This window comes from Aphelocoma coerulescens, chromosome 3 (genome assembly GCF_041296385.1).
Source record: "Aphelocoma coerulescens isolate FSJ_1873_10779 chromosome 3, UR_Acoe_1.0, whole genome shotgun sequence".
Taxonomy (NCBI): domain Eukaryota; kingdom Metazoa; phylum Chordata; class Aves; order Passeriformes; family Corvidae; genus Aphelocoma; species Aphelocoma coerulescens.
This window is the reverse complement of record NC_091016.1, coordinates 7,776,101-7,840,633: the sequence shown is the minus strand read 5'-3', so window position 1 is coordinate 7,840,633 and position 64,533 is coordinate 7,776,101. Positions and strand designations below refer to the sequence as shown.

The window sequence follows — 64,533 nt, the reverse complement described above, 5'->3', positions numbered from 1 at the left end:
CTGTCCCGCTGTGGCTCCTGTGGTTGGGCAGGTGTTTAATCCCAGTGAAGGCTTTGCAGTCTGCTGAGCAGAGGGGTCAGGAAAACACTGCCCAGCTGGAGCCAGGACATGCCACAGCCCTTGCTTCCGTGGGCTCTGCATCCCACTGTCAGCACTGTTTGCAGGCTGCACACTGCAAAGGTGTCTTGTGCTTCTCTTGGGGGAGGTTTAGAAGCACTCATCCCTCTTCCCCTCCCTTTCCCATTTCCTAATTTATCCTTTAAAAGGAGGTCTGTCTGCCTGAGCCCTGTCTGGCACCAGGTGGGAGGTGAGGGCTGGGGCTGTGTCCCAACCTGTGCCCATCCAAAGGGCTTTGCCAGACCCAAGCAATCCTCTGTGACGGAAATGCATGTCCTGTGTGCTTCCATCACGTGTGCTTACACAACTGGCTTTGTGACTCACCCTTTGGGCTTCTGCAGTCCCATTTATTAAACTGAAGGCTGAGGTTTCACCCCACAGAGAACAAAGCCCTCCTGGATGCAGGACAGCGTATCACGTGTGAGTGGCACATTGCAGAGAGCCGCTGAGAGCAAATCCTGCACCGTCTGCACTGGCTGCATCCGCCCATTCCCTGTTCTTGAGTATTTGTCTGTGTGCTGCTCTGAGGTGTGGGCAGTGTTTAACCTGGGCACAAACATGTTTTTGCCTCGCACAAGCTGGTGGCTGCTCAGTTTCTGTCTAAACCACTGGTGGGTATGAGACACAGTTACTGGAATCTTCAGGAATATCAGCACCACTTGTGTTTCAATGATCTTTTATAGCAGTGCTTATGCTTTCAGAAGTAAGGTGGAGCCCTATGGGAAAAGGGATTTGCAATCAGGTTCCAGTTTTGCCACAGACCTTCATCACTGACTTTAGCCAGGTTAATTCTCTTGACACCATGAGTTTTCCTAATATTACTATCATGCTTTAAAAGCTATGGGGAAATTAGGTAATGAATATTTGTTGAGCTGAGATCCCCAAGAGGGACTTAGAGATGTATTGTAATGTGGCATGGAAATGTTCTGAGTATGGAGAACCACACCAAGGTATGGTTATGATCCTGCTGCTTAAGCCTGTCCTGTCCCACTGTGTAGGGGCTGACTATGGCTCATAAGAAGCCTTGGTAGATCACCGATTTTGGTTTTAACCTAATGAGAAATTCTGTGTTTGTAGAAAGGCCTCAGCTCCTTCCCCATTTTGACTGGAAATCCTGCCCATGGTGGAGGATAGGGTTTAGTGGGCATGGCGGTATTTGGTTGAAGGTTAGACTTGATGATCTTGGAGGTCATTTCCAGCCTTAATGATTCTAGGATTCTGTGGATGCTCTCAGGAAGGGCTCTGCTCTAGGCCTTAAGCCAACGGCTGAACCCTGAAACCATTTGGTGACGTGCCAATAACCTGAGGAATTTGAGTTACCACAGCCTATGGTTACAGGCAAGTTCCTCTGCATGGAAGTACTAAAAACCTCACCCATATGTGTTTGTGTGGGATCCCCCAACACCAACACAGCCTCCTGTCTGCTCAGGCTTTGAGCCCTTTGTCTACAGTGCTGGTTACAGCTGGCTTTTGCAATGGGGCTGCTTGTCCACGAGAGTTGAACGGGGACCCTCAAATGGTCCCAGTTAGCTATGGTCTGCTCAGCAAAGGTGCCAAGACAGCTGATGCTGTTTTCTTCCCAGGAAGAATCTGGAAGTCTGCAAAATGTGCAGTGTTTCGCTTCCCACGTTTTCCTCCCTCAATGGACCCATTGCTCTTTCCTCATTTCTTTCATTGCCAGGGCGCAGTGCAGCCTGAGCATGCAGGTGAGGAGCTCCAGCTCCAGATGAAGAGGTCTGGTGGGTTGTCAGCAGACATCTGCCCAAGGAGGGCATGGGATCAGGGAGCCCAGATATTGGGATGCTGCTTTGGTTTTGTTACAGGCTCCTCTGTGACCACCAACAGCTCTGGAAACTGCCCTCTATTTCCAGTTCATTGCTTCCTAAACCATTTGCTTTGCAAAACTATTGCAAAGCTTGATTCACAAAAGTGCTCTGAGGCTTCGGGTGTGAAATATTGTGACAAAAGAAAGCATTCCAGCTCTTTATTGCATCGCACATTTTAAATCATGGAAAATTGGACTAAAATACAGTAAATTTACCATAAAAAGGACTGCTTTCCAATTGCCTGTCAGGATCCCTTCAGCCTCATAACTGTTTTCGTGTGAAGCAATGAGTGTAATGCCTGTTGATAGTTGTTTGTTCCCTTGTTGTCTTGAAGTTGCTGGAAGCAATTTACAAGTTACTCTTGCTTAACGTCTAGGAAGAGAAGAGGATGCAAAATGTTTACTTGTTATTTCTTGGTAAAGAGTTGATTCCCAAAACAACAGATTGGGCTACAGATGATTTGAGCCTTGCTGTTGGCTTCGAGGGGTGAAGGCTCTGGCCCTTTGTACCCCCACTACTTGCCATGAGCAGAAATGTGGGTGTCAGGCTCAAGTTCCCTTCGCCACGCCCATGTGTTTCAATGGCATTTGTGCCACTCCCATTAAAGCAAAGGCTGTTGTGGAAGGAAACATTACCTGAAGGGTGGGATAATGTACTCTTTGATACCATGTGTTGGTACGGAGTGTTTTCCCTGCAGTACAGTCCCACTCACTGGATCTGCTCTCCTGCTGGTTGTGCCACTGTCCTTTTACTGCCAAACCCAGTATTTTGCTCACCTTAAGCAAATTTGAAGACAGTATTCAAACGCTTTTTGATCAGTCAGGGTTTGTTTTCACACCTTTTCTTCCTGCATGTGTCTCTTCATTGACTGGCCAGGGTGGATGGGGCCCTGAGCAATCTGTTCTGGGGGAGGCACCCCTGCATATGGCAGGGGGGGCTGGAACTGGATCACCTCTGAAGTCCCTTCCTATCCAAACCATTCTGTGATTCTGTGACTGAGGAATGGCATGTGGAACTGCAATGCAATGAAAGAGTTTCTGAGGGTTTTCTAAACCACAGTCTCCCTTCACAACCTGTTCAGGGATGCCAACTAATGCTGTGGGGAGGATGTGATCATTTCCCAGGGACTGCACAGCTCCCACAGCACTGAAAGCATCACAATTTGTTCTGTTTGACTTCCGGCAGACGGTCTAATTATATGAAAGATCATCACTCTCCATTTGGTCAGAAGATGTATTCTGAGCTAAGTTTACCTAATGCTTTCCTGATTTGTGTGGTTTTTGCTCTTTTTTCTCCCTGCCTTGAGCTGGACAACAATGTGGTCTTAGTCCAGCAGTCAAACATGAAAGAAAACCCATATGTAAAAAGTACCCTCCTCATGCTGGAACTTATCCAGAAGAGATAAATTGTCTTCATACAGGAGGTCTGGACTTGTCTCTCTGCCCATTAAAAAAAGGAAAAATCTGGCATGAGAACTATCTTGGGATAGGGGCAATGCAGTGGCCATTGCCAGTGGTGCTGAGCTGTGCTGCCAGGCCCGAGTGCTCAGGGATGCAGTAAGGCCTTTGCAAAGCCAGCACAAGGCAAGCTGTGGTAGGAGAGGGGCTGTCACTTGTCCCCTGTGCCCCAGGGTGAGCAGCAAACATATCCTTCTCTTAGAGAAGGATTTCAAGCCTTTTCACTGAAGTCCACACCTGGCTTGACCTGAAAAACTCAGCCAGTGGGTAGGAAAGCTGGGAGTGCTGGTCCAAAAAGGGCCTGGCAGCTCTTGGCATTTTTGGGGGTGCAATGACATGGTGGTGACTGAGCTATTGGGGGGTCATATTGCTGCTGTTTCCCTTCTAGGTTTTGCTGCCAATGGACCTTTCAAGGGCAGGTTGGATGGACCTCTGAGCAATGTTGTGTAGTGGAAGTTGTCCCCAACCATGGCAGAATGGGTGGAACTAGTTGAGCTTTAAGCTCCTTTCCAACCCAAACAAACCATGGTTCTCTCTGGAGGGGTCTGGATTTGAAGATGTTGGAGAGCAGCTCTATACCTGCTGAAAGTTTTGTGGAAAGCAATCTGTGGGAGAAATAGGTGGATATCCTTGGGAATAAATAAATCTCACAGTTTCTATTAAATTTGCTCTACCCTATTCAAGCTCTGTTCAAAAAGACCTCTGCAGCTCATGGCAGAATTTCCAGCCTGGAGGTGTCAGATGGAGCAGAGAGGCCAGTGGGATTTCCTGGCCTTGCAGATCTCCTCTTCTAAAGCTGGAATTATCTGGTCCCACCACCTTTCAAATGCAGACAAAACACAGCCTGACAGTGACTTGGACACCAAAGCTGGGCTCTCCTTCCATGTGTTCCTCTGGCCCCAGCTCCCTGTGTGGCTGCCTGGGTGCAGTTTCCATCCTAGGACTGAGATTCAGATTGGCAGTGCTGACTCTTGCATCCAGTTGGATCTAAAAGTACTCAGCTCTCGGGGCTTCCCACCTTCCTCCTTCCCGTCAGTGCTGAGCAGTCAGACACAGAGCATGCCACTGCTTTCCCTCTGGCTCGCAGACTGAGTCCGCGGGGCAATCCCACCGGCTGCAAAAACAACCCTGCCTTTCCAACCAGGCCACCCAACCTAGCAATGATGGATGCGGTTGTGTTTGAGGTTGAGTCAGCTTCCTCCCCCACCTCCAGCCTGTGCCACTCTGGTGGCTTCATGCCTCCTGTCTGTGTGCTGGGAAGAAGAGGCCAGGTCCCCCTTTCCTGGTGGGAAAAGTGACCTGAGCCAGTGCTGCGTTTTGCTGTCGGTGGTGCTGGGAGGGGGCAAACCCGGGTGGCTGATATGGGGGTGAGAGGAAGGGGGCTGGCCTTTTGAGCAACAGCCACATTAAATTACAGGAGTGCTGAGGGCTGTGCTGCTATGGGCAAGGGCAAACCCCAGTTATTTGTCAAGGTTAACCACCGCCATGGAGCTCTCGCGGGCAGCCGGAAGCTGTGGTGCAGCCACCGCTGTGCCGCGGCCTCTCTGAGCACGCGGCCATGGGCGCAGCTATTCAGGAAAATGGCTCAGGAATGTTTCTTCCCCTTACACCTACCAGCTGCACCTTTTAATTTGGCTTTTCTGGGATTGTGTACCTAGTGGTGATTTAACACGTGGTGAAATATTTGGAGAATGGTTCTGTGAGTGGATGGCCAGGCAAGGGAAGTCCTTAGGATGTAGACACTGTATTTTCTTTGCTCAGCTCCTTTTCAAGATTTGCTTTGTTCCTTCTGACTTGCTCCTCTCTGAGACCATCCTCCTTCAGGATATCATTATCCACATGCTGATTTAAATTGGGATGACCCTTAATGAGGCCACTTTGTAGTTCAATGCACTGCTCTTTCCTCCCCACACTGGCCAGAAGTTCTTTCCATTCCTCTTACTTCATCCTCTCAACCCAAAGAGACTCTTTCTTGGTGTTTCCCAGGCAGGCTGTAAGATGAGGGTAGTGTAGGGGAACTGATACATACACCCAATTCAGGGTGTTCAGATGTGGTTACTGCTGCAGGGACAGTGGCAGACCTTGCTGTTTCTCCAAGCTGTCATTTGCTGGATGTGCTGGAATAGCTTGGACGTTTGCACATGAGGTGGAACTGTGCTTTTGCCTCCTGGTGGGAGCTGGCTCCTGGATGGAGATGTCATGCCAGGCTGGATGCCCTGTGCTTTTTGGCATAACAGAACTGTAGCAGTGCTGGCACACACCTTAAGATTTGCCCTCATGATTTTTGGCAGGCAGGAGGTGTTTGAAGCCAGGCTGCACTGTGGTTAGAAGGTGCTCCCCATTGGCTGCTTAATGGTCAACACTGCCAGGGACAGTGGGACACAGGGGTCCCTGTGTCTGCATGGTCCAGTATACTTTCCCATTTCCTTACCTGGTTCATGGAGCCCTACTCAGGCAGATGGGGCTTTTCCAAGGCCAGCTTTGTCCTAGTTCTGTATTTCACAGCTGAGCAACATCCCCTTAAGAGCTGCCCCTGGGAAGTGAGGAAAGGGGAATGGCTGCAGCTTGGATTTGGGGACAAAGGAATGGGCTAAGCACAACAAATTGGTTAAGCAAAGCTGTGCAGAGGCAGGAGCCAACCTGGAATATGGTGCCTGGAGTGGAAACTGGTTCCCAAGCTTTCTCTGCTCCCCAAACTTTCTGACTCACATCCTGTATCCACCACCATGGTGTGCAGATGCTGTCCCTTGCTTCAGGCATATTTCAGAGTCTTACCAGAGTCCTCTTGAAATCCATAAGTGAAGCACTGTTCTACTTTAAGTGAAGCATTGGTCAGGCCCATAATAAACAGCAAGCTCTGACATTTAACACATGTAATACTGTTTGCCCAGTTTTAAAAAGGAAATATTATCTAAGCGCTCCTCTGAAGACTAGAGCCACCCACACTTAGCTGTGTTAGGTTTGGCCAGTTTGACCTGTGCAACATTGCTATCACTTACAGAATATAACATTGTGAACCTCTTATAAAATGTGCAATGTACAGAAGGAAAAGTTTCTCTGTATGTTTAAAAATCTGCCCCCTCCCCAATCCTTCTTGTGATAGAGAACAAATAAGGAAAAAATTTATAACTCCCTGAACTGATAGAAAATTAGCACAGTCATAAAAGGCATCTGTGGCCTTAGCAGTGCAGCTGAAAAGGAAAAATGAATAAACCTGCCACTCAGAAAGTAAGAGGCAGAGCTGAAGAATGACTGCTGCCATTTTAGCCTCCCAGCCCTTCTCCTCCCTGTGCAAGTGCAAAAATAGCCTCATGCCCTGTGCAGGAGGCACGGAAGGGCTCTGCCGTGGGACCCTTTTTGCAGGCACCACTTGGCAGCAAACCACTGTACAGCGCATGACTAGAGGATATCCTAAATTAATTTACATAGACATATAAATATATGCATGTGTGTGTTTTCTGTATGAAATATGAAACCAGTGATTTCTTAGCCAACCCCTTAATTTGTCTGAAACAGCACAGGCATAATGGAAACTGCCCACACATTTTTCCATTAAAAGTTACAAAGGGAAAGAAGCGGGGAATTGGTGATAGAAAAACACATGCTCTCTCAGCTGGCACAGAAATGCCAGGTGGCAACACACACTCACTCCAGTTTGCTGGGAAAAGCATCATCTTTATTCTGGTGGTCTTCCTGCTGATGTTCTCCTTCCTCAGCACGCTGGGTTCCCTGTGTTTGGAGGGGAGGGATGTGGCCGTGCTGGTGCCTGTGCAGCCGGATGCAGGGAACAGGAAGAGTTCCGAGTTTGTCCTTATCTGTTTTGTAGGTTTCCTCTTCTGGGGGAGAAAGAGCCTTGCTATGCCACTGTCCCTTGTGTGGTGCTGGATGGGTGACAGTGGAGCTGCAGAGCAGCTGTGCCTGGGTGGGTTATGAACATGCTCTGAAAGCTTCCGGCCCCTGCTAGGAGTGGCACGTGCCAGGTTCCTGCACAGTCTGTCCAGCCTGACGTGACTTTCTCCAGGGAAGGATGAATGTGTGACTGCTGCTGAGAGCCAAAGCCAAACTGCTTTGAGCCATGCTGGCTGCTGGGTGGTTCCAGGGGCATCCTGACGGAGAACGAAGGAAGGGGAGAAAGGGAAGGCCTGGGGGAGCCCTGGTGGCTCCTCAGAAGAGGCAGCTCCCTAGGTCATCACTCAGCTCTCCCTCACTGCCTTCCTGCTGCCAGCCAGGGAGACACCACAAGTAAGGCACTGTGGCATTAAGGCCCTGCCTTCAACAGGAAAAGGTAACTTTCCCGCTTTCCTGCCTTCAGCTGGCCTGGCCCCACTCAGCTGTAAGTGTCAGGTGCATCCACAGCTCATTGCAGGCAGCCCTACAACCTCACTGCGAACGCTGTATCTGGAACAGCCCCACGAGCTCCCCAGCATTTTTCCAAAGAATGCCTTGTGTTGACAGTGCTAACCAGTCTGCACAGCGGGAGGGGGGAAAAGCAGCTGGTAACTAATGCAGGGCTGTGGGGATTTGTGGATGTGTGTATGGTTCTGGTTTTTGCTATATTGTCCTATAACCCATATGCATCACTGTGGGTTATGCTAGTGGAATTTTGCTGCTCAGCAGCTGTCTGGGCAATGTGAAGCCAGGCCCACTCATCCTTTTAACCATCAAAGGTACGATTCAATCCATTTATGGCTGCCTCAGGGCACTGCTCCACACATCTTTCACAGCAGCTGTGCCAGCTTAATGCTTTCCCACCAACTTGACTCGGAAGTTGTGCTGCAATCTGTATCTGCTGATTGATTGGGGGTTAAAAATAAGTTGGATGACTTGACTGGCTCCTTGTTTAAGTTTCCCTGTTCAGTTTTGCTTGTTTCAATACCTCCCATATCTTTGGTTGAGTGTTCCAATGTGCCTGCTCTGTGGTAATGTAAGAAACATAACGACAGCTTCTCCTAACCACCAACCTGTGCCTGGGAATGTGAGCCACAAACCCTTCCTCGAGTCTTGTTCTAATATGAACAGCCTTGTATTTAAAAGACTAAGCCATATTTGGCTGTGGTAAACTCCAGCACCTTGCTGAAGTCTACTACACAAAGTCATTTCACGTACAATTTTGATCATTGGAAAGGAGATAAAGAAAACAGAAAATAAAATAAGCAGCGCAGCCCTGAATGGATCATAATTTATTATGAAGTAGGACGGACTTTGTTTTTAATAAAGACTGTTGCTTAGGACAGCAGACTCTCTCAATCTGCGCTCCAGGACTCATCCTACGAAACACCTGGTAGGTCCTATCAGAAGTTATTTGGCTCCCTCAGAGTTTCCAGCCTTGGCAAATTACGAGCGGTAAGACTTGAAACTTTGTGCGTCATTTCATTTATTAGAATAATTTTTCCTTTTCCCTGACACTTTATGTGTTATGTTCTTTATTAATAGTGTAGTAGCATTTCTCAATAGCACCATAATTTACTAATCCACAAAGGGCAGGGATGTGTTTTATATTTCAAGAATTGTGACCAACTGCCCTCTCATCTCCCTCGCAGAGAAACCTGAGAATGTTGTTCCCCCCTACACTGTTAAGTAAGAAGCAGAGCTTTCTCCCTGAAAATACCTGTCTTCCCTGTGAAGTGACTGATCCTGGAGCTCCTTGTGCCTTTCATCCATCTGCTGTCAATTTAACTGGCTCCACGAGCTAGTGGCGCCTTCATATGACCTTGCAAGAATTTACAAAATCTGGTTTCTATAAAAAATAAGGGGTGATCCCCATGTTTACCCTCTTGCTCAACTAACCATGTTTTGTTACTACCAGCTTGTACTAGAACATATCCACGTCTTCCCCACCAACTCAAGTCTGGATCTGGGATGACTCCCATGACTTGGCCAAGTTTTCCAGCTGCCGAGGTTACCTCAGCAGACCAGTTGCTGTCGCAGATGTGTGGTGGCTTTGCCCGGACTGCTGTGTTTCTGGAGACCTGGAGCCTGAGCAGGGCTGGGGTCTGAGGCCCAGCAGATCCAGGAGAGCCTCCAGTATGGGTCAGACTGGGTGTGCCCAGCCCGGGCTGCCTTTGAACCCCCTGGTTTGCACCATCTGGGCAGACCAACACAAGCCTGACCCTGCCCAGCCCAGCGGGGTTGTTGTGCCCGTGTTTGTGCCAGGGGCACCACGCACATGTCTGTCCATGAGCTCACAATCAACCAGACCTGAGAGGCCAACAGAGACACAGAAAAGATTTACAGGATGCCACAGAAGGGTTTGGATTGGAAGGGACATTAAATATCATCTATGTGTGTCTGTATATAGCAGAGGCAATTGTCTTTTGTGTCTGTCTTGAATCTTTGAGCTCAGACTGTGATGCCAGTTGGCTTTACCACTGCGTGAGGTTCCACATGTGCCTGTCAGACCACATTAACCCCAAAATAGGCATTTCTCTAGTGACATTTAGCCTTAGTGTTCCAAATGAAGACACTGACTTGCAGCAAGGCAGTCTTTCACAGGATGGAACTGTAAGTATTTATTTACCCAGGGTGTAACTTTTATCTTTCATCAGAATGCAGGTATGAGCTTCTTAATGACAGGATTATGTATGTAAACTTGCACTTTATAAAAATTTGGAAATAGACCTTTGCCTAACAACAGTCATGTTCTTGGAAATCAAGTTCCATCTACAGAAGCCTTTCATGTTATAAACATATCCCACATGTGAGTCATCGTTACAATTCAATAAATACTTTACAAAAATAATGCTAGCTTTTTAAAAAAAATTAGGACATTTTAAGTCACCAATAGTTCCTCCCAGAGAGCTTCCCTTAAAGAATAGCTACTTCTGTAGGACACTGTGCACTCCAGCATGAGAAAACTGGGGGAAAAGGGCTGCTTGTATCTTTTATCCCAGGGAACTTGTGGATTCCACTTTTACTGTTCTCTAAAAAAATAAACTTCTTTCTTTTCTTAAGAGAAAGAAACAAGCAGATCCAAACATTCTTCATATTAAAAACTGGGAAGGAACTGTGATTTTTTTTGGTCCTTTGACATGGATTCCTCCTCTGCCCTCACTCCTCCAAAGACTTACAGCATTCTCAGTTCACAGGTAGCTGCTCTAGAGGTGTAAGCCCCAACAGCTGCAGCTCCGTATCCGAGATGTCTCCAGGAGTGGGCTGTTTGTAACTCTTGCAGAACCACTGCATCAGGACATTTTCTGGCCTGTGTGAATCACAGCTACAACTTCCTGCAAGCCTACCCCAGGTGGACAGCAAAGACCTGAGCTAGAAGGTAACAGGAAGAATTCCAAGAGAAAAATTGCTAGGGATTTTCTATATTCACTTCTGACTATTACCCTTCCAAAAAAAGTTCTTCCCTTCTTAGATGAGACTAGTCATGAAACCAATTACAGAGAAAACTGATGCAGTAGGTGCATTAATCTTGTAAACCGTTCCCATATGGAAGAGTACATTCTTCAATCCCATTGTTTATAACAACTTTTAAATATGTGCCTCCTCTGCTGGGGCCTTGGGGCCTGATGGTGATGGCAGCTACCCCCCAACCCCTCCACTATGTTACAGATGGGAAATAAAATGAAATGCACATTATTACATGAACATTATTGCAGTATAAAATCCTATCAGGACAAGATTTATGTATGTCTGTATGCAAAAATAGGTGTGTGTGAGACAGAGAGATATGTGTTTATAAATTACACACACTATGAAAAATAGTTATATATTATATTACAACTATATACATTCATTGGAAAGGAACTGATCAACCCCTGTGGAGGAGCCAATGCAGCAGCCATCATCAGTTCTTTGGCATCCAGGAAACGAATGCTATTTTGTGTCTGAAGAAGAGGAAAATCTTCTCAGTATTCCCTTGCTTCTTGAAACTGCTTGTAGTAGTCTTCGTCTGATGGGTTTTCTGTACACTTCTGTCCATTGTTGGGAGGCCGGGCTTCATTGTAGCGGCTCCAGTCACCTTTGCATATGATCCAAGGCAGAATGTCCACTTTGTAGTGGAGTTCTGCTGAGAATTCGATGCTGATCAGGTTTGGTGTCCCTGCCCCTTTGCCCCTGGTGATCAGCTGCATGTTATCATCGTAGCAGCAGTGCTGTGCTGCAAGCGTTGTGCTTTCCAAAGACAGCATGGAGCGGATGCAGTATCGTGCCGTGGGCTTGTAGATGTCCAGTTTTTCCTTCGGACCACTCGCATCTTTCCAGCGGAAGTTTTTCCTCTTAAGTCGATCGTAGATCTCAGCGGTGCTGTACGCAACTTCTCTGGGGTAGGAGCACGGGCAGCTGGGAAGATCGTTGACCACTTTGTGCATGTATTTCTTCAGGAACTCACTCTTGCAGCTCATCCATCTCTCACAGCTATCAGTATCTGTTTCAGAGCAGGAAATGGAAACTTAAGATACATTAAGCAGCATCCCAGTTTGTGTGATCAGTGATAATAAATGAGTAAAGTGTAGCTGTTCAGCACCAGTGCTCTGCTTTAGAAAGAAAGGGCAACCACAGCTTGCTGCCCTGCCCACGGTGTATCACTGTGCTCTTTTGTCAGGTAAAGAAATCATGGGTGACTGACTTCAGTGCCTCAGGCAGTGCTAGTCTGAGTTACAGTGCAGAACCAGGCCAGTAGGAATCTGTGACACTTCTACCTGGCAAATTCTAATTAAGCCACTGATATCCCCATGCAGCACGAGAGACACTACCATGGGTTGATAAGCAACAAAAGTAGGGAAATCACAGTGATTTGGGACCAGTCTTCAGCTGGAGCCCTTAGTCAGAACACACTCACCAGGAAAAACAGCAGTCAGATGTTGAAGTATTATGTTTCAGACGATGCTAGAGATTACAGGATGGCAAGCAAGGCCTGGATTACTCTTTCTAAAGTTCATTCTAGGCCCTAATTCAGTCTTTCTTCTGAAAAACAAATATTTTTTTCTATTTGGTCTCCACTTTCCAAAGGGGTACTTCAAGCATCTGCAGTTCAAACATGGAGACTGACATCTTAGCTGGCAAATGCAGACAAAAGCAATTCAGATTCTAAAAGGGCATATACATCAGAGTGGCTGTACTTCAGGAGGAGTTAATGGCACTAGAGCCATGATGTATGGCTGGGATTAAAGAGGTTTGTAGACCAGTAGCATATTTAATACTGGCACTCTCTTATTTTGCAAGGCTCTTGCGAGAATCCAGTTAAACATCTCCTACCTAAAATATTATTTATGTTGTCTATATCTTTCTATGGGCTGTCAAAAAACCCCTGCATGTCTTGTTCCACACTTACTTCAGAGGACTCTGCGGGAGAGTAACTAACTGGGACCTAAAACTCTTATAGCAAACACTCTTGCAAAATATTTACTTAGTGATCAGTGTCCTGTTTTTCTATCTCCTTAAAGAGTCCCATCCTGGCTGTCATTAACTATTGTGCCCTGCCACCATAGGAGGGAGGTGCTGGGTTACACTATTTATTCAATTAATCCAGCAGCCAGGGTCTCTGAGTGGCCACATTATGGTTTTGTTGGAGGGATGAAAGCAGAACATTGCAGAGGTTGGACTGAGTTTTAGATAGTTCAGAATCAAGCCATGCCCTATAAAATTGCTTTGGCTCCCCCCACTGCAGCACACAGAGCTATAAAAGCAAAGCATACTCATAAAAGTCATTGCCCTCTTTTATTTTTTTGGTGTGACAGCTGTATTTAAAATGCTTTTATAGGGTCTTCCATTTGAGGCTATTTCAGCAAAATAATAAAGGTTTGATTTTTACCCCCTCCATTAATATGGAGTCTTACAGCTATTTTCTGAATTAGGACAGCAAATAACAATTTTATGATGAAACAAGCACAGGACTTAAGGGGAGAAAGATTCTATGACTGAAGCAAATGTTCAGATTGTAAACATAAGCAAGATAATAAATGATTGTTGTTATTGATATTTTTAGTGCTAAACTCAATATCTTGGTCCCACAGGACTAAGAAAACCCTAAGGAAGCCTCTTATCTGTTACTGAAGGATTGACTGTGCTGCTTACCAACTTCAAACAGTTTGGTTGCATTGAAGTCTTCACTCCCTGCAAGTAAACTCACTTCTGTGGCAGCTGTCCGGAAGGTATCTTCGATCCCTAAGACAAACACGTGTTAGTGCTGCTGGTGCTTTCCTGTTAAAACACAATGGAATCAGCTGCCTCCTTGCCACCCGTCCTTCCTCAGGCTCTGCAAGGTGCTTTGATTTGGCAGGGGTGCATTCTGAAGTTGCTGCTGGACTCTTTCTTTAAAAGCATAATGACCAAGGAATCTGTGCTGTTAGGAAGGTAGAAGAGACCAACAGGCCTGGAGACAGGTGAGTAAGTTCATCTCCGTATGTGGGCAACCATTTTTCAAGGAAGAATGATTCTGTTACAAGAAAATTGGTGCTTGTTGGTCTCTCCCAAAGCTAGGGAGTTAAAAGGGGTGAGTAGGCAAGAGATAACCAACCTCTCCAAGCAATTCCATCCCCATGACTTATAGCTATCAAATAAAATACCAGGATCTCAGCATATCAGGATCTACCAGCAACCTCCAGTTAATTGTTTGCTATCAGTAGAGAGACACAGAGATTGCCAGAAAAATGATCTTGCCAAAGTAAACAGCTTTCATTACTGCTTTACTCCAGCCTATTGACCAGCCTAATGTTTCTGTGCCATGTAGGCTTAACACAAATATCTCCTTAAAAAACCTCAAAAAGGTTTTAGTTTTTTTTTTCCTTTCCTCCCCATTGAATTAAAGACCTCTAAAGAGAGCATAAAGATCTTTAATATGTGATAACTATATGGTTAATAATGAAGTCTATTCACCATCCATCTTCTTGCCAATGAACTTTCTCCTGCTCTCCTGAACTGGGGCATAATGGTGGCTTGCAAAGGTTCAAAACAGCCTCAGGCCAATTTTCAATACAATTACCATACAGTTTTGCCTTAACTCCAGTACTAGATGTAGAATAATAGATACCCAAGAACCCATTACAAGGCAGTAATTCACTGCTGGAATTATAAACAGCAGAAGCTGAGCTTTGCCCTTGTAATTTTAAAAATGTCAGCACAGCCTCAAAGAGTGTTTTGCTTGCGGATCGTTGGAGGTCTGTTATATGACATAATATATTCTTTCAAGTTTGCCACTGTTTGGTGCTAGTTGGTAATAAATACTATACAATATAACTGGGGGTTACTTGCTTTTTTCTGGAATTAGCCCCTTATTATTGAGGTTTTAGGATGTACGAGAGCATGCAGAAATATTTTTCCCCTGAACTGCCTAGCAGTTGTTGCCTTACAATGGAGACATGAATCTATCTACGAGTGAGAAACTTCTCTCCAACTCTCTCACCAAGTCTTCTAAATCTCCTCTCCAGCACTGCTGACATTTCACTTCCCATTAAAAAAGCCTGACCTACAGTTTAAGAATTTCTGCCTTTCTGAGTCACTAAGTAAACTGAGAGTAATGCATACCACCACAACTTGTGTTTTCACTTCTCTCTCTCGTCTTGGGAAGTAATGAACTTGCACCTATCCCCTGCATTGTGGCAGCTACTGCATGACAAATGGGTCTAAATTCAAACACACAGCAACATTTAAAAAACAGTTTTCCATAGCAGCTTCAAATTTTCATGATGTAGGCTTGAGTTCTCAGCCCTGCTTTTGCCAAAGTGAAGACTGGGTGATGGTAAGGACACTTCAAATGTCAAATCCTGTGAATGAGCAGGAACTAAGGCAAGGCTCCTTGGCCATATTTTCCAAATATATTCAAGCCAAAACTGTACATTCCTTCCTCCCTGTTCACCAATCAGGCAATGCCATTCACTGGACAGCAAAACAGGAGCTCACTGAGGTAACAGCACAGCTGGTTTGATATTCTAAAACAGCTCCAAATTTGTTTCAAAAGAGTAGATTACACCCTTCAGAATACAAAACGCCTGTGCACAAGAATGACTGCCATGACCCAAAGAAAGCCTGTACTTGTCTTTTAAGTCCTGAGGGATGGTGGACTGCATCTAGCAGTGTATCATTACCATGAATAAATTGTGTCGAAAATCGGCGTGTCTTTTCCCACCAGAACCCTCACCTTGCCACGGGACACGTGGGCCCCAGGCTTTGCATACAGGAGAGCTCTCCCACCCCATGGCCACCTCTCCCTGCTCCCCCTGGCAGCAGCTCCCACGAACAGCTCCCACCTGGGCAGTTGGGCCTGTCGCAGGTGCGGGACTCGGTGGCCGTGCAGGCGTACCCGCAGGACCTCGTGCGCTTCTGATTGCCGCTCCCACAGGTGACGCTGCACAGGGACCACGGGCTCCAGTCGCCCTCACCATCAACGTAATCTGTGCAAGGACAAACATGGGGAAGGAAATGAAGAAACAAAACTCCTACTACCCAAAACTACTGTGTAGTGTTTTTTATTAAGAAGGCAAAACAAGAATGGAATCCAGATGTCTCTACCTGAAGCTTGGGCTGAATGCCAGGCGCAAGCCTGCTGTTTAAATGGTTTTCACACTTGATGCTCCTCAGGGAAATGCATGCAACATTATTTGAAAAAATATTTCCTTTCTCTTTTGACCTTTTGGCAGCTGAGAATCCTCAGCTGCAGAGCTGGGTCGTGAACTAACAGTACACATCTATTCACATAATCTCCCTGCACACAGGAACATGTTTATGGACCACAGACGAACCAGGCACAGGATAAATTAAGTTTTCTTTTTCATCTTTTCAAAACACACAGCAATAGCACACTGATTCTCAACTTTTAGGGAAAGATGCATGTTGTTGGGATATGGGAAGCTACAAGGTCGTGAGTGAAAATCACAATTTTGTTTTTCAGTCCCTTGAACAGGGTACAGATATTTCAGGAATACTGCTATGAGAACAGGGAACTGCATGCTCCTCTCGCACTGAGAACAATATGCAATTTTTAGTGTTTCGTGTGGATTAATAAATAACATCAAGCCTGACTATTTACTAGAAGGAACCTTCTGAAAAGGAAACATGACTTTATTCTCTTCTGGTAGACAGCCAAAGGCACTGGACACCAGGTCTGCACCACAGAAGCTGGTGCTGCTGTGGGTACCTAAACTCTTCAGAACCAGGCTCCTTTGTGTGCTGCATTCAACTGTTGCACATCCCACCATGTGAAGGCCACCAAAAAAAGCCCATGAACCCATCCCAGTTTTCTTGCCTTCCCACTGGCCTCCCCAGCTAAGGGAACATTTGTCTTAATGGTTTTCCCTGCAACCTACAGGAGATATTTTACTGACCCTGTGGTCATAACTTGCAGCTCCTTTGGGTTACACCACCATGCGTAGCAAAGCAAAATCTGGTTTAGTGTCTCTGAGACAGCCCTGTTCTGTAGCTATAGGTAAGAGTACCTAAGCTACAGCAAGACCCAGGGAGGATCCCTGCCTTCCCTAGCCTCTGTGCTACACGAGATTCCTGCTCCCCCCACGGCCATGCTGTCTGTGGGCTTCCTGAGCTGGTTAGCAGAACACGTAACTTGATTTGTACCATATGCGATGACTGATGACAACTCTGTGGGGTGCTATTAAACATTTATTGCCAGGAGTATGGCAAGGTTATATATCTCACTCAGAGCAAGCTGCCTAGATGTGAGTTCCTCGTGGCAAGGACCTTATGTATTTCTCCTCCTTTTCTGACATGGCTGATGATGGGGAAGCCACCACACTGGAATCAGGTGTCCATGGTGTGATGTGGTTGTGAACATGGCTAATGTCAGTGTGCAAGACCCATGGTTTTGGGGTTTGCCAGCAGACAGGCACCACAACAGTCCAAAAAGGAATCAGATATCTCAGGAAAATGGCCCTCTATGCCTGTCCCTGCTCTTCTTCCTAGCTCTTTTCCAACTCTTTTTTTCCACAACAATGTGGTTGGTGAGGAGGAGGACAGGTGAGCAGGCGCAATGGCTGTCAAACAGCCCAGCCCAGGAGGTCCAGGAAGGGCAGGGAGAGACCTTGGCAGTGGCAGTGATGCCATGAAGGTTTTTTGCCTTGTCTTTTATACCCCTGTTATACCTTTTTTACAACTTCTGTATTCTTAGTGCTTTTTGCCTACATTCTTGGACTTGTTTGTTCATCTAGGAGACTAAACATTTTGGAAGCTTTGTAGCTAGGGATCAGTGTGCCCCAGACCCCAAGGTCCTCTCCAGAACACATTCTGTAAACTAAGATAGAACCATCCAGGGGAAGGTTCCTTGGGGAGGGGGGGCTCACTCAAGCCTCTCACTGGGGAATCTTTGATAGATATACTAATGAGTAAGACGCATTTTGGGGGTGTGCATTGCAGTGTGCATTTTGGTGCATTCGACTCGGACGTGTGCACGTAAGGATTTTTAAAATAAATACCAAGGTAAAATCCCTTTTCTCCTTCTAACCGTGTTTGACTCTTGATTTTAAGACCAGGAAAAGGCATCAGCAGGAGGAGAGAGAGACACACACAGGAAAGGTGTGAACATGTCAGTGGGTGCAGCATCTAAGCCCCACATGGACAGGATCTGCTGCTACATCCTCCTGGACAAGGCCAATGGCACAGAGCATTTCAGGTTAGACAGAAGGCCAGGAGCTGTTTCCAGTTGGTTGGGTGCTCTGGTGTGCAGAAGAGAGCTCTAAGATAATTTTTAGACCTGCCTACCTAGTGTTTACACTTCACACTATTGAATATACCATGTTAGATTTTCAGCTGGTGCTCAAACTGTTCTTCCTATTTTCATATTTGTAATTCTTACTATGTTTTTTCTACCACAATTATTTGTGAAAGCAATTTTATTTAACTTAAATGAATAACTACCTAAGATATGAATTCTTGGCAATAAACCCTGCCCACAAATAAATGTAGGTGCAAAAAGAGGGGATAGACTTTAATCTTCTGGCCATAAAATTTAATACGTATGTATGTGTATAAACACACCATTCCACGAAAACTCTCTCTTGATTTTTAAGACTCTAGTACTTCAAGTTAGCCAAATCGTGGGAAAAATAAGGCTGAAGCAGTGCATGACAGGCACTCTGCAGCATCTGGGGAATAACAACAGAAATGCCAGGGTAAAAGTACTGCGGCTCTGACACCTTGTTCTGACTAAAGTTGTTTGTATTTACACACAAGTTAAATTCGAGGGGCTCCTGTGAACACAGTTTAGCTCACCTCCCTTGGGTCATTCCCATGTGGACAGTCACAGCCTGTCAGGGCAGTGAATAGCTGTAGCTCGTCTCTGTTTCTAGTTTCTGCAGCTGTTTCATACAACAAGCTGAAAACAATTGTTTTTGCTGTGACACATCTGGAATAATATTACACACGCAAATACACAATGTTCCTGCTGCACATGCCACTCCCCACACATGCACCAACATAATTAATCTTATTTGTGTATCCACCAAATACTACCATGTTTCAGATCTTGCTTATTTATCCAATAGTTATATTTTGGTTCCCAAACCACCGCACAATTCTAAATTTGTACTTATCCTTACTCTAAAAATAAATATGAAACCTTGTTTCCTCTACTTTTAAAAAAAGCACACGTCAGACTAAAAAAGGCACTCTTCTGGGATAACTGGTATGATTTTCAAGATTATAGACTTACTAGTGGAATGCAGCTACCACAGTACAGCTTGTGCATCTGCACAGATTTGTATTTAAAAGCTGATGAACAAAAGCCACATGTTGAAAAACTCTATTTTGCTTGGCCTGCTCTCAGCGATGCCTCACCATTCTCATTTCCCCCACGCTTGTTTTTTACAATCCCAAAATGCCCATACGAGGCCTGGAACGCAAACTTACCATACTCTGGCTGCTCCTTGGACTCAAATGTCCGGTGACTGGGTGCATGACTATCCCACCCACCAAGAGGGTTTAGGAAGTTGCTGTCCTCAGTAGTGCTGTCGTACTTGTAGTCCTGGTCCCCGCTGCTCATGCGAGTCAAGGTGGAGGACCTCTGCCACCAGTTCCTCCAGTCAGGCGATGGGGCTGGCCAGTTGGGCTTGCTGCTCTCCTTCTGCAGATCCTTGTCTGTCTCCGTGTCGGGGCCATCCACCACTTCAATGGTAACCTGTGGGGTTCAAAACAGCCCAGCCTGACTGTCAGCGCCTCCTCCCAGTCAGTGGGAAACTTTCCACACAGCAAAGACGAGGTGCTGCCCAGCAAAGGGGCTGTGCAATACCTTTGAGTTTGCCTATTGTAAACCATATGCGGATTACTGAGCCCAGAGATAGGCAGAGGCTGAGTGATTCCTTCTGCTACCTCTGCTGAATCAGATCTTGGAACAAAGGCTAGGAAAAATCCTGCACAACATAATAACCCATGCTGTGCCTAAAACCTTTGCAGCATAATTTTCTGCCTTATGGGGAAAACGTGTTTAGAGCCAAACATATATGACCAGGAAAAAGAAAACCAAACCTGTACTCTGTGCTGAGGCCGAATTTGAGGCAAGCATGAAGCACACCAATGTGCAGAGCCTGTTCCAAGGCCTTGGGCTGACTCAAGATGGGGCTAAGCAAGGCCATGAGTGTGAAGATGCAGAGCCCAGGTACCTCTGGGTTTGCATCTGTCTTGCCCTCTGGCAGCAGCCCAGCTGTTACTGCTGCATGAAACCACACTTTGTGGCAGTGATGGGAGCCAGCAGCTCCTCTGACCAACTCTGAGTAAGTGACTTGCTGCAAAGCCCTCTAAAGTAGGTCCTTTTGTCATGCTGGAAGAGTATAATAACCTGTTATGGTCAACCTGTTTATGGTTTCTACAGAAGCCCAGAACCAAAATTCAGAGTTTGCTGCCCAATTCCCTCACAGACATCACAAATGTCAATATCATTGTGCATAGGAGAAACCCTTGATTGTTGCTTTCTGTGCTGAACAATGTGTAATTGTAAAACTCTTGGATAAATACTGTGTGTGCATATAGGTGGCTATTTAGGTAGAAGGAGAGACTAGCTGCCAGAAACCTTGGCTCTGTGAGTCATGCAAGCATTGCCTGGCCACAGATAGATCACAAAAAGCTCTCATGTGTCATGCTAATGGGGTTCAGTGATTACACTGGACTGGCTAAACAACCAGAAATGACTCTCAGATATACCTATAATGTTTAATAGGTATGGAGGCATTCTCAGCCTTCCAAGATGGTACACAGTGAAAATTAGGTTGTATAAAACAAAAATAACATACAATTATGCTAGAAGTCATTTACACAGCTCTGTGGATGTGCATGGTGCATAAAAGATTAGTTTTATACAATTGTTTTTAGTGAAATCACACACAAGGAAAAGAAAGAAAAGGTCACAGCTACCTGTGACCCAGAGAGTGTGACATAGGAAGCAAAGAAGAACTGTCATACCCTCAGAGCTGCAGACACAAACAATGCCCACACATCCTGTGTTTGGAGAAAGGAGATTTTGAACCTATTTCGTGCTTTGCATTTTATCACAGACCAGGCCATTGAAATGAAAAAACTTTCAGGCTACTATGAAGCTCCACTGGGAGAAAGAGCAAGAGCAAGGGAAAGTGCAGCTGTCAGCCTAATAGCATATTTACACAAAAGGTATTTCACTCCCAGCCTAAATTTGGAATTGGAACGATTACTTCATTAACCTCAGTTTCTACAGACCAAGAATTAAAATGGATTTCATAAGCTTGAAAACATCAGGGCCAGTTCAGGCATTCAAAATTGTTTCATCTATCCAAGCAAAACAGAGTTTTCACAATAAATGAAAGGAAATCGTCTTACTGAGTGGCAACCACTGCCAGTGGTGGGGCTTTGGTACTCCCCACCTGGAAATTAGTACAACTCCAGTACTTTAGTAGCAAGTATTTTTAGGACCACACTAACTCTCTGAGCAGTGACTCAGCAAAGTGGGAAAAACCATCCCTCTGATAAAAAATAATGATAATTGCTCCATTTGCTTTGATAATCTGTAGCTGTGTGACAGTCAATCAGCATGAACTTGCATTATTTCAGCCAGGGAGAATTTGAAGAACCACAGGAACTTGGTTTTAAATAATGATTGATGCTGCCAAGTCAGTTTAAGGAAAAGAGGGTTTGCAGGGACAGAGAAACGTCTGCTGAGCTTGGTGCTACACTGGTGAGGAAAGGCAGGTGGAACACATGGGCTTGCAGTGTCATCAGACCCCACCAGACCTCCAAGCACTGCAACTAACTTACTTCCAAGGCATATCTGTGCAATCAGATAGCCCCTGAAGTCTGCTTTTACCACTGAGGAAGCTTATTAGAAAGGCCTCTAAAATGAGTTTTCCAACACACAGCTAATTTAAAAACCAAAACCAGCAGAAGCAAAATCCAGTGTGGTAGTCTGACAAATAACTGTGTTCCTCTCTCCACTGCTTTAAGCTTTGATTACCAAGGTGTTTATTGTGGCATAAAAATCATACAGTGAAAGAAATTCTATAAATAATCCTGGGATTGTCTGAACTGCCACTCTCGGAAATTAGAAGCCAGCTTCAATCGACTCTGGTGTTTTCAGGGACTTGGCTGTGCTCTGCCGAGCTCCATTTGACTTAATGGACTTTCCAGAGGCAGGGAGGAAATCAGTGCCTAATCCTAGTAATCCCTCCTCCAAAAGTTAGGGCAGAATTGTGAGAAGAGGCTGCTGTTTCAGGTGAGCAATTGCTCCCTTATCCCAGTCTAAAATTTTGAAAAGTCAGCTTTCACTGAATTCTTCCCAGTAGTTACAGATAGACTTACAGTGTTAGTCTATGACTGTACATACATGTACATGGCATTGAAGCATGTAACTTGTTTCATCAGTTTCTATACTGGGGGCTGTTTATAAAAAGGAATAAAGAAATCAAGAACTAGAGAATAAAGACCAAGAACTAGAGTCACAAAGAACAGGCATTCAGAGAAGCTCTGGAAAAGCTTTCATGCTGTGCAAGTATTCCAGCAAAAACATGTTCTCTTAAAAATTAAAAAATAAATCTGGTTTAGCAATTCTATCTTGGAGACAATTTTAGAGGCTGATTTCTTCTTCCAGTGATTATCAAAACTGTAAAGATTCTTTTTTTCTCAAGCTTCCCAAAATGTCTGTGGTAACACAGTTCTTGTATAAATCCACAATCATCTCCAGAAGTATTCAAACCTAAAATAAAGCCACTTCTTTCATGGTTGTATGAGCTAGGAATAAGGACCTCCCTCTATCAACTGTTAAAAGCAATTGGCGTAGGCACATTAGAACAACAGATTTGCAGTCAATTTCTAATGAAACAAGTGTATCAAGCACAGATGTAAGCAGACAGCAACATCCAATTTTCTCCTGGCCAAAAATATACAGAAGATAAATATTATCCCAGCCTGCTGGAGTGCACAAAAAGTTCTGTGTTCTTCGTCCTGTTTACAGAGACAATGTTTCTGAATTCACTTTACTGGTGTAAACATTGCCCCAAGCAACTGGAATATTATGTTTCAGGAAGAACTATGTTTGTGATATTGTGCAAGCAGCAGATCCTACAGCATTTCTATCCTGTTTCTTTCATGCAATTGATGCAAATTTTCAATACAGAACTTGCCATTCTGGTAAGATAGATGTGCAAGTCAGCAATGAGGTAAGAAAACAGGAGAACAGAAACAAGTTCATTGTAAGAGATTGAAATGGTAAATCTGGCTTTACACCACATAATTTTAATTAAAATGCTATCAGCAGTGACACCAATTTACTTCTGGTTGTGTCATGTCACTTAGAATGGTTTTCTGGACTTGAAAAGTGAAGGACCCTCAAACTTTGTTGGGAGTAAAGAAGACAATGTGACTTGAAACCTGAAATTTCTATTTAATGTTGTCAATCCAATTTGCAATCTCTGATGAGCCCAGCTGAACCCCAGAAATAAAAACGTGTTCTAGCTCCGAATTCTGTGCTCTGCAGTGAGATCTTGTTACAGCATGATGTTGAGAAACCTGCACAGCTCTGGTACTGACAGCAGTTTAACCATGGCCCGCAGCCCCCGGCTCTGCCTGCACGAGTCTCTCCAGCTGGCCAGAGGAGTAACCAGCTCCTGCAAGGCTCCACTGTGCTTCCAGTGCTGCACCTGGCAACAACTGCTGTGCTGCTACCTCAAGGTATTAAACCTCACAAGCCTTACAAGAAACAAGCATTGCTGGAGCCCTCCAGCTCCTCTTGTACTAAATTAGAGATGAGACTGGTAGGACTGGTCAGACATTGTTGAGTCTTCTGTGACAATACCAAGAGGGTGTTGCTTTCAAATGCAGTGAAACCAGCAGCTTCAAAGGACAAATATAAATGATAGCTAAAAAGTACATCTAATAAAATGAGTAAAAAGTGACATTATGAGGCAGGTGGAGGTGAGGGAAATGGCCATGGGTGAACCTGGAGAAGAGTTGAAGTCTGCAGTTCTTTTTTAAAAGCAGATCACACAGCCTTGTTTCTCTTTAGTTGTGTATGTTCCTAGAGTGAGTGGTTTTGTGTAGAAGTTCTTCTAAGAGAAGGTAGTAACCCAGTAGGTATCAAAGAGAGAAAATAGGTAACAAATAGATAACAAAGCTAACACAGCAGCACTGGAGTGGTGTGACCAGTGGATATGGTCACAGGCCTCATGAAAAATGACAAAGACATAGCAGGCATTAACTTCTTCCGGTTTAAAGCCACTCCTATCAATTACCATGGTTATCAACATGGTTTTAAACAGGAATCCTACCTGTTTCTGTGCAGTTTTCACCCAGAATATGTCACCTCATCAAAATGTTTAACACATCCATTACGACTGGAGCTCACCCAGCTGTGTTTCAGCTCTACTGGTCATGAAGCTTGACCAAGATTTAAGTTCAGTGGGGAACATTAATATCCACAAAATGTCGTATTGCCCAAAGAGGTTGTGATCTTCTTGTCCCTGGAGGTGTGACTGGGCTGGATAGGCCTCTGAATAACCTGATCGAGTGGAAGATGTCCCTGCCCATGGCAAGGGGACTTGAACTAGATCATCTTGAAGGTCCTTTCCAACCCAAACCACTCTATGGTTCTATGAGTTTTCCCTTTCCTGCTCATTTGTCACGGTGTCGAGCACTGCTGGGGAAGCAGCAAAGCAGTGCAACAACAGAGGAACACACTACCTGTCCCTCTTACAGTGCACAACCCTGGGAAACCAGCAGTAGAAAGAAAAGGGGAGGGACCGGGCAAAAAGTTCAGTTGCAGGTTGAAACAAAAATCTGGCTCCAAAGAGAGGGTTGGCTGCAAAGAGTGAAGAGGTTGTAGAAGGCTGTTTAGAACAGACAAGAAAAACCGATCAGAAATGGAAAATAGGCAGGTTCCTGTACACCTCCCATGTGACTTCATTCTGCTACTCAGGGGTTAGAACAATTCTGACTTACTCTGAATAATAACCCTGACCAATTACAGGGTCTGCATAGGCATCCCTTGGCTAGTCTGTCAAACAAGTGCAAACCTAGACATCCTGGGGGATTTTCCACTTGTGAAAGGAAATCTAAAAAAACCATGTGATCAGTTTTTGTAATCACCTTCTCATCTAGAAGTCTTCCAGGCATTGACAGAACTGTTAAAATGACAAAAAGGAAAACAAAATACCCCAAACCAAGCAGCCAGTCTTTGCTCAACAGCAGCTACTGTGGTTACTCTCAACAACCAGTGTGGAAGCACAGCTGAAGCATAAAATTCCACTTGAAATGATGGGAGATTTTACAAGGCTAGAACACCACAAGAAGACCAGTAAGTGTTGTCCTGGTCTTGTATGCAAAGAGTCATATTCATTTGGATTACTGCAGCTCTGACTGTTGCTTCTGAGGGTTTTCTAGAGACAGTCTGCTGTACTTAGGTTATCATCTGATAAATACGGCAGTACCTGGGGTAATCTGAATTCCTCTGATGGTGTTCTGATATTCACCAGTTCATCTCTAAAAGAGCACACACCAGGGCATGATACAGCAAGTGCCATCTCACAGGAACCAGAGAAGGAATGCCCCTAAAGAAAACTCGCTGGAGTATCTTTCCCACCTGCTTTTTTGGAAGAATTTTATGCCTCTTTCTTAGATTTTTAATTTCCCAGGTATAACTTCCATTAAAAAGATGTTATTTTTGGTCTATGCAGTTGAAGGAAAAAGAGGTTTTGAGTCTTTGAAAAGAAAATGTGGCCATTATGCTATCTTAAAATGGAAGCTGTTTTCTCCTTTCCAACTTCTCAGTTCTAGGAGGACTCTTTAAATCAACACTCCCAGGATTGTAACTTACAGAGCCAGGAGCCATTGTGCAAAAACAAAAATAAGCATCAATTCTGTTTTCACCTGCCAAATAGCTGATGGGAAATTTGCAAGTCAACAAGTGTCACTATTTCTGTTCAGGTCAGTATAGTACTGTTTAACAAGCAAGAATTCACTATAATCCTGTTTTTCCTAAAAGAGCAGGCCAACTTTTACAAGCTTTAGGCAAAGAAATAAACTTTCTCTGTCTCTGTAAGGAATTAATGGGAGTTTTATCTCCATGAGGCTTGACCAGCTGCAAGACTGTCAACCAAGAACTTAAAGAAGCTTTGTATATCACTATTTACACACCTAAGTAAGCAGAGTAAATGCAGAGTAAATAAAATGCAGAACTTAGGGAGCCTCTTTCTGAAAGGGCTCATCCTTGTGCACAAGAGCTCTGGGATCAATGTTGTCCAATGCTTTTCAGTTTACAGGACTAGTCTTCCCAGTTCTCAGAGTCCAGCAAAACTGCTGACATAGCTGCTGACACATTTCTGAGATCAGGTGGTGGAAAAAGAGGTCAGAGCAGCAGCAGTTACTATGAAGACAAGCCAGGGAACTGTTGCCATCTCTTTTATCTATTCCCTGTGTCTAAACATTGTATGCTGTTACCACTCAGAGAAGGTTTTTGTTTCCTCCTGTCCTCCTCTGCGGTTTACATACTGTTCAAACAGTGATGTTACACTATTTGCCTCATGCCACAATCTGGGGCCCCTACAGCTTCCCAATCTTCCCTTCCTAAAGCTCTCTGGAAGGGTTCTCCTCACACAAGAGATGTTCCAACTTATCTACAGCGACCGCAAGGGAGTGATGCTGTGGAGGCAGCTTGTTCTCACCCAGTCATGGAATCATGCACTGGTTTGGGTTGGAAGAGGTCTTAAGGATCATCCCATTCCACCCCCGTGCCATGGGCAGGGACACCTTCCACCAGACCAGGTTGCTCAGAGCCCCATCCATCCTGGCCTTGAACACTTCCAGGGATGGGGCAGCCACAACTTCTCTGGGCAACCAGTGCCAGAGCCTCCCCACCCTGACAGGGAAGAATTTCTTCCTAAAACTACTCTAAACTTATCCTCTGTCTGTTTAAAGCCATTCTCTCTTGTCCTATCACCCCATGCCCTTGTAAAAAGTCCCTCTCCAGCTCTCTTGGAGCCCCTTTAGCACTGGAGGGTGCTCTAAGGTGTCCCCTGAGCCTTCTTTTCTCCAGGCTGAACAGCCCCAGCCCTTCAAGCCTGTCTCCAGAGCAGAGGTGCTCCAGCCCTCTTGAGCATGTTGGCCTCTCACCAGCAGATCTATTACATCTTTACATACGTACTTCTTAGACATATCAAAAGGATGGTAATTTTGTGGGCTGGGGGACTATGAGAAGCCAGGAATTAATTTAACCAGAAAACCAGATCTATTAGTGCATTGTTTTTATAAGCACTTCTTAGGCAGAACAACTTTTGAATTTATTGTTTTGGTTAAAAGAGACTGCTTATTAATGCCAATTTTGCTTTAAGGCTCTGAATTAAAAACAAATCACTCATTTTTTCCTCTCTCCGATCCTTGAAGTTTCAAGATGCAAGTGGCTTGTAAGAGGCTGTTCCAAACCCAAGAACAGTTTGAGGAATAACATATAACAAAGTTTCTTGCAGACAACTTTTTTTTACTCCAAGCAGCTGCTGCAGAAATTAACTCTAAGTCTCACTTCCATACAGAGGAACACATTTTGACCTGAAAATGAAAGACTTGTCCTCTGACAAGGGGATGGTTGCATTTTATAATAGCATACCAAAAGCAAATCTGTTCATAAACAAGTTTTACACCAATTAATTGAAGACAGAAATTAAAATACCCACTTATTATCAATGGAGGTAATATGCTCCAAAATGGCAATCACAAAGATGGGTTTAGTATCACAAACAGGTCTACATTGTCCTCCACACTTATGCAATCAATGCTATCCAAGGAGCAATTTAGAAAAAACTTGCAATCTGTGCATTAACTTAGAAGAAGTATGTATTATATATTTTTTATATATAATACTATGTTACATTACATTATATTGTACTATATACCTTCTCTATTGGTAGAGACAGATTGTTCTGGCTGCGTGTCATGCAAGCCAAGCTGAAAGTTGTCTTGGTTCAGTAAAATAACTTTGTGTAAGTTATAAAAAAATCAGATGTTAACATAAATTTGTACCTGAATGTTGGGATTTTGCCCATTGATATCTGCTTTTGACAGGTCAGGGAAGTTTGGGAGATCCAGGAGAAAAGATCTGGGTCCATCTCTTTGCAAGGATGTATGCCCATTCTCCTGCCTGAATTGTTCCTTAGGGAATGGCCGGTGGGCAGCCTGGAGATCAGGGTATTCTCGTCGCTCCTCAGGGTTCAGGGTGAAACTGTCTTCAGGAGAATGGTCCTCTGCACTCAGTGTGTTCTGGGGAAGGAAAGCAAGGCACAATAATGACAACTGAGAGCGTGCAGTCCTGCCAGTGCCCCCCTCCCTCCAATGGCTGCAGCCTTACAGCACCCAGGCCCACGGCTCGCTACTGAAACACAAATCTGTAGCCAGCTGACACAAGATAAAACTCAGTCAGACTTGGGCCCTTAGCTCTCCCAGGCTCTTGAACCATTCCAGCCTCGTGGTGAGCACCTACACATGGACACAAGCATCAGACTTAAAATGAACCTGAGAAACACGAGGCTCTGAAGTAACCCCTGGGAAATCAAATTGCACCACATTAAACATGTCCCTAAAAATGCCAAAAGGCATCCTTCTTATAAATTGTTTCAGTTTGCTTTGTTCCAAAGTGCAGCAAAACCACTGACTGTTAAGGCCATGTTGAAATTTATGGTATTAAAAGATCCTACCACTGAGCTGGCAACTTCCCCTTCTCTCCCCTCAGTCCGCAACAGCTTCCATCTCATCTCTGTGTTCCTCACCCAATTTCTCTGGTCTTGAACATCTGAACCTTCCTTCCTCTGGGATCTCATTTTCATGTTTGCCTAATGGTGGGATTGAATTTCACCAAGCTGTGGGTCAGCGGTTAATGCTTTTGTTATTGTTGAGCGTACTTTTGGGTTTTGTAGTATATTACAGCAGGCTGCCTCTGAACCAGTAGCACTGCTGCCACTGCCTTTGACCTCACCAAGGAGACACATTTAGTATCAAAACACTGGCTCCCTGGGTTAGGACTAGCCTGGGGACTTGGGGAAAAAAACAGCAGAGAAGTCCAGTCTTCTTATGGCTACAAAAAAAAAAAAGCATGGAGCAGATTCAGCACAGGTTTTGGGTTTGACTCAGCTGAAAAATTTTAGCTTGAGGTCTTAGTATGACTGCCTGGGGAGTTTTTATTTTCAGTTCATAAAGAGACAGCAAGCATGGAGAGGGTAAATGTTAAAGACCTATCTTTTAAAACAAGCACAATTAAAGTGGAATGGCCACATGTGGTTCTGGCTCTACTGAAGCATATTTTTGCCAGCATTTCTGGTTAAATGCAATCTCCATCCAGCTCCCCTGGTCCAAATTAAGCCACAGCATACCTTTAGCTAAGCTCTCAGATAGATAACAGCTCCAGTGCCTTTTCTTTTATTTTGTGTTTATTTGCTTAGAAGGTTATAAATTGACCTTTAAAGAGATTTTACAATATAACCTGTGTGCAGTACAGGAAAATATTCAGTGACTTAAAATAAACTAAGCTTGAAGAGTTATCTTGGACTAAGTGAAATTGTATCAAGTAAAAATGAAGGTGCTTCTTCTCTATCCTCCTCACTGCATTCCATTTGTAAAGAGCAAAATGGGATTTGGCAGAATTAATATTGTCTTTGTATTGTCACACCCAGAATGGTTACACTCTGAAAGTGCCAAAAGGGCAACTTTATACATTTATCTACAGCACAGGTTCAAATTCTGAACTAGTGCATGTGTGCAGTGCTAAAATGTGTGTGCTCCCGACAGTGCGCTTTTCTTGAAGGCTAAAACAGGCTCTTCTCTTTGCTGGAGACCAGGAAGGACTTTCAGATGCCTTTGGTGGCCCACCCGTTATTCAATATAAAGCAGAAAGCACATCACACAGCAGCAAGCTCTGGGAAACGAAACTGAGGGCCACTTAGCTAACTTTAGGTTCCTTACTCATATGCTAGTGCTTTAACTTAACACTTTTCAGACAGAATTTAACATGCTCGGTGCATGAGGATTAAATGGCTTTTCAATTGTGTCTCACTAACAACAGGGTGTAATAGTGCTGTGATTAAATTACTTCAGTCAGGAGCCAAAAAAAAAGTGGTACTTAACTACTTTTACTGGGGTATCATGCCCATAATCTTAACTTTATTAAAAATAAAGTAAGATTTTATTAAAAACTAATAAAATTCTCACATACAATTTTATACTTTCCCTATCTGCCTGCCCCTTCAGGAGCATCCTGATTCTCCACATTAACATACCATGCAGCTAGAGCTGACCCAGGCCTTTGGAGACCCACATTTAAGTCTCTGACAAGACTTGGTGTGTGATCCTGACAGGTCATGGTCTGCTGGTGCCTCGGTGGGGATGACAGCACTTCCCTTCCTCACTGAGATGTTTGCGGGGAGCTCAGCAACTACAATAATAAGGGCTATATAAAAAGTTTTTAATAGTGTCAAACAGATGGAATATCACATGGAGTTAGTTAGGAAACTGTCATGGTGAGGTAATGACATCAGGCTGATCGGGCCCACTACCAAGCTGCTTGGGGCAGGGACTGTCATTAATTACGGACCGAGCGCGACGGGGCTGTTTGACATTGGAAAGAAAAATGGAGGGAGGACAAGATAACTGCTGCATCCCAAAGGCTGCTGCAGGCAAGGGAGGATGGGCCACTCTGCTTGCTCAGGGTGGACACGGCCCAGAGACCCCAGTGACACATCAGGTACACATTTCTGATGGCAATGACTTCCAAGCCCCAGAGCAGACACTGAGTGGGACACGGAGCTTGACTTCAAGAGCAGGGTTGAGTAATGCCTGGCAGGAATGACCCAGGTTAAAGAGTGTGTGCTCTACCTAGAGGCAGTGCTGTCTCTCAGTCCCTTTTAGACTAGGAAAGCCCAAGATAGGGCTCCTTGGGCCTCTGTATTGTACTGCAACACAGGCAAATGGAAATGCTCAGCATGTGTGATCATTCCAGTTATCTGCTCATGGTACCACGAGCGAAAGGACATTTATTTCCAGTCAATAAAATGAAGAGATTTCCATTTTTTAGGAAGATACTTCTTGGTGTCATGTCTAAGCTGATCTGCAGTATTATTAGAAACGTGTATTTCTGGTAAAGAGATTAAAGAGGCTGCCACAAATAAAAGTGAGCTTGAACTGCATGTGAAGAGAAGAGTGTGCTCACCCTGTGCTACTGCATTAGCTCTGCAAAGGTTCTTCCAAGACCCATCTAGCAGGCAAAAGTTTGTCCTTATTGCAATGCCAGCATCCTTTCTGAAGAAAATAGGGTTTGTGTTCCAAAGCTAATAGATGAAATTTAATTTTTTTTTTTTTCAGGGAGGATATTCTTCTCTTCTTATTTTTACATTATTTCCCATGTTTATATTTCACACTATTTATTTTTAGGTGTACACCTAAATTCCTGATGCTTTTGGGAAAACAGTGTTGCTTGCCTTCCTTTAAAAGCTATGTCACTTCATTCAGAACTACTGACTCAGTTTCTTTGAAGTTATGGCATTTCCAATTCAGGCACACTGGTTTCTTACTCAAATGATGCATCTGCTCTAAATATTTTAAGATAAAACACTTTCCCCCCCTTCATTTAACAGGATTATTCACAATGTTTAAACTTTCCATTAAGATGATTTTGAGAGGTTACTCATCCTGGCTGTAAGCTAGAGTTCTGCAAGCCCCATGGGATCAGATAATTATAGAAGATCCTAATACAAAAACAACTTAGGATTTTTGAGTGTTCCAAGTGTGGACAGTATATAAGGGCAGGAACATATAATCCACAGTTTTGTGACAAGACAATGAAATACACCCTTGAGAGAGAATCTGACACATTATTTGCATTACAGAGTAATGCACCTTGCAACACCCATCTCTGAAAAAGGGAGGGCAGTAGGTCAATACGTATGAATGTCTTTGTGTCCATCTATAAACCACAAAAGAAGTGCAATTCACAGGGATTTTGTGATCCAGGTGGGACTTGCACTATGGCAGGGTTTAAGGCCCCAAGAGACAATCTTGCATGCAGGAAAAATGTTCTGCCTGATACTGCAGCTTAACTCTTCAATAATCAGACTGGTATTTTAACGCCCTCCTTGGCCTTCCCATGATGTTTCTCCCTCTGTCATGACAGACATGAGCTGCAGGGAAATGTACTGTTTCTCTTCCCCACAGAAAAGCTAAACAGAAATGGGAACTTGTCAAAATACCAAACTAGGGGAAAAATGAATTTCTCTGCAATTTTGGCAAGCAAGAAGTTGATCTCCCTCCTCTCTTCCTTATTTTAATACCATTTCCAGTTTTGGAAAAACAACCAAGACAGAGAATAAGTGAGGAATGACTGTAGCTACAGAAAATAGTATGAAGCAGTTGCTCTTTCTCTGTCCTTCATATTTATTACTTTCCTTCATTCAGTCCCCACTTGCCAAAGTAAGGGCACATTTACAAGCACTGCTAATTACGGAGTCGAGAGGATTTTGGAAAACTGATACAACTTATATTCTAACAGCTCCCAGGCAGCAAGGGAATCTATTACTAAATTCCTGCTGCAGCTACATTGCTTTCTTATTTCTTGTATGCTCCTTTGAAATATCTTGTAAAATGATCTTGACAAGAGGTCTTGAATTGAAAACCGAGGGTCTGTCACTGCACTTTCATGATGCACCTGTACAGCATCTTCAACCACCAGCAACAAGGAACTTTTATTTATTAGGAAACTTCACAGACGCTATAAAAGATTATATTGCTATCAGAGACAAAATGAGGCCTGGGGCCTTCACAGAAAACCATTATAGCCATTAGGACTGGTTTCATTTCTCACCTGCCCAAACAGATTGTTTTCATTTCGAAGGCTGTCGTGGGTTTTTAAACGATCACTTTAAAATTAAGTGGTCTGGGGAGGCCAAGTAACACACCAGGATACTGCATGAGACTCTCACCTCCACAGATCCAAGATGTGTAACAAACTTGGGTGATCTAATTCCTGGAGTTTATTTATTTTTTTCATCTATCATGAATGTAAGCAGCTCGGGACCTATCAGGGCAAGGTATGCGGACAGTGTTAGAGAAGCAGGCAGTGAGGTTAACAGCTGAGAAACATTATCAGAGATACACAGAGAAATATTTCTTTTATGATTAATGCCACATACAGTCCAGGCAGCCAGACAGAAAGTCAGACCAGAGGGGTGTCACAGCAACCACTCCCCTACTAAAATATTCTCATTTTTTCTTAAAATGAGCTTGCCCCACACTCACATATAGCAGTGAAGTGAAAAACCTTACTCATCTTTAGAAAGCTGCACAAACTAATAGTTTCAAAAATAAATAATGCATTTGAGATAGTCACTGCTAATAAATAATTTAAAACAGATGACATTGGCTTGCATGTACACAATTGTTTTCACTATGCAGGTCCAAAATAGAGCATCTGCTTTAAACATCATGCAAATAAAAGATGAATCACTGATAACAGTTGGCAGTAATAATGATAATAAAGTTCTGTTAATCATGGCCTATGTTTTAGTAGTTCTCTATTATTCTCCAACTCTCCAGCAAAATTGGTAAAACGACACTGTATGCAGTTCTAACTTGCAGTACCTCTGCCTGTGTGACTAAGTGGCCATGCAAAGACCAAATCCAGTGATCCCGCAGCATACTGCTCTGGGACACATGAGCTTCAGGGGCTGTATGGCTCTTGAAGTGATTTTGTCTCTGTGGAGAACAGGAGGGAGTCACGAATACTGTTGCAAGTAAGAAGTTCAGGGTAGACATCGATCCACAGCCACTGTTAGAGCAATGGTCTCTGTAGATGTTGGGTGCCAGCAGCAGCACAGTGAGGTGCTTGGGATGCCCCAGTACACACCCAGTCCACCACAGCTGGTTTTCTGCCTTATGCTGAAATAGCTTGTAGGAGCTGCATACAGCAGAACCAGCATCTCAAAGCATCCGGGCACATTTATCGCAGAGTCACAGCTTTTGAATTTTAGGGCTTCTACACTAAAAACTTCTCAGTGTAGCTCTCACGGCTACATATAAAATCTTGAGAACTGAATGTGTAGCCAGGATACTGCAGAGATCCTCGGGGTTGAGGGCCCCTTCACATCTAGGAAGTCCCAGACAGTCCTTTGGAGGCACATGGCCAACACTATGTCAGGACCCTCTGTGGCAGAGGAAAAGGCTGTTGCCTTGTTGAACCTTTTGAACTGATACATCCCAAGTGCCAGAGCAGCTCTAAGACCATTCTTCCCCCACTGAGCCAGTTTATTCACTTGCAATCATCAAGCTTTGGTCCATCCTTCATTCAGATTCTGCTTGGCAGTTTTGCTCACCAAGCTTCCTGCCTCCTCCATACCATACTGGCAAACAGTGGGTCCACATCTGAATTGCTCTGGCAGACAATATTTTTAACTCTGAGCTTAAGGAGAAAACCAACCATATTATACTCAGATCTGGCAACCTTTGCTACATGCTGTGGACACACATTTCACATCACAGCTATTTTTTATGCTCTGTTGTTTGCTTGTATTTCATGTTTTCATTCAGCTGGAAAATACAAAAACAGTATGGTTCAGCTTGGAGGTGAAGAACTGCCAGTTTGTATAAACACTTTGATAATAGAAACTTGGTGGTGATTACAGCTCAATATCTGCTGGAAAAAAACAGAGGCCCTTTAGCAAATTTTGTAATGTAGTACAACACTGGTGCTTTGTTCTTCAGCAGATACTCAGCTATCCAGGGGACAGCCAAGCACACAGAATTAAATTGTGTAGGGCTTTGACAGATGCTCAGTGCCAAGTTTTGCTTGTAGTTAACAGATATTTTCAGTTGCCTAAGCTGCTGGTAAACATTTAGTTATTCTTCATTACTCTAAAGTTCTTTCTGTAATCACTGCCTGGCTGGAGCTCTCCACACAGGACAAATTCATTTAGTGGCTGAACAGGCAAAGGTACAGCTGAAGAGTAGCCCAAGTATTCGATTCCAACAACCTGTGGTGCCAAAATGCAAATTCTTTGAAAGTTCTAATACTATTTAGATTTTATTAAAGACTTGCAAAAAGTCAGTAGTAAAATAAAGCTTCAAACAGAATTCACTTTTACCCTGGCGAAATTGAATTAAACTAGTTTAATCTCACCCATCATCTGAAACCTGCATCACAATTTACACATTGGGTTCCAACAGAATGGGAAAAGCTGCCTTAAGCTGCGATCAAAACTGCAAAGGAAATCCAGAATATTAATACTTTTTGTACACAACTCTTTGGTCAGGCTTTGCAGGTCAGCACACACAACGTCAGTGTAAGTGAAGGAGAACAAACATACATCTTAAGTTATTTTCCTGGGTTTTAAACTATGTCCTTTTGCAAGTTTATTCCACTAAATCACTATGGCTAGGATTTCACTAGGTGAACCAGCTTTAATAAGTGAAGTTTTCATCTCTCCCTAGCTAAAAGAGTAACCTTACTTGAAGCCTTTTCAATTTCCAAAGTTGCCTTCAGCTGTTAGTTTCCAAGAAAAAGCTATTCCCAGCCTGCGTGTCTCCCTCTCATATGCCACTGAATATCCACCCTATGCTTTCAAAAGTGTCTATGACTCTGGCTGTGCTAACTGGCAGATGTTTTTAGAGACTAGAAAGTGTTTAGTCCCTGTGGACTAAAAGTTACATGATGACTTCATCACATAAGCAAAAGTTAATAACGGGAAAGCAAGAAAGCAGACAAGTGTTATATTCCAAAAACATGATGTTTCCTGTGCTTCTGGCAAAGCTACTCCTGTGCCTGAAAAAAGGCAAATCGAGTCTTGGTGCTCAAAACACACACACCATCCAATTGCTGCGAGATAATTTATGTGCCTCTCCCTTAGCTGCCTTCCCCACCAATACTCACTTCCCTTTGGATGGAAAGGAGAGGGTGAAGGCAGAGGAAAGGCAGTGTTTGTTTACCTTCAATATCTATGCACCGACTATGTGCCTCACAGCACTTGCTGGAAGGGGTTACTACACCCAGGAGTTTACAGCAAAACAGCAGCAGAAATCTGAGCGGCTGCCTCATGACCACGCACCTCAGCTCCTGCAGGGAAATACTCTTTCAAGTGCATGGCTTTACCCTCTCCATTTAGGAAAATTTGGAGACTGATACAGGAGCAACTGGAAGTAATTAGCATAAATGGCATCTGCACACAGAGGCAATACTTGCTGTGGTTTCATATCAAGCCACCAGCAGTGGACATCATGCTCTCTTGCTCCACGTCCTTGAGCTGCCCGAGTGACAGATCAAGAAACCAGAGGATGTGGATACACAGGAGAAAGGCCTCCCTCCAGTGACATGATGGGGAAGAAGAGCAAGTGAGTAGATAGGCAGCACACCATGGCAAGACACAGTGAAGACCCGTCTCTGTCTAAGAGGGGAGAAAGGATTTGCCCTGGAGCCAAGCATGGGCTTTTTGTATTATGAATTCTATGCATGTATATATAATTTTTCTTAGAACAGTAAGGGAGGGGGCTATTTCCTAGAGCTGATTAAAGAAGCATGACTCGATTTTCAATTTCAAACGACTCGGGGGGCATTCCAATCGACTGCAGACAGGAAATGAATACCATACATGCACTGAACAAGGCAGATGCTTTTGAATCTGACACTTACGTGAAATGAAAATATCTTCATTTCTGTCTCCCCTCCACCCCATGATCACTAGTTAGTTCTGAGCTATTTTTAGGATAAATGGTTTTATTTTCAAACTTGCTATAACATAGCATGTGCCTGAAGCCACCAGATGCCACTGACAATAAAGTGTATGGGAGCAGGCAAAAAGCATCTTTAGGTTAGTCCCAGCAGCCCAACACAGCAGCAAGGTAGGAGAGGAAAGATAAGAAGCTCAGTTTTGTGTATCCTCACCTCCTCTGGTGAGGAACAGAGATGAGACCCTGGTGGATAAACCAGATCCAGGGAGGGACAACAGCTCTATACAGAGATCCCAAAGCAGATACAGCAGAGACACTGAAGGCTATGGCTCAGAACTCACTTCCAGCTACTTAACTCTGCTAAAGAGATAAATATATATATTTTCTCCTCATACAGCTCCTACAAGCCAACTGCAATAATTATCATGGTAGTATTATGGGGTTTATAACCCAATATATAACAATGTAATTGTGGCTCCTTTTATCAGTGATAGCAGTGCGTATCAGGGAATTGGCATATGCGGCTCTTTTCCCCCACGTAGTCCATATATGTGCAAACACATGAGTTCAGCTGCATACACCTCTTGTATTTTATTGTAGGAATAGGATAAAGGAAGGAAAAAAATCAGAGAGGCGGTATTAATCTGGCCCTTCCTCTGATGTTATGCAAATAACGAGTTCATTTTATCTTGATGTTAAGACAGCCAAAGCTGTATTCCTAAGAACATGAAAAAATGATCCTCTTAGGAGACAGAAGAAGAAAGAGGGATGGGTAGGTGAGAAAGGCAGCTTTGATTTACATTAGTCAAAATGCCATGAATGCCAGATCAAAGAAGAGCAGGAATCAAATTCACATCCACTGAAGGATTTCAGCAGCTTTTTCAGAGCTATTGATCTCTCAAGGGCAAACCCTTTTAAACACTAGGTGATGCCTCTAACTAGCCAGAACTCCCACCTTACACTGGCTGAGCCTCACATAGTTTGCTTTTATCAGCTGAGGAAAGCAGAAGCAGCCAAGACAACGCTGTGTCTGGGTTTGATGGACACACAGAGCTGAGCACAGAATAGCACATGTGCATTTTCTGCACCAGATGTTGCCTCTCCAATGGCCGTCATGGTGGATGGTAACTAAAACCCAGGTTCCCCACTGACGAGCCATGTGTTTGGTGACCATGCAGCACTTGGTCTGAGGGCAGAGTGCTGTCACACTGGTGAGAGCTCTGGGCAGGGCTTGTTTGCTCAGTGCTGACTTACTAGTAAGTATAAAGTCACCTTGTATTTTGTGCAGGATGAAGGTGGAATAAGACATCTAAGGAGCTACTGCAGCTCAGCTGGCAAGCAGTGACTTGTTCATGAGTTTGGACTCACTGGTCTAATCTGAACACCTAGAAGGCACAGGATACAACCCTAAATCAAGTGCTGAACTGTCAAATGCACCACGGATTGGCATCTTCCCCCCACCCCTTCCCTTCCTTGGGTTGGGTGTCTTTGGAGTCTGGTAGACAAGCTTCCAGGTGTTTTGCCTTGTCAGGAGACTTCAGGATCATGCCTTAAGCAAGAGCCACTGGAATTGGGTGTAGTACATCAATTTAATCTGATGCAGCCCCAGATGGTTTCCTAAGAGCTGCCTTTGGGCTTCTGATATGGATCCCCTTGCAGCAGGCTTATTACTGCTGCCATCATTGCATCCCTGGGAACACTCCTTTCATGCTGCCTTCCACACTTGCTATGCTACACACAGAGCTACAAGACATTATGGATTATTTGTCTCTTTCCAAGGTCTGCTCACATTTTGAAGCCTATCTGCTCCCACCAGCGCTCAGCACATCTTGGTACCTTAAACTTTTTCAGGAAATGGATGACCCTTTTCCCCCAGCATATTTGGATTGAGAGCTGGTGCTGCTACCATTTCAATACATATAAAAATTTCCAGGGCTCTATCAGGCTCCACAGCCCATTGGAAATCTTTGACCCTATTGTTCCAATGCGCCTGATGACACAGGCAGCGTGGCTGCCCTGGGTCACGTTTGAGATGTATATTCACAGATGTTAGACATACACATATGAAGCCCCCTGTTCTTTCCCCATAAAAGCCTGGACTCTAAAGCACAAGGTGAGGAGTAGACACTCTATTGGCCAGCTGCAGTGAGCTGTTCATAAATAACACGATGATCAACTCCCATTATGGAAAATGATACTCCAGAAGCTCTGTCCTGACAAACATCTGCTTTCCTATTGTAGAAAGCAATAACAAGATAGGAAAAGTTAAATGCTGAATGCCTAAACAAACTGAATAAAGAAGAGATGGTAGGAGTAATGATGGATGAATTGTAAACCACCTGCAAATGTTAAAGTTGCCATACTCTTCTGCAGAACATTCTGTCTATACTGCAAACCTCCAGTAGGCAGGGACTGTGCTCTATAAAAATCATGATGAATGCAGGCTTATTTTTATATTATGGAGGTCCTAATCCTCCTCCTCCTCTGCCTTTGCTCTATTGTTACAACATCAAAGACCAACTGCTGGCCAAGATACAGTCAATATGAAAAGGGCGACCAGCAAATTTACTGCTTGACTTCATTCCCTTTAAATGGAATAGGCACCATGGCCCTTTTTCAAAGTCCAATCGCAGACATATATCTTTTTTATTGGACATCATGTACAATAAAGTGAAGCTGTAACTTGGAAAAAAAAATAGAACACCTTAAAAAAATCCCATGAGGGAACATTCCTTTATAAAAATATCACTGTGGTTACATGTTTTGAAAAACTCTGGGCACTTCACAGGGCAAAAGGCATGGACTGGCTAGGTTATAGTTTAGCTAAGATCCATACCCATGCCTAATATTGAGTTGATTTCAAAAAAAACCCCAACCAACAAATAAAAAGCAATATATTTAAGACAGAATGCCAGTGTCATTCAAATAAACTGAAATGGCAGCATTCATGTCACGAGAATCATTAACTGCTTTGTTATAGCTCGCTCTGTGCAGTGAGCCTTTATAGACTTCTTCAGTCCAGAGAATCTTAAAATCAGGAGCACAAAATGCCAATATATAGACTGCATCTTAAACAACTCCAGTCTGATTACTGAGGTAACTTCCAGAGGCACTTTCAGAAGAGAATTGTAACCATAGACATGAAAGATGTGACAGTTTTTTGCTATCGTGTTGCTAAATAGAAGCTGAATAATTTCTGGCTATGAAATTAAGTATTGAGTAAACAATTTACATGGTGTAGGAGGTGAGTATAGAATCAAGGTGTTACAGAATCTGTGCTAGACAGCTATGGTTTTCATTTTTTGTTTCTAACTCTTAATCCTTTTTGTTTCTTTGGGTAGCTTGTACAAACAGACATTACTAACTATCTGGTTACTAATGTTACATTGAGACCAACCCCATACTGATTTTGAAGTCCTGCACTGGTGCATATGGCAGGGAAAACCAAGCAAATTTATGTTTTATCTGTAGTAAACTTTGGCAGCTGCTTCCAGTAGAGTAATTATGGTTTCTTCAGGCAAAAACTGCTGCTGCTGGGTTACTTCTAAGGCAGTAAAGATACCAAAGCTGTGTAACTAATTTTTGAAGCACTAGCTTAAAAAAAATATAGTTGTCTTATCACTAGATTCTCTTCCCTCTTATTTCTGTTATGATTTCTCTGCCATCAGCCACCTCCTCTTTTCATCACAGCCTGCAACACAGCTCTTCCAGCGCAAAGACCCCACCTCCTGCTCAGCATTCCTGGGCATTCCTCTACTAGAGGAAGTGTTTCAAATGAGTGCCCAATGTCAGTACCTGAGCGGCCAACCCAATGGGAATGCAAAGGCAAGATGCCTGAAGGGAGCATTTGGGAAGTTAAACCTGTCCCATGGACAACATGGACCCAGTAACTGCTCCTTAGAAGGGGAGAAATCCACTTTTCTTAGAGCAGCCCCAGTGGCAGAAACAGATGGGGCACTATTTGGTTTTTATAGACACTTACACAGAACTCAATGGTTTTGTCATGAGAACCAATCTCCACAGCCCTGGCAAAGAGGAAATGTTAATCTTCCCAAGGAAGAATTACTGTGGAACAAACAATCCTGGATTTTTCAGTGCAATGAAACATAACAGATGGAAATTAATTCATGCAACATGAAGAAAGCCACACGCCAGGGCCCAGCTTGTCTTTATGGATGGAGGTCCTGATGACATGTGCTATGTGCTTATCAGTTCTGTAGAAAAACTGAGCTGTGAAAGATTCATATTCAAGAGGATCTTGGCTCTGCAGCGGACACAAATCATTGACTTGTCTTGCTTTGTGGAAGTCAGTGGAGCAAGGTCAATTTAAACACACTGAGAATGCAGGTCTAGCACGGAGGCATAAAAGCCAAGGGATGTTTGAACTCCTACTGCCTTTCAATGTGCACTGACTCCACCAAGAGTGTGAGAGAAAGGTTTCATCTCTGATTTTCCCCACTCATCTTCAGGAGCACCTCCATACATTAAAGGCTTAGAGGCAAACAACTCCAGGCCTGCTTTCATCTTGTTAGACTGCTAAAAGAGAAGGATAAAAAAGATATGAGCCATGGCTATGAGTTCTCCAAGCACTTGAAAAACAAGGACAAAAGGATAAAGGAACTGCTTACCAGTACCGCCCACACCAGCTCCTCTAACCAAGCATTGCAGTGCCACAGAAGTGACCACTGTGGCGAGCCATCCCTTATTACAATAATAAGTTACATTTTACTTTGTTTTCTTTCTTTTTCTGGTATTTCAAATCAAAAGTACATGGAAATACCAACACTGGAAATATTCTGCTCTTGCTGATGTACCAATGAGCTCACTACGCTGTTTCTTGGAAATGTTATTCATCTCTATGCTTTGGACTATGAATTTAGCCTGCCATTTACTGTCTTTTAAAACTTGTAAAATAGGCACAATGGTCTTAAAGTGCAACAGTAACCACTGCATCATTCAGTGCTTCCTTCTGCCTTTTACTAAAGCACTTTGTATTTTTCACTTTAAAGTTACACTTCATTATTCATTTGTGACAGTGCCTCCATTCAGGCTGGAGACCCATTGCACTGCACATCGCTCACAAGCTACACCACAATACTGGAACCTCAACATCCATAAGCTTGGGCTGAGATCTGAAAAGTAAAATAAGGAAAAATAAAGGATACCACTGAAAAATAATACTTTTAAGAAGTCTTCTTTCTGAAAACTGAACATTATTCATTCAATTCAAAGGGTTTTTATGCAGTGCAGTCTTAAAGCAGACAGCAGGGTAAGAGTCGTAACAAAAAGGCCAAATAAGCACTAACCAACACCGTGAAGAGAACAAATGAGGCACAACTGGGTACTACCACATCTGTTTGCAAGGAAGACTGGCAAACCACACAGAAGAGCATAAAGCAACCAACTCTGACAGGTAAACCTGCCAAAGCTGCTAAATCAGGATGTAAGCACAAAGCAAAACTACATTGCTTCAATTTTTTAGGTTTATGCTTGTGTAAGGAAACATCTCAATTGTGTGTATATACTTGAAATATGAGTGTATTTCAAGATTTTAAAGTGATGCAGAAGAATGTAAGCATAAGAAAAGTACAGCAAAATTATTTCCTAGCACTACTTGTACTATGTGCACTTTTTCGTAATAAGGGAAAACAAAGGAGAAATTCTTAAGCATGAATGTTCACAAATCTGTGCATCTTAAAAAACGTAGCGATTTTCAAACTGATTTTTTCTTCCCACTGGAATACATACCGATGACTGGGCTTTCAGAAGCCATCTCTATCACATATGACTTCAGAAAGCTTTTCAAACATACATATTACATTGGAAGGCCAAGCCTGCATTGTCTACATCATTATCAATACTACTGCCTTCTGCATTTCACTTTCTATGAAGTTTTCAGATGCTGTGACATAACACAGACAGTGTTTCCACCTTATCGACAATTCTTCCATTGTTTGACTGTGTTTTCCACCATTTTGGAACAATTCAGCATTGATTACTGATACAGAGATGCAGTAGATATGAGTAGAGACAAAAGAACAATGCTGAATTCAAACCACAGTTCCCAATTTACATTCAACATAACCTGGATTGGTTAAACAGATGTCTACTCAGCAAAGGAATTCCTCAGGAGAGCAAGGTGTCAAACAGCTCAGTATGCGGAACCTTTAAGTATTGGGGCTCAGCTACCTACCTGCAGGTCCTAACAGTACACACTGACTAGCACCACACAGTGCAGTGGTGATGAAATTGTTGAGGGCATCAGAAGAGCTGCAGCTCTAGGCTTCCTGTTTTTGTGGACAGCTGGCATTAGGAAAGGACAGAACAGGGAAATGTTACTGAACCTAAGGGCAACTGAAGCAGGAGAAGCGAAGGAGAGTTTTGTGCTGATCAGGTAAGAGCAAGGGGTCAGGAGCAGTGTGGTTGTATCACTGTTGTAGCTGCCATGACCAACTGTGTTCCTCCTGTGTAGAGCAAGATTCTCTATATGATCAACAAAGAGTTAAAAATAAAAGCTAGTCCAGAACTAGTGCTGGCTGTCCAAGTTAGATGAAACAAAGTGGAAAGTACCAATTCAGTTCCATCCAGGATCTCTGTGTACTTACACCTGACCTCTCTGCTCTCACCAAGGGCAATCACTACAGCTCTAGACTTTGGCAGGAGCCAGTCTCAGACCCACCACTCCTTGCATTGCCATGAGTCATCCATCTGACTGGAGGGCTCAAGCCCCTGGTAGCAGGTTTGCCTTTAACCCTTCTGCCCTCACACACAGCCCTAGAGCACAGGTAAGGATCAACTGAGAGAAGAGAAGGGCAAAACAAGGAATGTCACTGGACCTCTCCCTGTAGTAGCCACTGCGTTTTGTGTTTGGCTCCAGGACCATGGGAATGGACATGAAGACACTGCGATGGCCCAGAATGAATTTAGAACAACACACACTCTGCTTTTTTTCTTACAACAAGCCCAATACTATAAAAAGCTGGAAAACAATCCTAAATCTTGCTCAAAACAGAACTAAATAACTCAAAGAGATTATTCAGTATGAAGCACTGGGAAAAAAACTGCTCTGATCTATAGCTCCAGAGACAAAATAGAGAGGCACCTTGTGATTTAATGCCAGGTATTTATCAGTGATGATCCAGGATAAACACTACAGTAACTGTTAGCTGTTGAGCTGAAGAGATGTTTAGCAAAGTATGCCTCATCCAAACATCTTGGTAAAATTTAATTCAGGAAGTTACATTCATACCTGTCTAACATTGCCCCTTGCAGCCATAACTAAATAAAATATTCTTCAATACCGGTTCTGAATTATTGCAGTAGTCTAAGATACCAAAAATCTTGCCACATCCTACCCTGAAGGTACAGTAGCTCTTTTCCACCAAGGACCTGAGTTTGCTAGGAAATTAATCAAAGTGATAGGTATGAAGAGAAATGTAATTAACACTTTCTGGAGATTTCTGGGAGCTGGGTTTGAAATGTGAAAGAATCTCTCCTGGGAGCAATGGATGCCAGAAAATGGTCCTCTGCTCAGTGCAGCAGTCTCAGTCCTTCACCCTTGTTTCCCATTTTATCCTTTGCTTCCATGCATACAGCAGTAGTACACGTAAAGCTAATCACCCTTCCTTCCCCCTGGATCCTGGAACAAGCCACAGCCCACTAGCAAAACCACTAAAGTGCACACATAATTCCCTCCCTTGGGAGACGAGAGAATGAACTGCACATGGACTAAGCCATTGCTAAATTTTAGTGCATAACTGGACAAACATATGCCAAAGGGTGAACTTCAGTTAAGAACCTACACAGAAAAGCCTGCTGAGAACAGGCAGGTTTCACTGTCACTGCCAAAAAGCACGAAACAGTGTCCTCTGCAATGAGGAACCACCTTACCAAGAGAGACTTTGGGCTGCAGAGAATCAGCCTGCCCAACTCACAAGCCACCTGCTCTGAAAGCCATTCACGTAATGTATAAACTTCTCTTGAGGCAGAGAAGGATTTAGTGTTCATAGTAAATACACAACGTACATCCACTTACTGGCAGCTTATCCAGGCTAAGGGCAGTCAGGAAAACAAGAAGGCAGAATGTGGAATCGACAAGTTTTCAAAGATGACTTAGAGCAAACCAAACTTAAAGCTCCAGAGCTCAAATAAGCTTTAAAAAAGGCCAGTGTAAAACACTCCCAAAGTAAACAGCTTGAGTCCTATTTAACTGAGGAAGCCAGAAAGCTGAAATATGCCACCATATGCGACTGGAGATCATTTTGCAAATTGCCTAAATGCAGTACAAGGGTCAGCAAGAGCGCACAAGCCCTGAAAAGGCTGAAATGCACGCCAGCAAAGGTAGCAGACAGCGCACCATTGCTAAACTTCTCATGCCATTGAGCTGGGGATCTTGGGAGAAAATCACGAGCTCAGCCTTGTAAAGGGCTCCTCACACAGCTTGGAGAGCGACTCTTGTGCAACCACTTATAAGCAGCAGGATGTGTTTCTTCTGGTAGGGCTCAGAGAGCGTTTCTGACACGCTTTAATTGCTTGCACGCTTATTGAAGAGGGGGGCAAGGGCAGGAGCAGGGTGATTAGAAGGAAAAAAAATCTGTTTACAGCATTGTTCTGCTTTTCAAATTATGTTTTCTTATGCAGCTCCAGTTTTAAGTACAACTACCGAGTTTCAGGCTAATGTAATACTGCTGCAAGTACAGCAGTGGAGAATCTGAGTTCATGTGCTATGGCATATATTGTTGGTGGCTCTGTTACTGTATTTTACAAGGTCATTTTTCTTGGTGTGGGAACACTGTTTTTCTTGGTGTACAAGGCCTGCTATGGAAAAATTAGAAGTGACGGGGATAAACTTCGCGATGAAATATTTTTCTCTCAGAATGAAAGCACAGATTTTAGAGCATCGTAAAGTATTAAAAATGTCTTCCAAAATTTATGTTCAAGCCTTCCCTTCCTTTTAGAACTATGTAAAAAGATAAAAACATACCCAAGCTGCTTTTTTCCATCTCTTAATATGGCTTCATTTGCCCTTCTTCAGAGAAGAAAGTTTGTACTTCTTTATTTCATAAATATGCTGCACAACAGCTTCTGGATGCTAATTAAATTAGACCTAGTAGAATTCTCACCAGACAAAATCTCCCCCCTCCCCAGTTTTCCTTTTTTTTTTTTTTCCCCTGTTGGAAGAGATGGAAGGAGGGGAATGAAATCTGATTGAGAAACACAAGGTTGATTCCCTCTCATAACTCAAGACTCTGAGCTATTTTACAACTCCAGTGTGGATTTCCCATTTTGTGTTAGTTTGCCCTGCCACAACCCAGCTCTAACAGCAGCATGAAACCGCAGCCACGCGGAGGTCCAGCAACCATTGCTGCAGCAGTGAACCAAGGGAGCCTGGGCTTGTGTCTCACCCATCCCAAAGAGCACCACAGGCATACAACAGGATTTTCTTCTCAACGCTGCTCCCTTACAGCCAGTCACAGTGGCACAAGACAATCCCAGACATCTGGAATCTCTGGAGGCACACACAGCTTGGGGAAGGGCACCAAAGGGGAAAAACAAAAGGGAGGAAAAAATAACTTGTTTAATTTTAGGATGGAAGAGGTTTTTTTCTATATTTCTTTCATCTCTCAGTCTAATAAATTGCAGGGGTTAACCCAACTGAAATACCAAAAGAAATCAAAACCTGTCTTACAAAATCCTTCCTTCATTTGATGGACCAAGGGATGGGAGAAAGAGAAGCTCTTCCTCCCTTAATGAATCAGACTTCAAATGCTTACAAATGTTTTAGACTATTTAAATCTCCAACAACATTTTAAGATTACTAAGGATTCTTCCTGAATCCGTTTTATGTAAAAAGGACCCAATTCTGACCACCTCACTTGTGCAGAGTGTGTAAGTCCTAACAGATCATATCCCGTGTTTGATAATCAAAAACCAGGGGCTTTTGATACAAATTTGCGAAGTCGAAAGACATCTATAAAGAGTTGCTGCAAAGATTACTCTTTCCTGGATTTGCCACACTTCTTCAAACGAAATTTCATCAAATGCAACACTGACATACTTCTCACAATCGTTCCTCTCCACAGACCTACCAAGACAGAAAAACCCTTGGAGATTTCTAAGTGCTTATATCAACAAGTCTGAATTTGTGCAGTTTTGTTTCCCACTCTGATTCTCTCCCTGGGAGTGCAGTGCACCAGGATTTTGCATTTCACTTTAGCACATGCCACGATACAGCCTAAAACCTGCCAAAATCAGAAGATCCCAGTGCAATCTTCCCATGGAGATCTTATGTTGTGATGCTCTGAATGGAAGTATCTGCCTGCTTAAGTGCAACTTTCTAAAGCAATAGAATCCAGCTAGCAATAGAATCCCTGGAAGTTATAAAACCAAAAAAATTGATAGACTTCCATCTGTTTAACCAATTGCTCTAATCAATATCCTTTCCCCCCATAATGTTTTGTACAGACACAGTCTCTCAAATACATAACTGCAGAATCAATTCAGTTGGGAAGTATATAAAAATTTCAATTCTACAAATGGCAAAACATGAAAATATGAACTGCTAAAGCTATCACAGTGCTTAAAGGCACAGAGTTTATTAAGGTAATCTGTAAAAAATCACTGGATAGAAAAAAGTTCTTGAAGTCAACAATCTACAGATTTTCATGAGACAGCCAACTACAATGATAATAATCCAGGATAATTATCTGAAGATGATTTTCCTCTTGTTTCACCCTAACCTTACAATAGTGCTCTAAAAGGAGCTCCTCAGGGAAATGGCATCACCCAGAGTTCCCACTTGCCCAGATGTTTCTCTCATTATGTTACAAGCCTGTCAAGAAAAGCCAAATTCAGGTTTATTCTAATGATAGCAAACACCTCATAAAAAACCTCTCCAAATTTACTTTTCCAAGGAACATCATTTCAAAAGGCATTTCCAGTGCCCATGAGGAAAGAAAGCATAATTTATAAAACATTATTACCAGAAATCTTGCAGATATTAAAAAAAAACCATCCTGGAATGTCAAGCCGGTGATAAAACTGCAGCTCCGAACAGAGACAGCACGGTGGGGCCTTACCAAAGTGCACGGCTCAGCACTCCCAAGCAGGACTCCCACCAAGTTCAGCAGGAGGTTTTCTGAGTTAGGGGGACCTGACTGCAGGCTGTGACTGGGATGTTGAGCCTGCAGCTCTGGGTTCCCTCCTGTAGCTAGCAGGTTCGTTTGGTGGACCACCAGCTGGGGATCCCACGCATACCGTGATCAGTGCAGCCTGCACTCTCCTTAGTTTTCCTTGTGCTTTTATACTCTGCTGGTGCTATGAGTCTTATCCAGACGAGGGAGGGTTTACATAAATTTATGGTGACAATAATTAGATATTTTTCTGTCAGTTCATCGTGGGACTTGGCAGATGATTTTTCTTTTACCACTTGGATACAGGGGAAAAGAGTTGGTCAGGGCACATGCAACTGACCAGAGATTTACAAGCTTTGTCTGGGGATGTTGGTGATTCTGTAGCTTTGATCACTGTCTCCAACCATTATAAATGAATGGCAACATGTGATACTGAATAAAAAGAATCACCTGCAAAAACACTGAAACAGAACAAAAAAAAGTCCTTTACCTCTGTCAGACATAATACACAGTTTGGTTTCATGGGAGAAGTCTTTCAAATGACTGGAATAGGCTGGCTGGGTCACAAGCGCTGTCCTTCACACCACAAGCACTTATCACCCTAAGTTTCTTGCCTATTTCAGGGCTGTCAGCCTGTCTCTTGACGCTTTCCAAGGAAAGCCATACATTTTGTTCCAGTATTTCCCGAGTCCATACACCTATCTGTTCCCCTCTCACTGTGGGGACTGCTGTGCCCTCACGAAGGGGTGCCCTGGGTGGGACATGCTGTGCCTGACACCGCTGCTTCCATCCCTCGCCTGCTCCACAGACTTCTCAGGTGCGCCGGCCGTCGTCCGCTGCGGGAACACGCGTGGGAGCCGCCCCGACGCCTCCCGCCCTGCATCGAACCGCGGCGCCTGAGCAGCTCTGCCTTTGCCACCGCTGCCCCCGACAGCGTAAAGCCAAGGGGAGCAGGGGACACCCCGTGCGCGCCCGGGGAGAGCCCTCGGGCGGGGGAACCCTCGGGGTCAGGACAGGCGCGGGAGGCGTGAGAAGGAGGAGGAGGCGGTCGGGGCAGGTGCACGGCACCGGCTCCCGTCAGCCCGGCCGCCCCCGACGGCCCCGGGGGACGCGGGAGGGTGGTGGGGGAGGCGGGGCGGCACTCACCTGCCGCTGGCTGTGGTTGCCGGCGCCCGTGGGGGCGTGGGGCTCCCCGCCGCCGCCGCGCAGCACGGTGATGTGCAGGGTGAGCAGGAGCAGCCCCAGCAGCAGCAGCAGCTCGGCCGCCAGCCGCACCATCCTCTTGAGCCGAGCGGCTTTAGGGCCCCGCGGCGGCGGCCGCGGAGGAGGCGGAGGAGGAGGAGGAGCCGCGGCGGCCGCCGCCGCCGCCGCAGCCGGGGCCGCCGCCGGAGCGGCCCCGGCCCCGGCCCCAGGAGCCGCAGGACGGGCGGCGGGGACCGCGCCGCTCTCGGCGTCGGCGGGGCGGGCGGCGGGCGCGGGGCAGCGGCGGCAGCAGCAGCAGCAGCAGCGGGGGCCGCCACACCACGGCGGAGCCACGTCGGGGCGGGATGCCGCGGCGGCGGCCAGAGTCCCAGCGCTGCCCGGCGGCGGGCGGCAGGTACCCGCGGCCGGCGGCGTCTCTGCGGGCAGCCCTGCAAGCCAGAGGCACCGCGGGCCGTCGGAGGGAGGGAGCGGGCGGCCGAACCCCCACTGGCTCGGGGAGCCGCGGCCGGCGGAGAGCAGCGGGGCTCGGCGGCCGGCGGGGAGACGCTGCGAGGACGGGGGAAGCCGGGAGCGTGTGGGAGAGGGAGGAGGGAGGCAGAGCGAGGCGGGGGGGCTGGGGACGAGTCTCACATGGCGGGGAAGCCGGGACGCTCCGAGGGGAGGAGAGAGCTCGGGGCTATCGCCTCCCTCCGCGCGCGGGGATGGGGGTGGCCCCCGGACCAGCTTCCCCCGCTGCCGCCGCCGTGTCCTCGCCCGCCCCGCCGCTCCCCCCTCCCCTCCCGCCGCCCGTCGAGGCGTCGCCCTGCCCTGCCCGCCCCGCCGGGCCCGCGCTGCCCCGGCCCCTCGCCGTGCGGGGCGGACGGAGCGGGGCGCGCCGCGACCCCCGCCGGCTCCCAGCCCTCGACGGGGCGGCTGCGAGCTCCCCGGGGAAAAAGAGGAGCAGATTGCTGCTTCCCTCCCCCGACCCTCTTCCTCCTCCTCCTTTCTACCCCCTGGCTCAGCCGTGGGAAATGGGAGCGGGGGCGGAGGACGGGAGGCTGCAAAAAGCTTCAGCTGCTCGCTGTCTTCCCGGGGAGCTGGATACCTGGCTCCATCTCTCCTCTCTTCCCTCCAGTGCCCTAGGGCTGGCAGGGGCAGCGCCGCACTCTCTCCTGCCACCGTGCGTGCGTGTTTGCAAGCGGCTGCCGCTCCTCCTGGCTGCTGCTGCTGCTGCTTCCAGACCCACTTTCTCGCCCCCTCGCTCTGTGTCGGGAGAGGTACGCGTCGGATGCTTTTATACTGCCCTGCCTCCCTCCCCTGCTGTCCTCCCTCCCTGCTTCCCCCCCTTTTCCTTCGCCCTCTCTGCAGCTCCTGCTCCAGCCTAGAGAGTCTTCCCCCCCACCTCGCTCCCCTCCTCCCTGTGCCGACCTGCTCTTCTGCATGCCCTGTTTTGCCAGGACACCCCACTGCTGCATCCGCACCCCATCCCGCACACGGCTGCACCTTGCGTCCCGACTGCCACCTCTGCTCGGCTGGGATGGATCTGCACTGGAGTGACACGTCCCTTTCAGCTGGTCTGTGCATCCCTGGTGGGACTCCACTGGGGTTTGACACTCATTACTGTTCCTCTTGTTTGCTAACTGTGTCAGTACAGTGGAAGAAGCTTTCTCTCTCAGATGGGAGGCCTTCAAATTTAAAAGTAATGTGGACTTGAAAATATGTGAAAATGAGGGTTGGATTATCACTTGCTGTAAGTCAATATCTCAGCATCCGGTCTGAGGGAGCTGGACCGCTTTGTGAGTGCTCAAAGTGCAGCTCAGTGTAACAAGAACAAACACAGCTCAAATCAACTTGAAGCATAAATAAAGCCACCTAACAAAAAAATGGGAGTTTTGGAATCTTTGTTGTTGTTCTTACACAATTGGGAATGTTATGTGTAAAAATGAGGATATGAAGAATCTGTGAGTGTGTGACAGCTGGGAGGCTGAACTGGTCTAAAATGTCTAAATGGGCAAATTGGGGAAAAAGTATCCCCCAGTCCAAAACATTTTCACTGGGAGACTGGTGTCTTCCACAGGGTTCCTGCAAGGTAAGGGTGAGATGTTCTTCCAGCGTGCAGTGCCAGCTAGGACCAAAGCACATCATGGGAGCCTTAGCCTGCAGTGTGCCCAACCTGGAAAACTGGCACATTTGGGGCATGAGGAGAATCAGAGTTCATGGGAGGTTTTTTGCAGGTCTTGGTGCATCTGAAGGCTGTGATCATGAATGAGTCAGAACGATGTCTCATACCCTTCCAGGGATAACCACTGTCAATGATTGCACAGGAATCAGGCAAGAATATGGTTAAAATAATTGCACTGGGGGTATCATTAAAGACGTGACCAAAAGCCACAAACCCCAAATCTTCAGATTTAAGGATTTTTAAATCCACAAACATGTTCCATGTTAGCTGTGCAGTAGGAATGATCAGCACAGATGATTGTGCAGAGTAGGGACTCCCGTGGATCTGCCCTGAGTGCATCAGAGGTGCAAATCCCATCTTGTGAAATCACTTGTTGAAAAATAACCGCTATGGCACTGATGCTCTCCGTGACACGGGGGATCATTTGGAGCTATTGATACAGCATAAAGTCATAACAGCCTGTGCACCATCATGTGGCTTTTTAAAAATGTGGTGCCTTTTTTTTTTTTAACCCAAACATTCCTTGGGCTAATCAAAATATTGATGTACTTCAGCTGTCATCGGTCGGCCTGGGCTCTCCTCCTGCCACCATTGCTGTGATCCTGGTGGCAGCGAGCAGAAACAGGGCAGCTACAGGAGGCAGGCTTGGCAGCCAAGAGGCACAAGTGTCCTCCCGGTCTAGCAAAGTCTGGTCATACCTAGTGGCTGTCAGTGCATCCCAGCTGTTGAAGAAAAGTGGAAACTTGGCCACATGAGTTCTGTATTTCAGAGCTTAATAGTACAAATCGACTGCCAGAGCAAGACTGAAGGCTCGTAATGTGAAACAGTCTGAGTGACAGTCTGGTGAAAAACACACACACGGGTCTGCTGCCGAGCTCTGGGTAATGCAAGTTCTCCCTTGCCTTACGAAACTGAACCAAAAGACATCTTTAATCCAGATGAGATGGGCCCGTACTGGTGTGCGTCTCCTCGTGGCACATTAATGCATTGAGCTGTTGTGCAAAGCTGGGGAGGGACAGAGCAGTGCTGCTCTCAGCTGTGAGAGGAAGGCAGTGAGGAACCAAAGCCTCTTCCCACTGGAAAAAGTTGGTGTAAAAGCAGCACTTGGGTGTGGCACTGCTCCCTGTGTGGCTGTCTGGGGCAGGCAGGCAGGAGTGTGCACATGTGCTCTGGAGAAGCCTGCTTAAAGTCACAAACGCTGTTCAATCACCACATGACTTCATCGATGAATCCAGACAGCTGAATCACGACCTGTAGGGGAGATGGATTTAAAAGCAAAGGGGAAAGTTCTCTCTTCCCAGCTGGGTGGACACTTGCTCAAGCAGCCACCGTTTAGTCCCTGGAAAATGAAGTCAGGGTTCACCAGGAGGAGGAAATCCATCGCTAGCCTGAGGGGATTGCTGCTCCTGGGATATGGTTATGGGCACTCAGCAGGGAGGTGGATCACCAAGTGGGTCTGACAGTAAGGGGTAAGAGAGGTACATTCCTGTGATAGTTCCTTCCCTGTGAAGGTTCACAGCTCACACCTCACCCCTCCACCTCCAGCTTTTACCTTCCATTTCTCTTCCCTTCAGTGATAGAGGCAGACTCAGCTCCTGTGCACTCCCAGCTCCTCGCCAGTGCCAGGGAAAATGCCATGAGCCCAAGCTCTTTGATGACCACCATAGGGCCCAGTTAGGTGGTGTAGCTCAGCTCATGTGAGGGCAGTCAGTAAGCTGTGGGAGCCCCTCTGACGTCCTGCCTCTCTCATACCTCGCAGATCCCACGTTCCTCATTGCACAGCTTCAGGAGCAGGTTGTGTCTGTCCATGTTGCAGCCCCCACCGCATGGTGAGGACACTCTCCCGGGAGGTGTTTCAGGAGCCTGTTGGCTACAGCTGTGACACTGCTGGATGAAGGGCCCATGGTCTCCCTTACACCAGCCTGCCAACAAAAATGCCACTTCAGTGACACCTTCAGTGCTCCAGGCCAAGAAACTCTCTCTGTCCAGGGCTCAATTTGTGATGTCCTTACTGGCATGTCCTGACGGTGATGCTCCTGTCTCCTGCTGCAGCCATCACAGCTTACCACCCCACATATTGTCCCACCACACTGCCCAGGGCCAACCCCTCTTCATCACTGTGCAGGCACCTACACTTGGTGTTGAGTCCTGAAAAATGAAGTATTGCCTAACTGAGACACAGCACATTGCAGAGGCTGGGTGGTCCTGGTGACTGAAATGAACATTTCAGTCCATTTCATTGATTGTACCTGGTCAAGTGTAAAAAATGCTCTCTTTGGATGAGTGCCACCTGGTGACAACCTTTAAGGCCAACATGAGAATCTCTGGATAAGGAGGGGAGAGAAAAAAAATTAGTATGATATAATATAAACCAACATAACTCACTTTGTATGCTTTATCTCAGAAGTGAAAAGGACCGCTGGGTTTTATGTCTCAGTATCAAGACTCACTGGGGTCCTATACTGAAGTAGTCCCAGCAGTTAAAAATTATTGGTGTTTACCTGATTGTCCACTTTAGCCCTTTACTGTCCATGCTGGTATTGCTCCAGGACTCTGGAGGCATCCTGTCTGTGAGATCTGACAGCTTTTCAGAGAAGCATTGCTGGTCTTCAGCCTGCACCCACTCTCCAGGATGCCATTGTTTCATCTTTAAGCCTGGGGGTTGCTTTAAATTTATCAGGGATGAAAACCTGGCTCCACTGAAGTCGTTGGCAAAGCTCCCATTGACTTCAGAGGAGCCAGGATTTCACCCTAAGACGCTTTGTAGATTATTGGTGAATGGAAAGCATACGTCTGGCTTTTCCAGGGTTATTATTGTTGGTGGTGACCTCTGCTCTGGCAAGCATTGAGCAAGGCTGGGCTGAGACAGATGGTTAAAGCTTTCCCTACCTCTTCCCCTGCTTCCTCACAGGGGCTTTGCTTTACGGCTCATCATCTTGGATGCTGCTTATCAAGGAATACCTTCCCGTAGCCTGCCGGTGGAATTTAATGCCTGTTTGCCCACATTCCCCTTCCCCCAGCGCCAGCAGATCAGCAGATAGGAGACAGAATGGCTGATTAGCTTCTAGCTCCAACCTCTTAGCTATAAGCTGCAAATGCACACACAAGGGTCTTCTCTTTAAAAAAAAAAAGGAAAGAAAAAAGAATAACATTCCCCTGCAGGCAACCTAAGTCTCTCTGTGACTCATGGTTCCTTTATCTCGATAAATTACTACTTGAATAGTAATCACCCTCTCTTTAAAAGGACTGATTAGCTTAGAGTTCTCCATTTTCCTGCTTCTCCTAGACTGGTGCTTTCCTTCCCGTCTACTTATTTTGCCACCAGCCGGGGTCAAGATTTCTGAATTCTACAGTGCCTGTGTGACAGGCTGGAAATTCAGCAGCCACTTTATTAAAACTTGAAGCCAATCTGGAAATGTATAACAAGTCTGAATTATGGAATATGGAAATGGAGAAAAGAGAGAAAACAGTCCAGCCCAGTCTCCCAACAGTTAGGTTGGGTTTTTTAATACCAAATTCTGTTTGTTTTACACTCTGCCATATTTTCACTTTTCAATATGCTGCACATTTTTGTACTGATCATGTGCAACTGCACTGGAGTATTTGCCAAGCTGTGGCAGTACGGGACTGTGGGAACCAGCATGCCGGCAAGGTTTTTCAGAAGTGCCCAAAGACTCTAAATTCTGCTGACTTTCACAAGAGCTTGCCACAAGGCAATTTTTGCCTCTTTGGAGAAATACAGTGAAACCAGCAAATGCTTTTCCTCTGAAGAGAGTTTTAGCACTGCAGAAGTGCCAGAGTTGGTGTAGTGGAGCTGAGTGCTACAAATGGAGTAAAGGATCTGACTCCTGGTTGAGTCACCTTGGTTCCCGGTGGTTTTCTGGCAGCAGTGCCAGCCATGTGGCAGAGCTGGCCCCCTGGCCCAGAGCAGGGAGGCAGCCCCCTGTTTTGGCAGCAGTGAGCCATTAGATTGGCTTATCCACTAACCTGACTCAGCCAAATTTAGCACTACATTCAAATTAATACATAAAATAACAAGTAACGCTGCAGCTCACCCTGAGCGTACGCAGTCTGTGGGTGCACGGCAGTACCCAAACAGGTCTGGTGGGAGCTAAGAGCAGAGGAAGGAGGTGATCCCGGCACAGCTGATGGCTGAAAAAGCTGTAAATTACCCTAAGTTGTTGTTTGACTGAGGCCTGAATTTCCTGATCGCTTCTGACAGGGCTTGTCCTATGTTGAGCAGTGTAGCAGCCAGCGTTTTTGAGAGTTAAAAAAAAAAGAAAGAAACAGAGATAAACATTCACACCTTCTGCACCTATGGTTTTCAACCCTTCACTTCCGCAGGGAAAATATCACATTATTGGCTTGCATTTGGCTTTTTTTCAGGACTGCTTTTGTGACTCTGGAGATAAGAAACTTAAATGAATAACAATAACAACAATAACAACAATAACAACAACAACAAAACAACAACAACAACAACAACAACAACAACAACAACAACAACAACAATAATAATAATAATAATAATAATAATAATAAGACCAGAAGGCCAGTTGAGGTTGAAGGACAGCTCTGCAGCAGGAATGGAAGAGGAGGATTTCACAGTGAACCCTGTAATGGTGGGTGAAATGAAAGCTTGTCTCCTAAGAGAAGAGTTCACCTGTCTCCATTGCAGGGAGACCTTCATTTCCAGAGGGGAAGAAAATAGAGCTAATTTCTTGATGGCTTCAGGTTTTAAGTGCCACCAGGCTTCACTTGGGTGTTTTAGCACAGCCTGTGCAGAGTGGCTTGAACTCCTGTTAGTGAGTTGCTGCACTGGCAGAGGGAAGGATCCGCCTAGTCTGGTTATACCTCCTGGAAAGGGGATTAAGGGGCTTTATTTCATTGGTTTTGCTCAGTCAGTTCCTCTGCTTGATAGCCAACACTTTGTATTTCCTAACATCTTTGAGCAGTGCTTTGTCAAGTCAAAATTATGCCACATCAGTGAAACATTTGGTTTTGAAACCTGCATATTCTAATGCTCAGTAATTGAATACTCAATTGTTGAATTTACACTAAAGTTTCTCAGCTCAGTTTTGAGCCAGTGCACAGGAACCAAATAGTACTAATGACAAACATTCTTTTCTGTAAAGAAAATGTTTCCAGATAAACACTGCACACCAAAGCTGACATAGAAGGAAAATGGTGCAATCCTGTCATTAGAGAAGGACTTTGTTCAACAAACGTGGAAGAAACATGGAGAGTGAGGGCAAGTTCTTTCCCTGCCATTTGCCTCTTTCTCTGAGTGCCCTTGGTAGCACAAGTCTGAGCCTGATGACAAATGCTGTATTCCCTGCAGAGACATCTCAATGATCTGTAACAGGTCTTTTAAAACATATATTTTTCTGAAATGCAGGGAAAAAGGTCTTATGGGAAGTAAATCTTTGTTCTGTAGGGATTGTGACAACATGCTCAGCAGAGGCATTTGGCTGTAAGGAAACAGCAAGAATAGGCTCAGAGTTACTACAGCAGGTGAAGAAATAATTTAAACCAGCAAATGTGTTTCATGCTTTTATTAAGTTGCTGAGGTGTCAGATTAATTTCTCCTGGACTAAGGATGGGCAGTTGGATTAGATGCTCCTTCCAAAAGTGCAGGCTGCGTCCAAGTACTTTTTTTGTGTTCTCCCTTGGTGCAGTGTTTCTCGTAGCAGTGCCCATGTCTGCGATACCCCAGTACCTGCAATAATAATCACAACACTTAATAGTGAAGGACTCCCTGGGGAATGTCCCAGCTAGGAGAGGACAGGAATAACTGGAAACATGCTTTTAAAGGAGAATGCCTTTATGTCAAATAAGGCAATGGAGAAAGAAAACAGAATCTGGGATCTCTCATCAGAAGTATTTAATTCTAGGAAAACCATTCTCTGCTACCCGGCTTCCAGTGTGGTGTCTGGCAAACAAATGTGCACATTGCTGGTGCTCTCAGGTGCAGTTTGGATAGCAACAGCTTCACCTACTGTCCATGGTGGAATGGTGGAAGTCTGAGTGGGTCTGAATGAGATGGTCAGAGCACAGAGAGAAGCTGCAGAAAGGTGCCCAGAGAGCCTTGCAGAAACCTGGCGCGTGCAGGGAGGGAGCACAGACACTCACCAGGCTCTCGGGAAATCACACAAACATCTCTCCTGATCCTGTCAGAAGCAGAAGTTTTGGGCAAAATGCTGTGGTTGGCTGGAGACATGGGTCTGGGTTGGCTGGAGGCTCCTCTCTACATGGCTGTGGTGGCTTTACAGCCGTGCTCAGCACTCAGAGAGAGGCAGAGACGGAAGGAGAGTGGTTTGAATGTGTAGCACTTCGGTACCTGCAGCTGAGGAAATCACTGAAGATCAAAGTACGTGTTCATTCAAGGCAGCTGGCCTGTCTGTAGAAGATTTTCACTCCTCTAGTACCCTGAAGACAACAGCAAGTGTGAAACGAAACAGCATGGAAAAAGCAATACCTGGAGCTCCACCTTGCTGCCCAAGATAGTTACTTGCTGCTAAAGAACAACTACGATTTTTCTTCTCTATTTATTAGTAACATCCTTGTGCAGTTGGAATTGGCTTCAGGAGGCGGTGCAATCCTACACAAATCCTCATGGGAGGGTTTGGAAAGACTGGTACAAAAAAGGGGCACACGTCACTGTAAACAGCACAGCCCCCTCTGATCAAGCCTTTATAACATTGTTCATTTCATGCAGTTATATCACGTAACAGTTTATACATTTCCAGTGCGTTTTCTTACACATAATGTCATTCGTTCAAAATGTGAGGTGTGTGGGCTTCTTGTTGCTGTGGAAGCTGCTGGTGGCTTTTTCTGGATAGCCAACCAGAAAACCTGACCAGCTGGCAGGGCAGTTGGGCCAGCTTCTTGCAGTTTTAGTTCCAGAGTTGCCTTTTCACTAGATTAAAAACTATGAGGCAGTTTCTAGCCCTAGAGCCACAAAGCAGGTGGTTGATAACATTGTTGGCTCAAGAAAATAGGAAATTTGTGGCTGGGCCCACTATAAAAGGAAATTCTTTTCCATGATTTACAAATAAATGAACTTCAGTGCAGGCAGGATCAGACTCTGTGCATGAAGAATCTTTTGATTGTATATGGAGACATATACAGTATGAGACATATAAGTAGAGAGATCTTTTTTAAACAAGAAACCACTTGAAACAGAACGAGAAATGGAGAGAAGGAGGCCAGGAAAGCAAATTAACCCTTTTTTGACTTCTGGTTCTTAAACTCAAGTAGCTTTTTAGTAGATCCCTGGGGCAGCTCTTCTGTAAAATACTACAATTTACAAGTGGGTTTAACTACAACATGTTGCTTTTCAAGCACAGACAGACAGGAAAAGATCCAATTGACACCTGCTTCACAGAACAAATGGGACACAATAGATGAAACTAATTTCAAAGGGTCTATTTGTTTGTGTCTTGTCATGGCTTAAACCAGGGGGGCTACTATTTCAGGATGGATTCTGCTTCCATTCCGGTCAATGGGGAAAGAAAAGCCTATTTGTGTGAATAAGGCAGAACCAGCCCCTTGGTGAAGAAACGAGTTGGTGAGTTGGTCGTTGCTGAAGTTTTACTGACAATTCTGTAGTAAGGGGGGACATAGTACTTCTGAAATGCTTGATTTTCAAGCCAGATGTTTGAAATATGAATATTCACACTTGCAGAACTTTAAACAAACCGATGAAAGTTTACTGAAAAACAATTGGGAATACAAGAATTTTTTTTAAGAATGCAAAGTACCACAGTGCTTTTTAAAAATAGGTTTTCAATTATTTGATTCAAGTCTAACTCAGTTTAGAAAATTCTTCCTGTCTAAAGCAATTTCTTCCTGTCTAAAGCAATTCGTGTGTGTGTGTAAGAACAGAGAAAAATTGCTGAAATTATGCTTTTTAGAAATTCAAACCAAAGAAAAAAAATGACTACCTCATTGCCAGTAGTTTCATTAAAGGACATAACGAGATGCCAAAGCAAAAACTCCAAATCCTGAATATACTTAACAGTTTGTGTGCAGGGGTTGTGTTTACAGAGCTCCCCTAAACACGTGCCCATCTTTGCACTTTCTGTTTTGGTCCCTGGGTGGGGGTGAGGTCCTGAGCTGCTCGGCTGCAACCCAGCTGTGCCTGCCCAAAGGAAGAGAAAAAAAATCCCTGACATGAACATTTTGGCAGCTCTTTGTTTCGAAGAGAACAGAACTTTGTCTCCTGCTTGCTGTCCTTTGATTTTCATGGATGTGGCGATGGCCTGGGTTTCCAAATCCCTGTCCCTGCCAAGCAGCAAGCCAGAGTTTGTCCTCACATATTTACCTGCCTCTAATCCCCTGGAGCTGCGCCGAATTTGGGCTACACTTAAGCTTTTGGCTGTGTATTTAATCTCTGGGAGGGCTGTGGTAGTTAGAGCCTGGACTGTTCTGCTCTCACCATGAATCTCACAATCGCTTTTTTTTTCCCTTAGAGCCTTCAACCTTCAAGCTACTTGAGTGTACTGAATTAGTGGGATGTTTTTTAACTGGCATTGCTAACGATGACACGTATAGAGGAAATAATGAAGTCAAAGGGAGTCCAAAGCAGAAGGTAAATACCAGTAGCAGCAGATTTTAACTCCCAGCTCCTCAGCCCTGAGCGCTCCAGCTTCAAAGAGGCCTGAAAGCTGCATTTGGGGGTGTCACCCATGGTGGCATTTGCTGCTGCAGAGCACCCAGAGTTTGGAGGCCGCCCCTGTCAGAGGAGGCTGCAGAAACTGGGCTGTGCAGACAACTGAGAGGCAGCCAGACCTGTAACAGTGTCAAAGAGCAGCAATTCCAGCACGCAGAAGGTGATGGGGCACAGGTGATAACTCTGAATTTCCTGCCTTTTGTAGAGAGTATTGTGCCCCTTCCAACCACGTTAAAATGCCATTAAGACATAATTTCATGTTAAATGCTAGGTTTTAGCATGCATTTACCCACATTCTTGATTTCTGCCCTTTTAACTCCCAGTTGTTCCTCGAGGCTAAAGAACACAAGGGTTTCACATCAGTTTAATTCTTCCAGTTTGAAACTGGTATAACTGGAGTGTAACTGCCCCCTCCTTGAAGGTCGAGATGATGCAAACAAAGTGTGTTCCAATCTGCAAGAATAATTTATACCAGTATAAAGCACCCTTCGTTGTTAATCTCACTTTTGTTAGGGCTTTCACTGATTTAACAGTTTCAACTAAAAAATCCCATACTCCCTGACTGAAATAGATGGAGAATGTATGTGTAAACCAGATACAGGATATAAAAGGACTGGAAGGCATGGTCATTCTTGCTTAATAATGCAATTAGAGACATTAGGTCTGAAGAGATCAAATGGATGTGTGTGAAATTCAAATTGCAGATTGTAGATTCATTAGATAACAAAAAACCCCAATGATTAAAGGTGCTGAGCCTGAAGCCTGCCCCAAGAATCCCAAGCACACTCACGTATGTTATATGACTGATAAACTGATTTAAACTGGACACCATCTTGGGGGGTAAATGAATCTGTAAATGTTTAAATTGCTCTGGTTTGTTTCCTTCTTGTGGTTATTAAACCTACAGCATCTTTACAAATGCATTAAGTATGGCAGCGTTAGTTCTGTCTTTAGCAAACACATGGCAATCCTCTTGGAAGCAGTAGGACCACAAACAGTTCTGGTTTGAGTAGAGCAGTGGTTGTATCTGCAACGGCATCTACTATTGTAGAAACCAGTACCAAGTAAAATAGATGATACAATCCTTAAGGAAACAGAGGACTTGCAAGAATGAAATGAAAAGAGATTTGATACCTCTCCAGTCCACTGACATTCTCCAATTGTTTCAGCAAAACACCAGACAAAGCTTACCTGGCCTTGCAGAAAGACTCCTGCTAGAGCTGATGAAATGAACTGAACAGTCAGGGCTGAAAAGGCAAAATTCTGCCACTGACTGAAAATGATTTAAACAGTAAATATTATTATACATACACACATATGTATATGTATTTATAAACCTAAGAAGCGATTGCTAAATTTAGCAGGTAACCCAAACCAGACAAAGTTAAACAAAGCTGAAGGAAAATAGGAACTTTCCCATGTGAGGAGGTACCTAGACCAAAAGGAAGGAAGTGAGCCAACATACAAGTGCACTGAAAAAGGTCTAGTAAATAAAACTGCAGCTGGTTTGTACAAAGGGAAATGACCCCTTCCACCCTATTGGATAGGGAGAATGCAGCATCATTAGTTGACATGACTTCTGGAAGCAAAAAGAACATGCTTTTAAATAAATAATGCCTAGCACTGTATAAATGAGTAGTGGGATTCAGACAGAAAAGTGTTGAAACCAGACATTTCTCTGCAAGCCTAAGCATTCTTATGTGACCAAAATCTCTCCCCTGTATAACATAATATTAACAAAATCAGTGGCGTTCCATCTAATTTTTATTGTGGAATGCTGCATTTGTTTCACAGGGATCCCTGTGCAGTTCCTGAGCCTACTGACATTACTTTTGTTTTCCTCAGCTGCCTGTTGCTGTCCCACAGATTCATAAACTCCAGGCTGAAAATCTCCTTTCTAAACGATTTCAACCCTTGGAGCTCAGGACACAGTCATCTCAAGACCAATTAAAAAAAAAAACAACTAGTGATGGGAATGGAAAGATTCTGCATTGGACTTAATTATCTAGGGCAAGGAGAAAACATCCCTTTCATCCAGGAATTGCATAATTGTCTGTTATGGGCTACAGTCTCTGCTTTAAAATGAGTGACAAAACTCATATTGAAACAAACAGAAGAAGGATTTGACCCATGAGGGTTAGGACATTTTGAAGCATCTGATTTGCTGATCAGTGACAAAAAGAACATGGGAAAACCAGTTCAGTACTTAGACAATATACTTGCAACGATTGATAAGCCTCTCTCTCCCCGAAAAAACCCCAACCAAGCAAGAAACCCAGGCTGATGCTGCCTGTCTCCACAGTGCACTTGTGTATTTACGAGAGCAAGTCTGCTTGTTGCCCAAGCGGAAGTCCAGGCCATACAGAGAAAATAAATTTTGTATGTAATTTGGGGGTTTCCTTAGGCTCAGGAATGTGTTTATTTATATATTATTGAATAGAGGAACAGTATAGGGAATCCGGAAATAATCAGCACTCGAAAGACTGGTCAAGGCTATTATTACAAATAAAGAAACCAGGCTAAAAGACCAATGTGTTAGGCTGACAAACTGGATTTTAAATTACGTTTTAGCTGGGATGAGTTTCTAAAGCTATTTTTAGCCTCAACCATGTGAGAAGCACATGGCTCCATAAATACATTCCCCTCAAGAATAAGTTAATGGGGGTGGGGTGTGTGGACGGAAACAACCTAAACAATTCATTTAAAGTTAATAACTGAGTCAAGGATTTTATAGCTTTGTTTTTGAAACATTTGTCATTGCAGTGTGATTCACTTTTGCAATAACATTCATTCACAGACCAACAGTGCATGGGACAGTGGACCGATGGGAGGGTTTGAATGGGCCTCTCTCAGCCTCCCTGGGCCACCCTGGAGCTCTGCCAGAGGGGAATCGCCAGCATTTTGGGGCAGCTGTGGTAGGCTCTGGCTCTGAAATGTCCCACAAAGGAACCTGCCTTTTCCTCTGCTCCTACAGAGAGGGCTCTGGGAGAATCAGCCTGCATGAAACCCTCCAGGCCTTGCTTTGGAAAACTGCACACAAGCAAAACTGTAAAGAAAAGAACAGTCACAAAATAATGCCCAGACCTTTTCTCCAAATATACAGGGAGGGACCCACTGAATGCCCTAAACATGTTTGGACTTCCAGTAGAAGAGAGCACTTCCAAGAGAAATGACTTGTGCAACAGAGTGTTTTCCCAGCTACATCAGCAGATCTCACATAAAGGCCATAGCTCCTCTACAAAGCTCCTCTCCTCTGGGTAGAGATAAAGATGACAAAGGATTTGTGCAATTAAAGAGTATCATTATGTCCTCAGTCTTCAAGCATTTCAGTCAGGGATGCTCCTGGGCTTTAGAAAACAAAATAAAGAGGCAAAAAATAAAAGAGAGAGATAAATGGGACTACAAGGCTTGTTTATTCTGGTTCATCCCCTGACCCAAGAGGTCACAGGCCAGTTGCTTTGGTGCTGCAGCTCCCTAGGTCGGAAGGTTGATGAGCAAATTCAGTCCTGGTAGGAGAGCAGACACAGAGGACTTGGCTCCTTCTTCAAGAAAGAGGCATTTTGGTTGTTTTGTTAAGTCACCACAGACACCAAATTGCTGTTGTCATGGTGAATTTGGCTCCCAGTCTGGAGGTGACTCTCTGAGGGGTCTACAAGACCATCTGTGGCCAATAGGGTCATGGAGCAAGAGCAGCTGGACCTCTCTGCTGAGGAAGGGCCTGGAGGAGTTAGCTGTCTGTTCCAGTTTTGCAGATTTATTATTTATTTTGTCATGCTGGATGGGAGGTGTAAAGGTTTCCCCCCCTTTTTTCATGACTGCTTGGTTACATTGGATTTTTTCTGGTACATGGCCCACTAAAAGGTTGAAGTAAATGCAGAAATCCAGAAAAGGGACTCCATTAGCTGAAATGGCAATGAATTGTAGTTCTTGGCATGATGAAGCCTGGTTTCACCTCCCTGCTCTATATGTTCCTGTGTGTATCTCTGACTATGGACTTCATTTTCTTAAACTATACAGTGAAGTTTATCTTTGGTTACTTCTACTGTAGACTACTGGCTTTGCCTCTTTTCAACCCACAGATCAAAGAAATTATGTAAAAACAGTGCAATTATGACTAAAATAAACACTTTAAACTCTGTTACTGTGATTTCATCCAGATATTTTTTCCCCCTAGGTTTGCATTAACACTCATGTGGCTCAATCAGCATTGGTAGCAATAAAATACACATGATAATCCCCTGCTGATCCATCATTTGTACTCAGAAGACTTAACTGGTGAAACTTGTATTTTATTTCCTTTTTCCAGCCTCTGTCAAAAGTACATGCCCTTATGAAACATACATGTGATACTTAGAAATCAAAAGAACAGCTAATTAATGACATCCCACCTCCTCATATGGAAAATACATCTAAACTAGCATCTAAAACACAATGTGTTTGCTTTAAATAGCCAAATGCTGAGGGACCGGAGAGATCTGTGGGGAATTTTTGGCACCATATGAAGATTCTTTCAGCCCTCGAATCCCCCACCCTTGAATTCTGTGGTGGGTTAGTAGGGAAAGGATATAAAAATGTGGAATTTTTTTTAAAGGCTTTTCTCTTTGTTTTCTATTCTCCTTGGCTGCGCTCTTATATTTTAATACCGTATAATAGTAAGGAACAAGGAGGGTCATTCAAAAATATTTTTTAATCTTTATTAGAAACAGAACTGCCTTTTGATGCCGCTGGACCACATTTACCTACAAAGCCCTAAAATGGCTGAAAGAACTGCAACCATAGCTTCTACTTAGGGGTTTTGAGGGGTGCCCACACAAGTCTGTATGACTGCTGGCAGCGGGGAATACCAGGCTCTCACTAAGTTTGTACGTAGTGC

At 44.6% G+C, this 64,533-nt stretch overlaps 1 protein-coding gene and 1 long non-coding RNA gene across 2 annotated transcripts; one reads left to right on the top strand and one right to left on the bottom strand.

The window, feature by feature from the left end:
• Positions 1-9,894: 9,894 nt before the first annotated feature.
• ISM1 (isthmin 1) lies at positions 9,895-49,977 on the bottom strand. Its single transcript, XM_069008995.1, has 7 exons — positions 49,910-49,977; positions 48,769-49,253; positions 27,815-28,051; positions 19,199-19,466; positions 15,592-15,735; positions 13,421-13,510; positions 9,895-11,771 (listed from the first exon to the last, which is right to left on the bottom strand). Exons 1-7 carry the CDS (start codon positions 49,917-49,919, stop codon positions 11,254-11,256), a joined length of 1,752 nt encoding a protein of 583 aa, XP_068865096.1. The 5' UTR covers positions 49,920-49,977; the 3' UTR covers positions 9,895-11,253.
• Positions 49,131-50,683, top strand: LOC138107594 (uncharacterized). Its single transcript, XR_011149629.1, has 3 exons — positions 49,131-49,219; positions 49,940-50,081; positions 50,262-50,683. It is a non-coding gene; the product is annotated as an uncharacterized lncRNA (long non-coding RNA).
• The last annotated feature ends 13,850 nt before the right edge of the window (positions 50,684-64,533 follow it).

Bases quoted from the DNA above. Each gene is read 5' to 3' on its own strand.
- ISM1 (XM_069008995.1), bottom strand. The intron at 28,052-48,768 runs GTGAGTGCCGCC...TTCCTTCCCCAG, and splicing joins GCAACCACAGCCAGCGGCAG to AACACACTGAGTGCAGAGGA. The intron at 19,467-27,814 runs GTACAAATTTAT...TGAACCCCACAG, and splicing joins GGCAAAATCCCAACATTCAG to GTTACCATTGAAGTGGTGGA.